The sequence below is a fragment of the Ambystoma mexicanum genome, chromosome 1p (assembly GCF_040938575.1).
Source record: "Ambystoma mexicanum isolate Mex_15411 chromosome 1p, UKY_AmexF1_1, whole genome shotgun sequence".
Lineage (NCBI taxonomy): Eukaryota > Metazoa > Chordata > Amphibia > Caudata > Ambystomatidae > Ambystoma > Ambystoma mexicanum.
Genome location: NC_090921.1, coordinates 233,244,544 through 233,316,632, shown reverse-complemented (window position 1 = coordinate 233,316,632; position 72,089 = coordinate 233,244,544). Strand labels below are relative to the sequence as shown.

General features: G+C 49.7%; 1 non-coding gene and 2 pseudogenes across 1 annotated transcript; all 3 read right to left on the bottom strand.

Annotated features, from left to right (window-relative positions):
* Nucleotides 1-42,631: 42,631 nt before the first annotated feature.
* On the bottom strand, nucleotides 42,632-42,704 carry TRNAR-UCG (transfer RNA arginine (anticodon UCG)). The gene has a single exon. It is a non-coding gene; the product is annotated as a tRNA-Arg (tRNA).
* A 21,787-nt stretch (nucleotides 42,705-64,491) lies between these two features.
* On the bottom strand, nucleotides 64,492-64,662 carry LOC138460400 (U2 spliceosomal RNA; annotated as a pseudogene).
* Nucleotides 64,663-71,522: 6,860 nt separating this feature from the next.
* On the bottom strand, nucleotides 71,523-71,740 carry LOC138460389 (U2 spliceosomal RNA; annotated as a pseudogene).
* Nucleotides 71,741-72,089: the final 349 nt, after the last annotated feature.

The window sequence follows — 72,089 nt, the reverse complement described above, 5'->3', positions numbered from 1 at the left end:
AACGGTTTGTGTCCTAGGGAAGTCTTTTGTGTCAGTACAGCTGTCATGAGTGTTCCCTTACAATGTGATAATAGGTAAAACTCGCGTTCATAATCAGGGTTGGTGAGTACTGGAGCACTCGAAATCAATTCTTTTAGTGACTTGAATGAGTCACTCATCTCTTCTGACCAATCTATTTTCCTGTTCTCTTGTTGTGCTTCCTTGAGTGCTTGCAGTAATGGTCTGGTGTAGGCTGCATAATCTAATATCCATGCTCTACAATAGTTGCACATTCCCAAGAATTTCTGCATCTCCTTCACTGTTGTGGGTTCTCTTACTGATCTTATTACTTCTACCCTGTCAGGGTTTATTCTTTTTCCGTCTTTTGATATCAGCTGCCCCAAGTACAGGACCTCTTTCTGACAGTATTGTAACTTTTCCTTGTCCATTTGTACTCCTTATTTGCCAGCAGCAACAGGAGTGTTACTGAGTCTTTTCTGCATGTTTCTTCATTCTGTGAAAGACGAGCAAATCGTCTACGTACTGAATGATTGTGCTTTCAACTGATAAATTACCCAGGTCTTCGTGTAGTATGCGGTTGAATATGCTTGGGCTTTCACAATATCCCTGTGGTAATCTGCAATGTTCGTATCTCTTTCCCCCTAAGGTGAATGCCGTCAGGTATCTGCTTTCTTCTGCTAAGGGGATAGAGAAGAATGCGTTTTTCAAATCGACCACTGTGAAATGTGATGCCGTTTTTGGGATACTGCATAATATTGAAGCAGGGTTCCGGACCAAAGGAAACTCTTTCTGTATGAAGTCATTTAGGGGGCGTAAATCCTGGATCATCCTCCAAGCCCCTCCCTTTGCTTTTTTGATCGGGTAGATACAGGTGTTCCATGGTGAGTTTGAAGGCACTATTATTCCCTGTGCTAATAATGCATTTATTGTCTCTTTTGTTTCACTCGGGGCAGAATTGCCCCTTGTTTGAGCTTTATTACCACTGGTGTCACTCCATGCAACAACCCCACATCATGGGGGCCTGTTGTCCACAAATTATATGGCACCAGTCGCATGTCATCGTCAAAAAATGACGGTGGTGTTCCCACCACTGCCATCAACTGGACGGGAATTTGTCTAGCCTGAATCAAAATGTCACAGGGCATTGCTATTTCCATTATTATTTCGCCATCATTGTCTGAATCAGAGAGGAGATCTTCATCAGATAAGTCTCGTAGAGCAATGTTAGCATTGGTGCACAGTACTGTGCGCCATTCACACCTGTCTATGTCCATCCCAATTACAGCAATCCTTTTCGCTGATACCTGTACAGCATGCAGGTCTAAGGATACCACTGACCCTGGTGCTATGTCTGGGCACACTATTGGGCAGAAGATGAATTCTGCGGGTATTCTCCACTCCAGCTTTTTTAGCCCAGGAACTACTTGGGCCAGTGTTTTCAAACCTTCAATGAACATTCTTTCGTCCACTGGCAGGCCGCGTATTTCCGGAGCAGTTGTTTGAGCCTGTACTACCAGCATTACACGTAATGGGCATATTCCTGGTGTTGAACACACTATTCCTCTTTCTGTAAATGATATTGGGCCTCATTAGGACCCTGGCGGTAAGGGGTTTGCGCCAGCGTTAGCTGCGCCGACCCCTTACCGCCAACTACGAGTTCCCATAGCGCCATGGTCATTTTTCCGCCCGCTTTTTGCGGGCGTAAAAATCCATGGCGCTATGGGACCTTGGTGTTAATTACGCCACCGTAATTTACGGTGGCGTAATTAACTCCTTCCCCACTCCCATTATACCCTATGGGGCCGAAATGGGAATGGGGAAGGGTAAATGGGTCAATGGGGACTTACCGCCCCACCGACCTCGGAATGGGGCGGTAAGTCCACCATCCGCCATGGCGTAAACGGACTTTACGCCATGGCCGGAAAGTCCGTCGATGGCGGAAAAAATCCGCCAGGGTCGTAATGAGGGCCCTTGTCGTGTTAAGCTTGCTAAGAAGGTCCCTTCCTAGTAAGTTTATTAGCGATTGTTCATAATACAGCAAGGGTGTTTTTACCGTTTTACCCCCCACTGTCACATCCAAAGTTTCTGTGTACGGAACTTCAATTACAGCCCCAGAGAACCCCTGCGTCTCTAACTTCCGGTTAGATAACGGAAACCGGCCCTCCCCAATGCATGATTTCTCCGCTCCCGAATCCACCATGAATATGAATTGCTTGTCTCCTATCTGCGCCCCTACCAATGGTTCCTCTGCTGCATCGTAGGTGGTAGATAGAACAGGACACGCAAGTGTTCTCTGTGGGCTGTCCTATGCGGGGTGTCTCATTGCCCATCCTTGGTTGAACACACTCCCTGAAACTACTGATACACCACTATAGGGGGCTGGTGCTGGGGCTCCATTTGCCGTCGTTGCGAAAGGGTTGCCTGGGGTGTAGTGCATAGTGTCGTTGTTCTGTGGGTGATTCTGTGTTCTGTATTGGTGTGCCTGCCTTTGCTCCGGGTACCCCTGCCCTGGGTCCCTTTGTTGTTGTCCCATTGGGAGACCATATGGGCTCCCCGGATGAGGATGGCCATATAGTTCTACCTCTGGAAACCCATTGTTTGTTCTACTCCTGCACTCTCTGGAAAAGTGTCCCCACCTCCTGCAGTTCCAACAACTTCCTTGCGCACCCCTGGGACCCTGCCATCCGTTTCCTCCCATTCCCCCGTACCCTTGTCCACCCCCTCTTCGGCCCCTGTACCCACCTCATGCCCCTCGAGGGGCCCACTCTTGCCACTGCAGACCTCCACTCTGCTCCTGTTAGTTCCACTGCCGTTGCCGTGCTCCTGCCCAACTCGTTGCCACCCTCCCTTGTATAGCCCCTCCTCCTCCTCATCTTCCTCCCTGCTGTGTGGGAGTGCGGCTACTGCTGCGGCGACCTTCACCAGCTTTGTTTGTACTAGTTTTGCCTCGTCTGCCAATCTCCTCTGTGCTACCTCCTTTTCCCTTTCTTTTATTCGTTTACAGTGGTGAACTATTATGCTCTGTATTTCGGGCCATCCTTTTGCTTCCATACCTGCTATTTTGTCAAGTGCTTTTTGCACCTCTTTTGGGAGCCCCCTCTTTATTATGAAGTAGAATAGTGAGGTCGATTGATACCAGGCCGTGCCCGTTTCCGCTCTCCACATCTTGTGGACCCGAAAAATGTAATCCATAGCATCCTCCTCGTCATTCATTGTACATTGCATTACTGAAAGCAAATCTGGGGTATCTGGAAACGTTTCCCGCAAGGCATCCCACACCCTGGCACGTACTGTTTTAAAAGAGGCACCATCATGACGATCGCAGTCTAACGTTACTCCCGGGAAGCCAGCTTTTACCCATACTCTGTCAGCTTGATCCCCAACTGCTGATACCAGTAAACTCTTCACGCCGCCTATTGCTAGAGCTACCCCGGCTGTGTGTTTCTCAAAGGCATATATCCACTTGCTTGCCCCTCCTGATAGCGGGGGCAATAACTTTAACAAATTAGCCTTATCCATCTGAGCCCAGGGTATGTAATTCGGCCTCACTCCTCCCCTGTGTATTAATGGGAGTTGTAACTTCCCCTTTGTCGTTGTATCTGCACTCACCTTCACTCCTGATTTTCCTAATGGTGCCATTTTTCCCAACCTGTTCCTTAGTCGTCCTTTCCACTCTTCGTCCATGGTTCTGTCTGAACATGCGCCATCCAACCCCTCGCTTCCCCCTCCCATTGCCATACTTAGCCTTTCACTTTCTTCTAAATCTTCTCCTATATCACACAGTAGCTCCTCTCTGCCTCCTGTGGATCTTATCTCATCATCAGTGCACCCCTCCCTTCCCTCTAGTTCAATTATTCGTGTTGGTTCTTCTTGTATCCTAAATAGTATCTCCCCTTTTTTCCATCCTTCTTCAAATGTTCTATTCTCACTCTGCGCTCTTGATGCAGGCTCAGATCTACCGGTATTGATTGCAGTCCGCTTTTTATTCTCGAGAGCTCATCTTTGGCTATAGAGAGCCTGGATTCTAGGTCTCCTGTTAATTTCTCTATGTCCACCCTTGGTGTACTTACCTGCTCTCACTCCCTATGACTCCCATATGGTGGGAGTGCTGTTGGCCCTTGAGTGGTAGTGGTTGTCGTTGGAGGTACATAAGTTGGGTCACTGTAACCCTCTGCGGGCACTGGCTTATTCAGTATTGGGTACAACCTAGTTACCTCTATCGGTGGCTCCCCTTCTGGCAATACCTTGTCATCTTTTGGTATCAGTAATGGATTGTCGGTGGTAGACGGTAGATCAGTATCTAATTCCCTTTTCTTAGGCGGGGGTATTTCTTCAAACAGTCTCCATAGGTCTAATATTTCTCTCCTATTGTGTAGCTGCTTCCCTTTGTATTTCAAACAAATGCATGTGGCTACCATATCTAAGACACTCTTGTCAAACGATCCCCCTTCGGGCCATATCTGAGGTAATCCCTCCCCCTTCAACTCTGTGATCCACTGGTCATGATATTTCTTAATCCGTTCTGCGTACCCAGGTAGGTTCTTACAAATATGTGATAAGGGGGCTTCTGCCCCCATACTTTGTACTTGCTCGATACTAATGTATCTCTCTATGTATGTCTGTCTCTTAATATGGATGTATCACCATATGAATTTACGTATTTATGTCTTACTGAGCGTGGGGACCTGCATGTTTTCCCACCACCTGTACAGTATGAGAATGGCTGCACACAGCCTCTATTCTATACTCTTTAGGGGGCACGTACAAGAGCAAACCATCTTTAATTTCGACAATTTTACCCAACAAATCAAAGAAATAAACACTCACTTCACCACGTTACTCTCTTTTTTGTGATATTTCTTCTGGTCACACTTACCATGACCATACCATAATTATGCATTTGTGACCACCTTTACACACTCATTATAACAAATATGTTCTGACACATACGATGCTTACACACCCATAGGCAGCACTCTATTCACAGCTCAGTTTGTCCTCCCTTTCCTCCCTTGCCAGCTGTCCCTGTCCGTCTTACTCTGATATATATTTGTCTCCTAATTTTGATGTAAAATTGTCTTTCTACTTAGATTATATCTTTGTTTGTACTAACCCACTTTATTTTCCCGTAAACCTAGAGAGAAGAATAGAAATAATAGCAGTCACTAATGTATTCTCCGTGTCTTCCTTTACCAGACACCTTTATCTCATTTTCCACTTCTTCATATATTCCCAGTGCTAGTCAAGATAGCACTATGCGGCGCCGCCTTCCACCCCCTCACGGAGCTTGGTTCCTGTCTCTTTATCTCTGTTCACCTCTTCATCCTAATGGCCATGTGCGAAGAAAAAGCAAAGTAAGCTTTAGAGTGGCCCTAAGTAGACCCAAAGTGTCCCCTTTCAACCAGCCTTGTTCCATGTCCTATATTTCCTCCCCTTCTCCCTTTATGGTCACTCGCACTCAATACTCACGTGCCCGTCTTGAACCGAGAGTCTCCGAAACTGGGTCCGTCCAGGCAGTGTTGCCGTACGCTCAACGGTCAGCCCCGGCGAGCGGTACTCAAAGGGGATTTTTCAACCGGGATCCCGTACCCTCTCTCTGTTGAGTGCGCACTTCTGAGCGTACTGGTCGCCGTTGGTGGGCAGCCTTCCGGAACCGGCGCACCGTGCGTATCCCTTTTCGACCAGAGATTTTCGTGCCAAAGGGGACGGTAGGGATATATATATATATATATATATGTTAGGAGAAAAATAAAAATCACGCTTTCGGGGTCACCACTGAAGGCAAGCGTCCCCAGATAGCACGATCCTCCCCACAATGAGAGACAATAATGGACTCTCCCAGGATGGGAATAAGGCCAAGACAAAGTGCGGGTGAGCTTAAATTGGAGTTTATCGATCAGAATAGGGCATGCAAAGAACTCTGCAAACTCCGAGAGCGCTCTGTCTGACAATAGCAAAGACAGGCGTATAGATTTACAAAAAGCGTCATAAGAACCTACATGCTATAGGGGGCACAGGTTAGTGGGGATTGGGTCGCGACGACTAGCTATAGGTGCTGCTGCGATGTGGTTTGCCGCGGCTGGAGGACGTCACTGGTTACCCTCGTGGGTTGGGCTGGGCCTGGCAGGTCAGCTGGGCTCATCCGGATGGTGTTGTTGTGCCAACCGTGACCAGTGTCAGAGATGAATGTCTTTCCTGACTTTCTGCCCTAGGGCCACGCACACCGCAGTCATTCAACATTGCAATATTATCTTCCCTGGTAAATCTTCCAATAGGTTATTCGACAGGTTAATGCAACACAGGAGGAATGCACCTAGAGGGGGGTCTTGTGGCGATACATCAATACATGGTTATCAACGTCCTGTTGACCGGGTATCATAGGTCGCGGGGTTGGGTCCAAGTGGTCCGCGTTATCAAGTCTTGTTAGAAGTCATTATGGATGTGTTCCTGTAGTGTTGCCATAATATTGGGTGTCCTAATTTTACAGGGGCCATTAACCTAAGGTGAGCCGGTGGGTCGTGGCGCCTAAGAAAGGGCGCCTTTGGATCTGTGTTTTAAGGCCGGGGTTTACTGCTGGGTTGTAAATAATTCAGGTGGCAGGCCGTGGCTTTGGGTGCTGCGGGGGAATGTGAATGCTTGAAGAGGTTCCAGCCAAATTGGGGGAGGTGGAGCAGGGCAGCACAGGCCTCCGCTTTTCCGTTTGGCAGGCTTCACTGGGGGAAAGCGGGAATGGCCTTGCATGTGCTCGCAAAGGTGTTTTCCTCGTGTGTTGCATATTTTAGATGGAAGAGACATAAACATTCATATAATATACAATACTCATTGAGTCTTTTCAAAGCTCACATTTTTGACGTTGCTAGTGCCATCCATATGGCCAATTCGAGCATATTACATATACACTGAGTTTCTAACAACTACAACATTTTGTTATATGCCTATACATGCGCGGTAAGTGAGGTAGTAGTAAGATTGGTGGAGCACGCAGGAACAGCCCGCCAATGAGACTGGCGGCAGTGGCACATGGTGAGCTTGGACATACATATGGTGCTTTTTCGTGCACCCCTTGCGTGAGCTCTCAATATGGTTACATTTGTCTTCCTTTGCACTCTAGCAGCATTAGTTCATTTATGGCGTGGGGTGCAGTCTTCTTGATGAAACACATAACACAAAAAACCCCCGGGACACTTTTACTATTTGCACATAGCTACAGGGATATGGGTGCTTCATCCCTAATGTCATGTCAACACACACTGCCATTTTTATGAAGTTTACAGGTTTTTAGTCAGAGGGGCCGTGGAGAGAGAAGTTTCACCACAGGTGGTTTGCTCATTAGTATTTGGGGATTCTGCTTTTGTCAGGGGACCGTTTTACAGTTCTTTTCCACCCAGGCCCTGCTGGCCGGGTCATGCTTGAAACAGCGATACACTGCGGAAGGTAAAATGTTACAGTGTTGGCATCTAACACTACCTCATGTCTGTCTGTTCATGGGAACGGACTCTCAGCGGATCTGCCAGAGAGCTGCGGCCGCAGGGGTAATTGAAACTCTCCAAGGGTGGGGGCCGCGCTGCGGTGCACAGGGCTCAACCCATCTTTATTAGACAAAATGGTTTCCAGGGCCTAGCTAAATTCAGCAGGTTTGGTCAATGTCTTCAGCCAGTGGCCCATCCACCACCTGGGCCCTGGTGGCAGGAAGAACCCCTGACGAGCCATGGACCTCACCGGGGGAGAGGATGCAGGGGAGGGGGGTCTCTTGGACCAATCCTCCCATACACCCTACTTAACAGTTGGGGCAGATGGGATTCAACACATTAGATCAGAGAGTCGGCTCACGCTCCAACTTTATTGGATGAAAAATGGGGTTTTAATGTCTGAAATGAAGCGTGCTTATTGGGAATGTGATGACACACATGTCCCATGTCTAACTAAATGAGTCCTGCAACCGGAGTGTCACCCTGTGATTCTTTGGTTTATTACAGGGTCACCTGGATTGACACACAGCAGTTGAGGAAGGTGGGGTCCGAAACCCAGCTGCTATCCAGCATACTCCCGATGGTAGTGAATAACCCGCGTGGGTAAATGAAGACTGTCCTGAAGAAAAATTTATGAAACCACTGAAACCGATAGACAGTACAAACTGTAGAGAGGATAAGGGTACTGCCCATTTAACATAGTTTGGCTCCATGGATGGTGTGGCCCCCCCTTACATATATAGGGGTTTACACTACAGAGTGGATGTGTTGTTGGTCTTCAACAATGTTCAACATCATTTGTTTTAGGAAAACAGCCTATGGCTGTATTTTTACATTTTAAGATTGACCAGAGTTATTTAGTTTGTCTATAGGTCATTAAAATTGTGTTATACCATAAACCGAAAACTAAAAATTGTTATTAGAGTCGATAAATGATAAGATGTGCTTTCCTTAGGGGCACACCACTGAAACCTAGTGTAAGCTTCACACAGGCAGTACTAGATAGACTTTCATGCTATCCTTGTGTCTTCTATTGTAGATTGGAGACTTTATACTGACCTCTTTCTCCACATTCTGTTGAGTGTGAAAGATGTTGCAAGTGAAAGTATTGTAGGAGAGTTGGTCATTTTTTGTGCAACCATACTACGTGTTGGGACTAACCCATTTGAGTTGGTTGGTAGGCACCCCTTTGTGTCTTGTGCTCTCCTATGGTACCAATAACCATTTCCCTGTGTCAAATTTCGACAAATGCAGTCCAATTTTTCTATGTGTTTATTAGTTTCTTCTGTAGTATCTGCACATTTGATTGGTGAGACAGCGCGTCATGTCAAAGGCATAATACGTTCCACCACTAGAGACAGGCAAAGCCTCCGGAAGGACTGTTACTGATGTGGATGACTCCTTGTGATGGTACATGTCCCGTTCTGGGACAGACCTGCCATCCCTCTTGTTACAGGCCTGGGTGGGCCATAAATAAAGCACAGACCCAGGGTACGTCTTCTCACACTCTTTATTGAACTCCAACTGATGCCCCCAACTTTCCCCGCTTCCCTTCCTCCTCCTGCCCTGCCCCTCTCCCTCTTTCAGCCTCCCTTAAAGGGCCCGTGTCCTTTTCCCATTCACAACATCACCCCCTTACTTATCGACTAAGTCCACGTTCACATTTCTTCGATGAGCCGGGTGGGCCTCATGGCTGACCTGTGGGGCCGTCCGGCTGGCTCGGCCCTGTCATTGTCCTGGCCTATCGGCAGGGGTTCCTCAGGTGGGTCGGGTGGAGGCTCTGGGTCCATGGGATCTTCTTCCTCTAGAGGCATGTCCTCGGTCTCGCCTTCTTGGAACATTCGCCTGAAATATGATGCGTTTCGAGTCACTTCGCCTTGGTCTCCTAAGGCTGTGACCATAGGCCCGTTTACTTCCGTCACTATCATGGGCTCAGGACGGTGTCTCGAGTCCGTTTTTCGGCATTGGGCTTGCCTGATCAGCACGGTTTCCCCTACTGGGATAAGGAGTTCCTTGGCTTTCCGCTTTCTGTCAGTCCATTCTTTGGCCCTTTGTCTTTTTTCAGCTTCTCGTTTTCGGATCTCCTCGTCCTCCTCTGGTGTGTAGTACTGGAGCTGGGGAAGCCGGGACTGTGGTTTATACTTGATCATGAGTTCGGCTGGAGTGTGGCCAGTCGCTTCATGTGGCGTGTGCCTATAGCTTCGTAGCATTTGTGAGATGGCCTGTGGCATTGAGGCTTGGTCAGTCGCTGCTTTCTGGCGCGTGCGTTTGATGTTCGCCATGAATCGTTCCACCATCCTATTGGCCTGGGGCCAGAGCGGCGTGATCTTTTGGTGGTGGAATCCAAGATGGGCCCCAAATTTCTTAAACTCCTGTCCTTGGTATGGGGATCCATTGTCCGTTTTCACTATGTTGGGGATGCCCGACTCGCTGAACAACTCATCTACTACACCTACCACGTGGTGGAAGGCTGTGGACTGTACATGCTTCACTAGCGGGAACCAGGAGTACTCGTCTATGGCCACTAGCAGGTGGCCTTCCTCTTCCAGCGGGCCGTAGAAGTCGAGTGCTATGCGCTGCCACGGTCCATCATGGAGTGGAACTATGCGCAGAGGGCAAGGTGGTGCACCGGCTGCGTTTACTTGGCACGGGTTGCAGTGTCTTAGTATATCATCCACGATAGTGTCCATGCGGGGGAAACACACCTGGTTCCGCAGTATCTTTTTTGTGTTGGCCACGCCTCGATGGCCTTCGTGTGCGATCATGACTAATGGCTTCCTTAGGCTTTTGGGTGCTACCAGGCGGTTCCCTCTGAGTAGCGTGCCTTGGCTTGTTGTGGCCAGTTCATTGTGTATTCTCTCCATTCTGGCTAGGTCTCTTCTGTCAACTTCCCCCCTTTCCCCGGCTCAAAGTGTTCGTTGGCCGCTTGTCGCCACTTGTTCGTGTTGGTGAGGTGGACTGCTGCCTTGATGGTGGGGTCAGCTCTGCTCTTTTCTGCAAATAGTTGTGCCGTGATGGCTGGGGGAAGGGCATTATGTGACAGGTATGCGACGTATCCGACGGCTTCTCCCTGCATTGTGGTGTTGGGCGCTCCGTCCGGGTGTCGTGCCAGATAGTCCGCTGGGTTCGCATCGCCTCCAGGTTTGTGGATGATGGTATAGTCATATTCTTGGAGGCGGATGCCCCATCGTTCAATGCGCGGAGGCATTTTGTTCCTGGGGTTGCCAAAGAAGGCCAGCAGGGCCTGGTGGTCTGTTATGAGGGTGAAAGTTTGCCCGATTACGAAATGGTGGAACTTTTCGCATGCCCATACGGCTGCCAGGCTCTCCCGCTCAGCCTTTGAGTATGCTTGTTCGGTGGTGTTGAGCGCACGGCTGGCGTACGCTACGATGTGGGTTTTGGCGTTGTCCTTTGGATCTGTTTGAGCTAGAATTGCACGTAGCCCCACTGGGCTGGCATCCACGGTTATCTTGGTTTGCCATTGAGGATTGAAATACGTTAGTTGGCGATTGGCAGCGAGTTCTCGTTTATGGTGGAGACAGCCTGTTGGCAGTGGTCTGTCCATAGGAAGGGTTGATCTTTTTTTAGCAGCTGCCGCAGTGGGCTCGTGAGTGAGGCATATTGTGGGAGGTAGCGAGCACAGTATCGGGCCATGCCCAGGAACAAGCGGAGTTCGGAGACATCCTTTGGACTGGGCAGGTTTGTTATGGCGCAGATCTTCTCTGGATCCACCCTGATGCCTTGGTCCGAAAAAATGTGGCCAAAAAAACATAGGTTGTGTGTGTTGATTTCGCACTTCTGGCGGTTGAGCGTAAGTCCGGCGTCTTGGAGGATGCGACAGACCTGGTGTAGGGCTGTGTCGTGTTGGTCTTGGGTGACACCAAATATGAGAATGTCGTCACTGTAATTGAACGCATTGGTGACAGGGCTAATTAATCTGTGGATTGTTTCCTGGAAGATTTCGGCAGCAGATGAGATCCCAAAGTTAAGTCGTTTGTATCGAAACAGGCCTTCATGGGTGGTGAATGTGGTGATGGGTCTGGATGCGGGATCGATGACGAGTTGGTGGTATCCCTGGTTGAGATCCAGTTTCGAAAATTTGGTGGCTTGGTTGAGTCTGATCAACATGTCCTCAATGTTAGGGCCGGTGTGTCTCTCCCGTTGAATGGCCGTATTGGGGATCCTCATGTCCACGCGGAGACGTCTGTCTGCCTTGGGGACGACTACAAGTGGCGACACCCATGGTGTGGGTCCTGTTGCTCTTTCTATGATATCATTGTCCAGTAGTGTCTGCAGTTCGTGGGTTACTTTCGCTTGTAAGTGAAACCCTACTCGCCTGGGGTGCTGTGGTCCTGGCCGTATCTTCTGGTCTATGTGGAGCTTGATGACATTGTTCTTTAGCATGCCTACTCCTTCAAATAAGGTTGGATAGGTGGATTTCATGTCTTCGATGTTTAGGGCCCCGTGGTGGATGGCCTGTATCAGTTGGGAGCCGGGCAGTATACCTTGAATGGCTTCTGATTCGTCATAGTGGATGTCAATGAGGCCTAGAGCGAGAGCGGTTTTGTGGCCCAGGAGGCATCTTCCCATTGCTGGACTGTGGATGACGTGTATCATTGTCTGTGTTCTTTTGCCTCTGTGGATGAGGTCACATGCAAATTGTCCTTTCGACATTAGCGGCTGTGCTGCGCCCCACTGGAATATTTGAGCGTGTGACGGTTGCAATGGGAACTTGTCTTCTAAGTGTTGGTATGTCAGGTGGTTCATGACATTAACGGTTGCGCCCGTGTCCACCAGGAACAGTGTGTCTTTTCCTCCTAGGTGAACCGTCAGTCTGGGTGCTGTGCCGTCATCTGAGGCGTCTGAGATGAGTCGGATGTATTCCCTGCTATACCGGTCGTATTCCGCATACTGTGCCTGTTCCATCGAATGTTCTTCATTTGGTGGGTTTTCGTAATGGTCTCTGGTGGCACTCTCCCTTTGGTGTTCTTCTTCAGGATATGCTTTCATTTGGTATATCTGTTCCTGGTTGGCGTATGTCTCGTCTGCCTGGTCCACATGTAGGTTTTCTACTGCCCTGATGAACCTGGCATTGTTCGCGGGCCTGGGGTTGGTGGTGGGCTTGGTGTATTCTCGTTCCGGGTACGATCTTGGGTTAAAAGGTCTCGGCACCTTAAATCTTCTCGGAGTTGCTTGTTGGTTGGGTGGCCGGTATGCTGGTAGTGTGGGTGTCTTTTCCCGGCACATGCTCTGAAAGTGGTTTTCTTGGCCACACCTCATGCACATTTGTCCTATGGCGGGGCATTGGCCCTCGTGTGGGAATTCAAATCCGCACCGGTAGCATTGTCTTTCTGGTGGTGGGCGTCTTGCATTGTTTCATTGATCTTGTCTGTATGTGTTGGTGTACTGGCGGCTTGTTTGATTGGTGGTGATGGCTGCAATGGAGTCTATCTTTTTTGGGTTCTCAATGTGGGCCGCTTGGACGTCCACTCTTTTGTACACTCTGGCCAGTTCAGCTATTTCCTTCAGAAGTAACGGTTTTTTCATCAAGTGTTTGCGGAATATTGATGATAAGCATCCTTCTATGACTCTTGGGCGGATGGCTTCGTCGTCGTTAAAGTTGGCGAAGTCACAATATGTGATTTTCCTCTGGAGGCATAGTATGAACTGTCCGACTGTTTCTTGGGGCATCTGGGTGCACTGGTTGAAGATGTAGCGTTTGTAGTCTCTGTTCGGGACTTCTACTAGACAGCTGTTGATGGCTTCAATGAGTTTCAGGTATGTCGTCCTTTCTGCTTGCAGGATGGTCTTGTTGACGCTATTTATGTCTTTCCCGACCAAGTTTGTGAAGATGTCTAGTTTGTTGGGCGGGTCCTGGTTTCCTACTGCCCTCATGAATTCTTTGAACTCGTCCATCCATTCTTGCCATCTCTGGCCTTGATTGTCTTGTGGTTCTAGTGTGAATGGGTTCGGGCGGCGACGGAAAGATACAGGGTTGGTAGGTGTTACCCCTGGTGTTGCGGGTGCTGTGGTGTCCACTGCTGCATATCCTGGCTGTGACATGTGGACTGAATTTGGTTGTGATTGTCGCAAAGACTGGTACGTGCCTTTGTACCTTCGTGTTCAAGTGGCTTGTAATAACGACTGGTGTTTGTTTTGTGTCCTTGTTTTCTAGTGGTTTATGATTGTCTCTGATGCTTGCTTGGTGGCTTTCCTTGCTTTCTAGTGGCTTATGTCTATGACTGATGCTTGCTTGGTGTTTTTCCTTACTTTCTAGTGGCTTAGGACTAGGACTGATGCTTGCTTTATGTCCTTCCTTGCTTTCTAGCGGCTTATGATTATGACTGATGCTTGCTTGGTGTCTTTCCTCGCTTTCTAGTGGCTTGTGACTATGACTGATGCTTGCTTTGTGTCTGATGCTTGCTTTGTGTCCTTCCTCGCTTTCTAGTGGCTTATGACTATGACCGATGCTTGCTTGTGTCCTTCTGACGTTGGTTACAGTATCACTGGTATGCCGCCCCTTCACTGAGCCAGGCCCTCTGCTCTCCGTACCTGAGTGCTTCTGCATGTTCAAACACATCTGGTGTCCTGTTCCGTGCGGTTCTGCCACTCTCTGGCCGTCTCGCTAGGTCGCCACTCCTTGGCCCCTCCCACGCTGCAGACGTCCTTCGTGTCACGGGTCCCTCACTGACTTTAGCCGTATGCCGCTGCGCCGGATCCCTCTTCGACTCCGGTTGTATGCTGCGGTTGTCTTCCTGCGCCACGGGTCTTCCCACCTCTGCGACCGCTCGTCATATTTCACGTCCTGCGCCACCCCTCTGCTGGGCGCTTGAGGCACCGGGTCCCTCCTCGACTCCGGCTGCTGTGTACGTCCCCTCTCGACCAGCTCTTTTCTGGTGGGGAGCCGCCGGACCTCTTCACCAGCGTCACCGTTTGCCTCCTGCAGCGCAGAGTCCCTCCGCGACTCGGCTGTGTATCACGTTTCTTCTCCTTCTCGAGGCGGGTTCCTCCATGTTCGTCGCCAGTTGTTACAGGCCTGGGTGGGCCGTAAATAAAGCACAGACCCAGGGTATGTCTTCTCACACTCTTTATTGAACTCCACTGACGCCCCCAACTTTCCCGCTTCCCTTCCTCCTCCCGCCCCACCCCTCTCCCTCTTTCCCTATCAGCCTCCCTTAAAGGGCTGTGTCCTTTTCCCATTAACAACACCTCTGTAAAGAACAATAATTTTCAGAACATTAGCCAATCCTTATTAAGAGGCAGCAGAAACAGCGCAGCAAGCAGTAAATCATGGGACCATCCCACCAACCTCCCCATTCACTACTGCCAATCTTGCAGGATGCAAACCTGTTGGGGATGGGGGAAGATGGTCACTCTGCTCAAGTGAGTCCTAGACCACTGATGGTGGTAGCTCACACTGTTGGGGGCCCTGTAGCATTGCTAGACCCCTGACTGGCCAATACTGGAGGAAGCTTGTACTGCACGGTGTTTGTTAGGAGAACTTTAGTGTTATTATATGGTACTGAGCTTCTTTTCTCTTTGCATTCTGAGACCTGTAATATTGTGTTTATAAAGCCTGTAAAAAATCCAAAAGGATTTGAGGAACTTATCACATGTTCTCCCTTATCCTATCTCCTCCCCTCCTCCCCTTACTTTCTTCTATGCACTTACTCTATCAGAATTGTCCCTGGACTTACTATGATAGCAAACTTGTCTGTCTCCTCCCCCTCCCCTTACTTGTTACCACCCCCTCCCTTCCAGCACTATCTGAAATGTCGTCATGCCTAGTACGATAGTTGCTTGTTTTGTTCCTCCCCTCCCTTTCTGCACCCCTCTCCCACACCTTTTGTTTTTCTCCGGCTCTACCAGAAATGTCGTCAGGCCTAGTACAGTAGTCACCTGTCTGTTTCCATTTCCTTCCCACTCTCCCCCTCCCTTCCTTATCTATGGGCCACATTACAACATGGGCGCTCCCGTAATGAAGGGTGCAGGTACGGGTCCGGCACCCTTCATTACGGGATGCCCTATTACGAGGTTCCCTTGCGGCACCCGGTAAGGACACCTGGTCAGACCAGACGTCCTTTGCTGGTCCCGCGAGGGGACCAAGGAGCTAATAACGGGCCTGTTATTAATGGGCCCGTTATTAGCTCCTTCCCCATTCCCATTGAGCCCTATGGGGACTCAAATGGGAATGGGGATGGGTTCCTTCAAGGAGGAATTACTGGTTCCGCCAAAGTCGGAATGACCCGGTTATTCCTCATTGAAGGAACCCGGTACTGGGATCTGGTATGGAGGCAGCCATGCCCTTATTAAGGGCATGGCTGCCGCCATACTCGTAATGAGGCCCTTTGTCTTAGCTCTTGTACTATCTGAAATGTCGTCAGGCCGAGTAGGATAGTTAATTTCACATCCTTACTGTTCATGGCCTGAAAGAATGTCATTGTATTTTCCCTTATTCCCTCCCTTGCCTTGAAGCGCTTTGAAACACATGGGCCTCATTACATCGTGGTAAGGCAACAGCGGTGGCGGTAGCGCTACCAGCACCGTTGGTACCGTACCCCGCCATTGTACGAGTTCTGCTCGCGGGTGCCTTTGCAGCCACCAGGTCTGACCTGGTGGCCGTACCGGCACCCGCGAGCAGAACAGGACTGTAGCACGGGTACCGTTATTAACGGTATCAGTGCTACCACCTTCCCCATTCCCATTCAGCCCTATGGGGCCGAATGGGGATGGGGAGTCCCTTATTACCGGCACCTGCGAATGGGCAATTACCGGGTCCGCCAAACTCGGCATGACCCGGTAATTGCCCATTTGCAAAAATGGACACCGGCGGCAGCTGTGCCTGTACTACAGGCACGGCAACCGCCAGCCTCGTAATGAGGCCCATTGTGTATAGGTGCTATATAAATAAACTATCATATAATATCACATCATGTGGCACAAGCAAAATGGAGAGCTTCAGCCAGAAGCACCATCGGATAAAGGTCACATTGCTGGTCCTTTGCAGTATTGAGAGGCACTGCAAGGACAACTCACTGAAGGGGCACTGCGAAGAGGATTCTCACACACCTAGCTGGGGTTCAGTGATGAAAACTGGGCACTGCTAGTGGGGGGGGTTCAGTTCAGACTATGGCCCTCATTTGGACCCTGGCGCTAAGTGTTTAACGGCGCCGTAAAAGGCTGCGGCACCATTGAACACTTAGCGCCTTACTACGAGGTCCTTTTGCGGGACCCGACCTGAACAGCTAGTCCAGACCAGTCGTTAAAGTAGGGACTCGCAAAGGGACTCTCGAGGTAAGTACGGTACCGCAATTTGCGGTACCGTACTTACCGCCTTCCCCAGTCCCATTGAGCCCTATGGGGCAAAAATGGGAACGGGGAAGGGCCAATGTTCAATGGGGAATTACTGCCCCGCCAACCTTGTAATGGGGTGGTAATTCCCCATTGAACATTGGCGGACTCGTTACGATACCGGCACTAACCATGGTGCTAATAGCGCCATGGTTTAGCGCCAGTATCGTAATGAGGGCCTATGACACTGCAAAATATTTCTTTAATTATTCACAACATTCAGCTGGCATGCTGCTTTGTTGTGCTTTGCGGTGCGCACAATTACAGCCTGGCTGCTTTTGCTTGTGCCCTCAAGTGCTGTGTGAAAACTAAAATAGAAATTCAGTTTGGCTCTGTCCTTAATCCTGAATGCAAGCCTTACCCCAGCTCATCAGAGGTCATAGAAGACACAAGGATAGCATGAAAGTCTATCTAGGACCCCAAAGCGGTTTTCAAGTGGTAATGATATCATATTTTGGGTGCACCAGTGCCATGGAAGTGGTTTAAAGTGGAATTGATATTAAGGGGTTATCAAGCGCAGAAGTGGTACAAGCGGCTGGCGCAACGAGGGAGCGTTAGCCAGATTGCGCCAGCCGCGTGTGCCAAAACCCATTTTGATGCACAGCGTATTCATGGATTAAAACATCCATAACCAGCCGTGGCGCAGCATGACGCCCCAACACCGCCCCGTGCGCCAAAAACATCTGCACAAATCCCCTACATGGGGCAAATGCCAGTGGACCAGCAAACAGCCCCACAACAACGAAATTGCACTATAAACGCCACTCAGCCCTAACGCGACAACACAATCGCGTGTAAAACTCCTTGCGCACCCCTCCGAATACGTATACCCCGCTCGCGCCAGACTAATCGCGTGTAAAACTCCCCATGTACCCCTCGGAATATGTGTACCCCGCCCGCGCCAGGCCAATCACGTGTAAAAATCCTCGCGCACCCCTCGCAATATGCGTACCCCGCTCGCGGCAGGCCAATCATGTGTAAAACTCCCCATGCACCCCTCGGAATACGCGTACCCAGCTCGCGCCAGGACAATTGCATGTAAAACACCCCGCGCACCCCTCGGAATATGCATACCACGCTCGCACCTGGCCAATCGCGTGTAAAACACCCCGCGCACCCCTCGGAATACGCATACCCCACTCACGCAAGCCCAATCACGTGTAAAACTCCCCGTGAACCCCTCGGAATACGCGTAGCCTGCTCGGCCAGGCAAATATCGTGGGAAAAGTACCCCCTGTGGTGTGGGCTGGCTACGGGCCATGGCCAGGGGTTGTAGGGGTGTCCCCTGTGGTGTGGGCTGCCTGTGGGGCATGGTCATGGTGGATGGGCTGCCTGCAGCGCATTGTCAGGGTGGATGGGCTGCCTGCGGGGCATGGGGAGGGTGGATGGTCTGCCTGCGGGGCATGGGGAGGGTGGATGGGCTGCCTGCGAGGCATGGGGAGGGTGGATGGGCTGCCTGCTGGGCATGTCCAGGGGTGATGGGCTGCCTGCGGGTCATGGACAGGGGTGTAGTGTGGACCCCTGTTGTGTGGGCTGCCTGCAGGGCATGAGGAGGAGTGATGGGCGGCCTGCACGGGGTGCATGTGGCTCCTCACCACACTACTGTGCGAATCTGGGGGTACGCGAGTGATCATTCCATGCGAATTTGCTGGCGCGAGTGGGGTACGTGTATTCCAGGATATGCAAGTGTGCTTAACACGCAATGTCGCTGGCGGGAGCAGGGTATGTGTATTCCGGGGTATGCGAGTGAGCTTTTCACGCGAAGTGGCTGGTGGGACCGGGGTACGTGTATTCCGGGGTGCACGAGTGAGAATTACACATAATTTTGCTGGCGGGAGAGAGGTACATGTATTCCGGGGTACGCAGTCAGCTTTTCACGCGATGTTGCTGGTGGAAGCGGGGTACGTGTATTCCGGGGTACGCGAGTGAGAATTACACGTGATTTCACTGCCGGGAGCGGGGTACGTGTGTTGCGGGGTACGGGAGTGAACTTTTCACACGATGTCGCTGGCGGGAGCGGGGTAAATGTATTCTGGGGTACGCGAGTGTGCTTTTCACGCGATGTCATTGGCGGGAGCGAGGTATGTGTATTCCGGGGTACGCAAGTGAGCTTTTCACGTGAATTGCCAGTGGGCCCTCCCGGGTGTGCCCTCCCCCCTCACCATGCCCCACAGGCAGCCCACACCACAGGGGACCACCCTACACCCCTGGGCAAGCCCCGCAGGCAGCCCATCACCCCTCCCCATGCCCACACCACAGGGGGGAACCCTGCAACCCTTGACCATGCCCTGCAGGCAGCTCACATAGCACCATGCACTTGTGAGCCCAAACACAAGTCCCCCCCACCAGTGACGTGCACCTGTCAACAGGCCCGACACATGTCCCTCCACCCCACCCCCATTGACGGCAACCTGCCAGTAGGTCCTGACTTATGCCCCCCTACCAGTGACGGGCACCTGCCAGCAGGCCCCAACACGTGTCCCTCCACCCCACCCCAATTGACGGTGGCAGCAAGCAGGCCCCGACTCATGTCCCCCCCACCAGTGAAGGGCACCTGCCAGCAGGCCCTGACACATGTCCCTCCACCCTCCCATTGAAAGCAACCTTCCAGCAGACCCTGACTCATGTCCCCTCCACCAGCGACGGGCACCTGCCAGCAGGCCCCGACTCATGTCCCCCAAACACCACATCATAACAATATAGACCCATGGCCCTAATGCCAACCCAAACCCTCTCCTCCCCCCCAGTACAAACACGCAACTATCCACTGCACTCACTCCCTAGTAAATTACCCATGCCATGAGAGTCTGAAAAGAACCAGCATGCCCATGAATAAACGTCCAACAGAGCCACACAGTGGCAACACATGACTGAGCCAATGCTCATAGAGACATGCACTAAACCAATGAGAGTAGACAACACCAATAATGAAGATATATGAAATGTATTAAAAAGAAAGCAAAATAACAAAATGAAAACCACACATGCAAATGAAGAAATAATGAATGCAATACCAGAAAGAAAGTAAAATCCAAGGAAAAATTTAAATCCACGACATGAAAACAGAAAAGTGGTCCATCGCCAAAGTCCATAGAAAGAAAAACAAAAATCAAAAGCATAAAAAACCATTGCTCCATGGGATGACTTAAAAAAGAAAGTATGTACATGTCCTGCACAATGTTGCAACACGACGTGTGTACCGGTGGACATGGTATACCAGTTAGCATAGGCCACAGATTGACCTATAAACTTTTCTAAACACCCGCTAGGGTGTTCCAATACAGAGTACATGTGTTACAGGATGCACATGTGCCCATGTGTTTCATAACAGTGAAGGGATGACAATCTGAATATACATGCCAGGTCACTCTGACATTGCAGCAGTGAGTAGCTCAGAGGTGGGTGGGTGAAGTGCAGAACATGTGTACGTTACCAACTATCTACATCAACAAGTATGTTATGATGTCAATCAATAAACATGAAGGCAGTGTAAGGGCAAGTTCATCCATCATGTGCAAAGTGCATGCAATGGGTTGCATGGCTACAGGCAACCCCCACCCTTAGTGAAAATGCAGGGAGGCATTGCATGGCAATGAAAGGTTGACCAGAGAACTGTATATTGCCAGACAGTGTTGCCTAGCGTCAATTGCATCATCTCAGTCAACTGACACCACAGCAGATGAGAACGGGACAGTAAGCAGGACACATGATGAACCCTCAGTAGTACACTAGTTAGTGCAGAAGGCACTACACCACTTCAACAGAGTGAGGGGGCCTACAACAGGGGGAGGACTGTGTCCCACACAGACAATGACACCCTAAACATGTGCGTGATTGTCAAGTTTCAAAATGAGAATAAAGGCAATCACTCTAGATAGTTTGTAAAAACGGTCAACTATTATTCAAACTGAACACAAACTTTTAACTGCAAGAAAGATTCTCTGTAGTTGTTTAGAAAACTAGCTTCTCTTCACTGCTGAAGTGATATTTCTTTAAATTCTTCCAGAAGCTGTGCCAGAATCAGTCTCTCAACTTGTCACTTAGACTGAACTTTTCTTATCTACTAAATTTAACTTGAACGTTCTCCAGCCACTTTCGATCACATCTTAAAAGTGTTTGCATTCTTTCTTTTCTTGTTTTTATTTTTGTCGCCTTCCACTTTGCACTCTATTTCTTATTATTAAAGTCTGACTTTCTCTTTATCCTTTCATTCTTCTCTTTTCCTAGCTACAGTTCCACTAATGGCTCGTAGAGGTCCTCGCAAGAGGCTTAACATTAATTCTTGGTACCCGCAGTTCCACTGTTGGCTCCTAGAGGTCCTTGCAGCAGGCTTATCAGCAATTCTTGGTACCTGCAGTTCCACTGATGGATCCTAGAGGTCCTCCCTACCTGGGCCTTTCCTTTCTCAACATTCAGAAGCAGGATCAGCTGTTTCAGCTTCCTGGATCTCCACTTCACTTCTCTGGGGCTTCTGCAAACTCAGCTGTCAGTTATCAGCTGTTCATGGAGCTTCTCCTTTCATGGACCTCACACTCTGATCAATGTTTCTTCCTCTAACTATTTTAAAAAACGATTTATCTGAAGATCATTGTCAGAGCTACTTTCTAATAAGCCCAGGCATAACTGCTCTCTCTTTCTTCCCCTGTAACCTGGCAACCAGAACACACAGGAGACTAGCTTAGATAAAAGCACCTACAAAGTTAATCCCTTTTCCCATTCACCAGTTAAAATGTCCTTTATCATGTACATGCCCCGCCCTCGTTCACTCATTCCTTCATATTCAGAATAATGCTGTGAGGTGCAGTGAGGCCGGATGTTATCAGATAACATCCCCTGGTTTCATATACTTCAACGCCTCAAGTGATTGACCCTTTCACAGACCCCCTCTCCTGAGCCCTTACGTTCGGGAAGGGCATGAGTGCGTGAAAGGAAGTCAGCCCGTTTTAGCAACCGACCTGGCCGATGTATAGTTTGAAAAGAGTAAGGTTGCAAAGACAGAAACCATCTTAATATCCTTGGAATGGTATCCTTATTCCTTGATAGCCATACTAAGGGTGCATGATCTGTCACCAGTGTGAAATTCCTCCCCAGTAGATAATATCTGAGCGCTTCTATAGCCCATTTGACGTCTAAGCATTTCTTTTCAATAGTTGCATACCCTAATTCATGAGGGAGTAACTTCCTGCTGATAAACAGTATGGGCCTTTCTTCATCACCCCTACTTTGAAATAATACTGCTCCCAGTCCTGTCCCTGAAGCGTCTGTATGTAAAAAGAAAGGTGCTGTAAAATCAGGACATTGAAGCACGGCTTCGTCAGACAGTGCATCCTTGAGGGCATTAAAGGCTCCTTCTGTTTCTTCGTTTTTCCATTCTCTTTTAGGAGGGGCTGATGATCTTAACAAGTTGGTTAGAGGTGTTGCCATAGTAGAGAAGTGTGGGATGAACCTTCGGTAGTACCCCACAAAGCCTAAGAAAGCTTGAACCTGTCTAGTGTTAGCAGGGAACTGTAACCTTTGTATAGCTTCCATCTTTTCTTTTTGTGGTCTGATAATACCTTGCCCCACAAAATATCCTAGGTATTAAGGGGCCGATTCATGGAACAAATGTGTGCTGAAAATCGTGGCACAAGCGTGAAAAAGCAAGTGCGCGTGCGATTCATGGAAGGGCCTGCGCATGATTTTTCCGGGATGTGCGCCAAATCCGTGCATGGCGCACAGTGGCGCACACGTCATTGCAACATCCAGAACGCCATCCGCGAGGCGCACCGCGAAAGCGCACAACGTTAGCGCACACACCAAAAAGGGGGGCGGAAAAGGGGGCGGAACACACGGAATGGGGAACAACGCGTGAAAAAGAAGGCGTAACTGGGGAAGTACTGCAGGGAAATACATGGAACGCCCACATGCACGCGAACCACACGTATTCATGGAATGGAATGGAATAGGGGAAACCCGTGCACGGCAAAAGACATGCACAGACCTAAACACGTCCGCCACACGAAGGCAGGCGGTAGCGTCCCTGCGCATTACAAAAGTGTGAGCAAACAACAAACACGTATATAGAACTACGATGAATGTCCCATTCTGTGACCCCCTAGGAGAAATGACGTGTCACGCAATGCACAGGCATCTCATAAAAGCAAGAAAAAGAGATAAGCGACCCCTGTAGCTGTTAGGCAAGATTTCATATTTTAATGTAATTTTCCCTCCATGTGTCAACCCCCAAAATTTTTGCTGCTGTTTTACACCCTGAACTAACCTTTGCCAGAGAAGCACAGCCCTCAGCTGCACTCATCTGGGCTTTCGCTCACTTTTTATGGGGAAACTGACATGTACTGGGAGACTTTGTTTCCCTTAGTGCTTTCCTCATGATGCAACTTTTGTGCAACAAGTAACAAGTGTACAATGTAACTTATCTTACAGTACACTTGGGTCTGTAGTCTTTCCAAAGGCCCTAGAAACTCTCGCTGGACTTTTTATGAACTGTGCAGATGTGTCACGGACAAGACTGGCGGCAGCTTTCATTTACATATATTTTTAACCCTTTCTTGCCATGTTAACTGCTTTAACCGCGCTTGCCACGAATAGGTGGGCTGGCTCCAAAATGGCCATGCCACGAGGTTCTTTGTTCTGTTCTTTGGCCATCTTGCCCCTTCACCTTGCCCAGGTCGAGTCAACCCGGGTCATTGCTTATTTGGTCATGCACTTTCCCGCGAAACCCAATGCTTTTGCGGGCTTCTGCATGCCTTGTGTGTGTGCCTCTGGATGTGGGCTGGGATGTCTGTTCCCAATACACATCCTGGGTGCCAGAGAGTCTAGAGTGTCCTGAATGCCTGGAACCACTGTTGTCCGTGATTGGTCCACGTATGGAGTGAGTGTTTGTGAGCAGATCTCCCATTGGGTCCTCTCCGTTTTGGCGCAAAGGGAACTTTGGATACGAGGAGGCTGGAAACACCACTAGCATGTCGATCTCCTGAGTTCACACCGAGCAAGGTATAAGGAGCCAAGTATCCTGCAACAGAAGTCGAGTCAAGGAATCGCTGGGGACCCGCTGGAAGGTTTGGCGCCCTGAGCCCGCTGTCATCCCGTGAGACCTCTCTGCATCTGATTGTCCTAGAAGGTCTACGAAGGCGCTTCAACACATTGGAATAGTGGGACCAACTTCTTCGGAAGTGTCCCTGGGCCAACCAGTGGGCTGACCATCTTACGCGGGATGTTTGCTCTGTCACCGCAGCCGTTTCGAGGAGACCCTCGAAACTTGGCCTACTCTTACCTCTGTGTCCACGGCACCCTCACACCGAATTTCGTACACTTTGCATTCCCAGGTCTGAAGTGAGACGAGTGTACCCGGACCGGAGTAAACGCGGTTGCCGTGTTGTCCTGTTGAGGCAACGATCTGTGCAAGTTCGCTGCATTTGTGACCCCCTTGCCCCTGAAGCCGGCTGGAGTGGAATTGGGCTAATTCCTCCACCCGGAGCAGAGAAATCGGCACTGTCCCATTTGGGAATCCTCGCTGCATCTCGGGAACTACACAGTGTCGAGACGTCCTGATTGTCGCATTTGGACCTGCCAGCGAAGTGGACTGTACTGGAGAAGTTTGGGTCTGTTTGCGTCGGGGACCGGTGAGTAATCATTACCCCAACTGGTGGCCCCTAGCACAGGAGCCCATTTTTACACACAAAGTGGCCTCTGATTGCCCCTTTCCTTTCCACAGCTATTGTGAAATAGCGACTCCATCCCAAACTCTCCAACTACCTCTGCCCTCAAGTGGAGGTCCTGTTTGAATAGTGGGAACTTGTTATTCATCGCCTTATCCACCTGCCTGAGCTGCTAGAGATCCTTGAAGAGACCCTCTTTTGTCCATTGGCACAAGCGCGTGCATGTACTATTGAGCATAAGGCTCCTCTTTTCGTAGGACTTGGACTGCCTCTTAAGTTAGGTGTATCCTCGATGTGGAACTGGGTCTAAAGATTATTTGCACTGCCTGTTTTCCTCCCCATCTAGGTGGTCTACATATTTCGTGCTTTTAACCCCTTAGACCGCAATGGTCTTGTATAAATATTGTATTGGTTTACTGTAGTGATACTGTGATTCTTTGCTATGGTCTATTTTACAAAGGCCTTGTAATAAATGTGTATATATTTTTAATATAAAACCTGTGGAGTAATTTGTAAGTGTCCTTGCTTTGTCTGCTCATTGAGGTCGTTCAGTCACCCTCACCCCTCTTGAGACTTACAGGGTAATTCATAGAAATGAGCGCACAAGTGGCGCATGCGGCTGGCGCACAGTGTGCGAGTGCGGCAGTCTGCGGCAGCCGCGTGCGCCAAAACCCATTTCAGTGCACAGCGTATTCATGGATTTCAACATCCATAACCAGCCGTGGCGCAGAGTAGTGCAGCGACCCTCCAGCAGCGCCAGTTACGACCCCAACCCCGCCCTGTGCGCCATGCACAGCGCACAAATCCAGGAAATGGTGCAAAGGCCAGTGGACCAGCACACAGCCCCCCAACCACGAAAATGCGTGTAAAACTCCCTGCGCACGCCCCACAATACACGTACCCTGCTCGCGCTAGACCAATAGCGTGTAAAACTCCCTGCGCATGCCCCACAATACACTTACCCCGCTCGCGCTAGGCCAATAGCGTGTAAAACTCCCCGCGCAAGCCCCACAATACACGTACCCCACTCACGCCAGCGAAATCGCGTGTAAAATGTGGGAAAAGTCCCCCCTGTGGAGTGGGCAGGCTGCGGGGCATGCCCAGGGTGGATGGGCTGCCTGTGGGGCATGACCATGGTTGAAGGGCTGCCTGCTGGTTATGGGGAGGGTGGATGGGCTGCCTGCGGGGTATGGGGAGGATGGATGTGCTGCCTGCGGGGAATGCCTATGGTGGATGGGTTGCCTGCGGGTCATGCCCAGGGTGGATGGGCTGCCTGTGGGGCATGGCCAGGGTGAAGAGCTGCCTGCGGGGTATGGGGAGGGTGGATGGTCTGCCTGCGGGGTATGGGGAGGGTGGATGTGCTGCCTGCGGGGCATGCCCATGGGTGAAGGGCTGCCTGCGGGGTATGGGGAGGGTGGATGGGCTGCCTGCGCGTATTCTGGGGGGCGCGTGTAGTTTCACATGCGGTAGCCCTTAGCTGAGCGGGGTACGTGTATTCTGGGGGGTGCGTGTGTAGTTTCACACGCGATAGGCCTTGTGCGAGCAGGGTACATGTATTCTGGGGGTGCGCGTGTAGTTTCACAGGCAGGCAGCCCACAACACAGGGGACTACCCTGCACCCCTGGCCATGCCCCGCAGGCAGCCCATCCACCCTGGCCATGCCCCCCAGCCACCCCACATGTCACCATGCACAAGTGAGCACCGACACATGTCCCCCTGCGCCCCCACCCACCCAGCAGTGACAGGCACCTGCCAGCAGGCCCCAACTCATGTCCCTGCACCCCCACTCACCCACCCAGCAGTGACAGGCACCTGCCAGCAGGCCCCGACTCATGTCCCCCTACCCACTCACCCACCCAGCAGTGACAGGCACCTGCCAGCAGGCCCCGACTCATGTCCCCCCCAACACGTCATGACGATCCACAATCATGGGCCTTATGACCACCCAAATCACACCCCACGCCACCCCAGTCCAAACACACAACCAGGTATTACATCCACCCCACAATGAAATTCCCATCACATGATACATTCCAAATGGCAAGTATGCACATCAGCACATTTCCATCACATCCACACAATGGGTGCATGTCAATGAGAAAACACACATCGTGACATGCATGAAACCAAATAGAGAATACCACACATTGAAGTAGGAAATAAAAATGTATTAAACACAAAAGCAAGGGAATGAAAAGAAGCACACAAGAATGGAAATAATGATGAAAAAGCTGCATGTCCAAAATTTCAACCAAAAATGCATGATAGCAAAATCCAAAGCAATCCAAAAGCACGTGTCCAAAGTGTCAGTCCAACAAAACAAATCCAAAGTGAAAAAATAAAATAAAAACCATTGATCCATGGGAAAAAAATAATAAGAAGCCAAATCCATTGTCAAACTATTTACAAAGTACATATCCAGGGTCCATGTGCCCAATCATTGAAATGAAACCTATTAAAACAAATCCTACCTAATGAAGAACTATATACAAAAATGTGGGGCATTGTCCAAGCGCCCCAAAATAAATAAAAACAGAAAGGAAACCTACCACTAACTAACTATATACAATGGCAGCGGGCAAGTCCTACGGCTCACTCTGTGATGTGCCGGCCAGGCATCATCGAATTCCATGTTGATGTGCTGGAGGCGGGCCTCTACCCTGGCCCAGAGGTCTCGCAAGGATAACGCCATGTCCACCTCCAACTCCCTGCGACTTGCCTCGAGGCACTCAGCCCGCATCAACGCCCGTTGCATGGATAACTCCGCCCTGACCATGGTGAGCCGCGCCTCTTCCGCCTGCTGCCCAACCGCCGCCACACGGAAGACACTCCCATTCCAGGGTCCTCCTGCCCTCCAGCCAATGCCTGCCCCTCTGATGTTGATGGCCCGAGCCATCATCGCTCCCACCTTGAGCCTGCTGCTGCTGTCCATGTGCCCTGGCCGATGATGCCGGCACATCCTCCATCTGCTGGTCTCCAGTTGGGGGGGTGTCCACCCCTGCTGGACCTCCGACTCCCGACTGTGGTAGGGATGGGATCTCCACCAAGCTGGCTGTGTTGGTCGGGCCAGGTCCACAGGGGGCCCTGGTGGAATCTGGGCCGGAAGACGGCAGGGAGAACGACTGGCGCATAGTCTCCACAGCGGAGGAGAGGTCCGCCAGAGTGCTCGACACATGTAGGAACTCTCCGACCATTGCACCTCCCAAATGTGCCACGTTGGCACGCAGTTCTTCGTGATGGCGTGCGTGGTCCCCCCAGGAAGCACGCACGTCATCATGAATGACACGCGTGCGCAACGCAACACCAATCAGGACGGACTCCATACGGTCATGGGACTCCTTGTCCGCAGGTAGTGGAGTGCCAGATGACGTGGGCCTCCCCCCTACCAGAGGACGGGCCTGGGACGGGGCATCCCTGCTGGTGCATGGTGGTGCAGTCACAGGTTCAGGGACAGTGACATGCACAGGCCCCTCCGCGGTGACCTGTGCTGCCTCCTGCCCCTGGCCCTGTACTGCACAACTTGCACCAGTGGTACTACCCCCACCAGGCCCCATGTGTGGCTCAGTAGCGGCCTCCTCCTCCTCTATGGAGACCACCAACCTGGATGTCTCTGCACCATCCTCCACCATTGCAAGCCCCTGTGGGGGGTTACCCGGCCCTTCCGCTACAGCCGTAGTGGCAGAGGCGGCACCAGTCCCCTCGCTCCCAGATGATGGCAATTCCTGGGAGGGTGGCTGGGCCTTGCGTCGCTGCCCGGTGGAGGCATCCCCGCCGCTTTGCTCCACAGCGCCGTCTCCGCCCTCTTCTTCACTCGACGCTGCGTAGAGGGAGACATAGAACACAAGCATCAGGGTACTGTACAATAGTCCCCTAGACAGGAAGCAAGAACACATGAGTGGCACTGTCAAACATCACTTCCATCCTGTTCCTCCACAACACATGGGTCAATGCACGCAACACACATGCAGAAACAGGCACGGCGCATGCAATCAACATCAGCAGCCATGTACAAGGGCCTCTATTGACATAAATGTTGGCTTCAAACTCACATGCATCATGGCTCATACTGATCCCATGCACACACATCACTGGAGGGTCATGCATCAGGGCTTGTACACCACAGACACAGTGCATACAAGGATGACTAGACTGCATAAGTGAATCAACACATCGTCACGGAAATGTGTCATGCATCCATGGCGTTTCAAAGTCACACACATGCTTCTCAGACACACAGACATGTAAACCATACATGTACATGAGAGCAGCACCCATCTCTCACACCCCATCCATGTCCAAAAACAGAGACAGGAACACACAGTACGCTGTGGCAGCCAGGAACCCAAAAAATACATACGTGACCAACATGCAGGCTAGTATGGGTGGAAAAAAAGGGGTACACGACAAACAGGGACACCTGCAGTGGGAAATAGCGTGTGTGACTCACCGTCTGCCTTGCGTGTAGAAGAAGAAGACGTAGCCAACACCCACCCGCTGTGAAGTAATCGTGTATGAACCCGAACGCCTGGAAAACACACGCACCGCTTTCCACAAAAAGCACGTACAGAGCGATGGAAACCCACGTGGAACCCTCAACCCGTGCCAGGGAAACACCCGCACGTGTTACATCACATATGCGCTTACGCGCTAAGGGCCTTTCCTCAAATTACACGCTGACGTGCAGTTTTTTCACATGCCAAATCACTCCGTATCAAGCTGGCCACACGACAACACACGGAAGACCATGCTCCTGCCCCTAAAAGTCTAATTACTGCCCCCCAGAGCCCCAAGCAGCCTCCACGAGCCAACTGCTGCTGCCTGCCTGCTGCCACCATGCCCTGCCATTTGGTGCCTGCACATCTGCCATCTGCAGGGGTCCAGTTGCTGTGACCACCCCTGCTGGAACCGAAGACTCCCGACTGATGTTCCATCACTCCACAGGCCAGCCCCAGGACCCAGTTGCCCACCCACACCTGCCTCGGGGGTTGCCATGTCCGACCCAACACCATCCGGCATCAGTGGCAACCCCCCAGCACAGAGGCAGAGGGCTACTAGCTTCAGTGATAAGGAAGTTGGTATCTTGATGGAGCAAGTCCTGGGGCATTATGATAACCTCTTCACACCATCGCACGCTGACAAGGAAGGACGGGAGAGGATCTGGGAGGACATAGTGGGTGCCATCAACGCGGAGGGGGTGGCACCCCGCGACATCAAACACGTCTGGAAGCGCTGGGAGGACTACAAATCCAGGACCCTCAAGAAGGCCCGGTGTCTCTTGGAGGCAGCGGATGCAGTGGGGCACCGGGCCCATCTTACCACCCAGCAGATGAGGGTCCTGGAGCACATTTGCCCAGTGCTTCACCACCAGATCCTCAGGCTGCAGAACCGTCTGGAGTCGAGCGGTAAGTTGCCATGCATTCACGTTTGAAACAGTGCATGTCGAAGCGTGGTGGTAGTTAGCCACTCGGCTGCATGTGTGACATGGGTCATGAATGGATGTGTGTGTGCAGGGAAATGATGGTGCTGCATGTGAGTCTAGTCAGGCGTGACCCACATGGATGGTGTATATGTTACAATGCATCATGCTGAGCAGCATGCGGAATGCACACATGTATGCATGCCTGTAACTGTACCTTGACATGTTTGTGGTGTGATGGATGTGTGCTGCTGTCATGGACATGCATGATGTACAGGTCCGTGTGTCAAAGTAGTGTGTGCGCCATGGATGAATGACACATGTCCCTGACGATGTGGTGATTCACTGATACAGCCTACTTATCCTTATATCCACTGTGTCTGTGGGCATACGGGGCCAGATGCATGACCCTCCGGTGTTGCCTGTGCATGTGATCAGCATGTCCCATGATGCATGTGAGTTTCAGCCCCCCATTGGATGTATCTAAGGTGCGGTGGACATGAATGCAAATTTTTGTTGCATGTGCCATGCCGATTCCTGCATGTGTGTTGCCTGCACTGACCCATGTGTTGTTGGGAGACATGATGGAAGTGACGTTTGACAGTGCCACTCATGTGCTATTGCTTTCTGTCTAGGGGACTATTGTACAGTACCCTGATGCTTGTGTTCAATGTCTCCTTTTACACAGCGACGAGTGAAGAAGAGGGCGGAGACGGCGCTGTGGAGGAAAGTGGCAAGGATGCCTCCACCGGCCGGCGACGCAAGGCCCAGTCACCCTCACAGGAAATTCCATCATCCGGGAGCGAGGGGACTTGTGCCGCATCTGTCACCACGGCTGCAGCTGAAGGGGCGGATGAGCCCCCACAGGGGCTTGCTACGGCGGAAGATGGTGTGAAGCCATCCAGGTTGGTGGTGTGTATAGAGGAGGAAGAGGCTGCTACAGAGCCGCAAATGGGGCCTGGTGGGGGTGGTACCACTTGTGCAAGTGGTGCAGTCCAGGGGCAGGGGCAGGAGGCAGCACAGGTCGCCGGGGAAGTGCCTTTGCATGTCTCTGTCCCTGTGACTGCATCACCATGCACCAGCAGGGATGCCCCATCCCAGGCCCGTCCGCAGGTAGGGGGAGGTCCACGTCATCTGGCACTCCTCTACCTGCGGACGAGGGGACCCGTGACCAGATGGAGTCTGTCCTGATTGGCGTTGCACACACGTGTCATTCGTCATGACGTGCGTGGTTCCTGGGGGGACCACGCACGTCATCACGAAGAGCTATGTGCCAACGTGACCCAGTTGGGAGGGGCCATGGTCGGGGGTTTCCTCCATGTGTTGGCCAGTCTTGCGGCCCTCTCCTCCTCTGTGCACACTATACGCCAGTCGTTCTCCGTGCCGTCTTCCGGCCCAGATGCCACCAGGGCCCCCTGTGGATCTGCCCCAACCAACGCAGCCAGCCAGGTGGAGATCCCAACCCTGCCGCAGTTGGGAGTCGGAGGTCCAGCAGGCGTGGCCACCCCACCAACTGGACCCCAGCAGATGGAGGATGTGCCGGCATCATCGGGCAGGGACGTGCACAACGGCGCCGGGGGATTCCATCAGCCCGGATGCCGTCGTGGTGGCAGAGGCAGTTGCATCGGAGGCAACAGCATGCTCAGCGTGGGAGGCATCATGGCTCGGGGCCATCAATACCCCATGGGCAGGCATCGGCCGAGGGGCAGGAGGACCCCGGACTGGGAGTGTCTTCCATGTGGCATCGGTTGGTCCGGCAAATAGATACGGAGAGGCAGCGAGGACACGGCTCAGGATGGTCAGGGCAGAGAACTCCATGCACCGGGCTTTGAGGCAGGCAGAGGGCCTCGAGGAAACTCGCAGGGAATTGTGGGATTCCATGGCTGCATCCCTGCGAGACCTCGAGTCCAGGGAACAGGCCCGCCTCCGGAACATCGACATGGAATTCGATAATGCCCTGGGCAGGAACATCGAACAGTGAGCCGTGGGACTAGCCCGCCGCCTTTGTAAATAGTTATGTAGTTGTAGGTTTCCTTTATTTTTTTTTTCTTTGTGGCGCATGGACTATGCACCACCTTTTTGTTAATAGTTATTCATTAGGTAGGTTTTTTCTTAGGTTACCTTTGGATTGTTGGGCACATGGACAGCTGCACCTGGTCTTGGTTTTTACATTGTATATAGTTATGGACCTGATTTAACATAGTTTTTTTTTTTCCATGGAGGAATGGTTTTGTCTTTTTTTAACTTTGGATTTGGTGCTATGGACGGACACTTTGGAGGTATTTTTCTTTGCATTTTATTCTATTCACCATTAATAATTTTTCCTTCATTTCGGACATACTTTTATTTATCATTTTATTCTTGAGTAATTTCGTTTCATTCATTAATTTTTGTATTTAATACATTTTTATTTTTTACTTCATTTGTGTGGTCTTCTCTCATTGGTTTCGTGCATGTCACAATGTGGGTTTTCTCAATCATGTGTCGCCATTGTGTGGGTCTGACAGACTTGTACTCATGCGCATACTGGTTATTTGGCATCTATCATGAGATGGGGATTTCAATTTGGAGTGGATGGAATGCTTGGATGGGTGTTTGGACTGGGGTGGCGCGTGGTGGGATTTGGGTGGCCATAAGGGCCATGGATCTGGATTGTGATGACGTGTTCGGTGGGGGACATAAATCGGGGCCTGCTGGCAGGTGCCCGTCACTGGGAGGTAGGGGGGTGGACATAAGTCGGGCCCTGTTGGCAGGTGCCCATCACTGGGGGGGTGACATAAGTCGGGGCTCCCAAGTGCATGGTGCCATGTGGCCTGCCTGTGGGGCATGTGCAGGGGTGATGGGCTGCCTGCGGGGCATGGCCAGGTTTGATGGGCTGCCTGCGGGGCATGCCCAGGGGTGTGGGGTGGTCCCCTGTGGTGATGACTGCCTGAGGGGCATGGGGGGAAGTGGGCACACTGGGAGGGGTTACACTGCCAAATCACGTGTGATACTTCACGCGCACCCCCGGAATACACGTATCCTGCCCGCGCTAGGCTAATAGCGTGTAAAACTTCACATGCACCCCTCAGAATACACGTACCCCGCTCGCGCTAGGCCAATAGCGTGTAAAACTTCACACGCACCCCTCGGAATACAAGTACCCCGCTCGCTCTAGGCCAATAGCGTATAAAACTTCACACGCACCCCTCAGAATACACGTACCCTGCTCGCGCCAGCCCTATCGTGTGTAAAACTCCCCGCGCACCCCTCGGAATACATGTACCCCGCTTGCCGCACAAGCACTCTGTGCACCAGCCGCTGCGCCACTTGTGCGCCGAATTCTATGAATTACCCCCTATGTATGAAAATTGGCCACATGTGTTTTCTTAGGATTGATATGTAAGCCTGCCTGTTGTAGAGCATCAATACTCGCTCTAAATGTGTCAGGTGTTCTACCCAAGACTGACTATAAACAATAATATCATCTAAGTAGGCTCCTACATATTGCTCATTTCCTTTGATTAAGGAGTTCATTAACCTTTGAAAGGTAGCTGGTGTGCCATGGAGCCCAAAGGGGAGAACTGTGAATTGATAAAGGCCTGTTGGCGTCGCACAGGTTGTCTTCTCTTTATCCGAAGGCCAAAGATGAATTTGCCGGTATCCCTTCGTAAGGTCGATGGTAGTTAAGAATGTTGCTTTCCACAATTTATGCAACAAATCTGCAATTCGTGGCATTGGAAATGCGTCAAACTTAGACACTTCATCCTGTAATCCATACAGAATCTTGAACTCCCATCCGGTTTAGGGACTACTACCATGAGGAAACACCAAGCACTGTGTGAAGGTTCAATGACTCCCAACTTAAGCATTTCTTTTACTTCCACGTCAATGGTTTGTATCTGAGCTTCAGGTGTCCTATAAGGTCAAAGACGTACTGTAACTCCTGGAGAAGTATTTATGTGATGATATGTTAAAGTGGTTCTCCCAGGAATGGATGAAAATATTTCAGCGTATTTGTCAATTAACTTGGAAAGATCTGATTTTGCAGTACAGACAATTGTTGGTTGATCTTTAAGGCTTCTTGACCCACTTCTTCTGATGCTTGTGGTAAGTGTTCAGTTGACACCTCTTCAGAATTAATCATGGATACTATAGGTAAAGGTTTGATCCACTTCTTTAACAGATTCACATGGTAAGTGTGTAGAGGCATTCTCCTATCTGATTGGCATATGTTATAGGTCACTGGTCCTAGTACTTCTTCCACCGTACAGGGGCCTCTACATGTGGCCAACATTGTATTCTCAGAAGTTGGAAGAAGAAGCAGAAATGTCCGCATTCGGGAATGCTGATTATAATATCTTTCTTGATTCCCTTGAGCTTGTAACAGGTTATCTCGGGCTATCGAGCAGAGATTTTCTACGTAGCAAAGCATATTCAGTCAGACTTATTTCTTGATCTGGTTGTTCCTCACATCCTTCTTTTAATATATCAAGCAGTGTACGGACTGGTCTACCAAAAAGAAGTTCAAAAGGGGCAAAGCCCGTTGACGACTGTGGTATATTTCTGAGTCTCATCAAAATCCAAGGTAATAAGCGATACAATTTCTTTCTCCTGGAGTGGTAGTTTTTCTTAACATTTGTTTGATTATATCTGTCAACTAATCCATCCGTCTGTGGGTGATAGACGGCGGTCTTTAGATGTTCAATCTTTAACGTTTTACACACCTGTCTCATCACTGCTGACATAAAATTACTTCCTCTATCAGTCACAATTTCTTTGGGGATTCCCACTCGAGCAATTAAGGGAACTAACACATCACATATCTGTTGGGCGTTGGTAGACCTCAACGGAAAAGCCTCAGGATAGCGGGTGGCGTAGTCAACTAACACTAATATGTATTTGTGCCCTCGACTAGTGGGATCCAAAGGGCCAACTATATCCATACCTATTCGATGGAATGGTTCCACAATTAAAGGCATAGTTTGTAGTGGAGCTTTTACGACTACTGCCTTATTCTTCTTCTGGCATTCAGTACATTGTTGACAAAACCTGGTCACTTGACCGTATACCCCGGGCCAGAAGAATCGTGCTAATATCTTTTACATTGTTTTCTCTGTTCCCAAGTGACCTTATCCCACTTGCACACGAGCCACTTCTAATACGGTCCTATAATACTTACTGAGAATTAACAGTTGTCTAAGTGTTTCACCCCCTTGGTTTTGTGTGACCCGGTAATATAGACCTTTGTCCTTAATGAAGCTTGGGCTCTTCCCTTCCTGGCGTCCTCCTACACATTCTCGTGCATTTTTCAAGACCGGATCCAATTCTTGTTCCATCCGGAAATTGTCCCCCTGCTCGTTGAGCCTCAAATCCACTGTGACAGGGTACATATTCTGCTTGAGCCACTCTTTCTTTTCGTTCCAATGTTTGGTTCTGCTTTTCTGTTCCTTTGTGGAAGTGGCCACAATTTCTTGCTCATAGAAGGGGGCAGTCTTCAACCACTCTTTCTCGATGTTTCGTATTAGTAGTGGCAGATCGGGAACACCCGATCTGGCTAATAGGGGTTCTGGTAACGGCATCACAGCAGCTCGTACCCCAATTTGCTCCCCCGCCACCTTAACCCTGATCTCCTTAGTGGGATACCTTTTCACATCCCCATGCACACACCTTATTGGGATGCCAACACTCGACTCAGGCACTTCACCTACCAGATCAGCTGTAACTGCTGTTTGCAGGCTCCCGGAATCAATCATTGCTCGGGTTGGGCGGCCCTCCACTTCAGCTTCACAGGTATAAACATGGTGATTTGATAAGCTGGTGTTCTTCATTGTCCTCAGTTTCTTTTGAAATTTCAAAAGTGCCAACGTCCATCCGCTCGGACTTGCTTCGCTTAGGACAGAGTCGTGCTAGATGTCCCCACTCACCACATTCGAAACATTGGGGACTTTGCAGGATTGACTAGTGGGTCTTGTTATAACAGCTCCTGGAATGCCTTCACTGCCAGGTCGGGATCGTGAACATTCCCACTCAGATCTGCGTATCATTGAATTTGGCCACCTTGACACATTTGTTGATCTATTGACGGTGGTCGAGGGTCCATTGACCATTCTGTTGGGCGCTGTATACGTCATCATTTTACTTTGACCTGCCTTTTGGTATGCTGATGCAATGTTCACTGCTTCCATCAGACTAGGACAGTGGTGCTGTCTAACCCATTGTTGTATCGGAGGAGGTAGCGTATCTATAAATTGTTCTAATACAATCTTCTCAGCCATTTCTTGAGTTGAGGTGGTTGAGGTTTGTAGCCAATTGTCTCCTAATTCTTTATCCCGATAAAATAATTGTTTCAGGGTTTCCTCACTTTGTAATTTGATTTCTCTAAATTTAATCCGGTATGCCTCCTCATCATGTCCCAACCGTTCAAGTACTACTCATTTTGTCGACATAATTGGTGTCACCTGTCGGATTGGCAGCCTGATATGCACTTTGAATCTCCCCCGTCATCAGGGGAGCAATTAAATGACACCATCGGTCAGCTGGCCACTGGGCATTTCTTGCCACCCTCTCAAAATTTACAAAGAAATGGGCTGGATCTTTTCCGCGGGTATATTCTTGTAGTAGAGAGTCTGGTACCTGAGCATGTCTTCTTAGGTTAGTGGCGTCAATTAGTTGTGCCTGTTGAACTTGTAGAGCTTGTTGGAATGCCTGGCGGTCTGCTTGTGCCTGTTGACTCTGTAACTGCAGTACTTGTTGTAAAAGATGCTGCTCCTCACTTAAAGTCTTTATTGGAGCTTCCATTGCGTTGTGCCTTATCCCACCGCTGCCACCAAATGTCAAGTTTCAAAATGGGAATAAAGGCAATCACTCCATTTTTATTTATTATTTATTTATTTGCATTTGTATAGCGCACTTGCAGCCCAGGGGCATCGAGGCGCTGTTACAAGCAGTTGTTGGACTTTTGATTCAGAGGTTCTACAGGTGACCAGAGGTCTCTTGGTTGCACAGATACACGCATAGTTACATGTGATGCATGATATGCATTATACAGTCACAGAGTGAAGTCAGGTACATTTCATACAAAGAGCTTGATTTTAATGGCTGTGCGGAAAGTTTGGGGGACTCAATAATTCTTACGTGAGGTGCCAGTGTGTTCCAGTGAGTGGTGGCCCGGGTGGGAAAACTGGAGCCACCGGCGCGCACCTTGCGTGTTTTAGGCATGACAATCGTGTTGGAGTAGCACTTTCTTAAGGGTCTAGTGGCAGTATGCTTGGTGATTCTTTGGGTCAGGTAAGGTGGAGCAAGTTCATGGAGACATTTGTTGGTGAGGGACTCTAGATAGTCTGTAAAACGGTCAACTTTTATTCAAACTGAACACAAACTTTTAACTGCAAGAAAGATTCTCTGTAGTTGTTTAGAAAACTAGCTTCTCTTCAAGTGATATTTCTTTAAAATCTTCCAGGAGCTGTGCCAGAATCAGTCTCTCAACTTGTCACTTAGACAGAACTTTTCTTATCTACTAAATTTAACTTGAATGTTCTCCAGCCACTTTCAATCACATCTTAAAAGTCTTTGTATTCTTTCTTTTCTTGTTTTTATTTTTGTCTCCTTCTACTTTGCACTCTATTTCTGATTATTTAAGTCTGACTTTCTCTTTATCTTTTCATTCGTCTCTTTTCCTCGCTGCAGTTCCACTGATGGCTGCTAGAGGTCCTCGCAGCAGGCTTAACAGCAGATCTTGGTACCTGCAGTTCCACTGGTGGCTCCTAGAGGTCCTCGCAGCAGGCTTAAGAGCAATTCTTGGTACCTGCAGTTCCACTGATAGTTCCTAGAGGTCCTCGCTACCCGGGCCTTTCCTTTCTCTACATTCAGAAGGGAGATCAGCTGTTTCAGCTTCCCTGATCTCTGCTTCACTTCTCTTGGGGCTCCTGCAAACTCAGCTATCAGTTATCAGCTGTTCGTGGAGCTTCTCCTTTCACGGACCTCACACTCTGATCAATGTTTCTTCCTCTAACTATTTAAAAAAACTATTTAACTGAAGATCATTTTCAGGGCTACTTTCTAATAAGCCCAGGCATAACTGCTCTCTCTTTCTTCCCCTGTAACCTGGCAACCGGAACACACAGGAGACTAGCTTAGATAAAAGCACCTACAAAGTTAATCTCTTTTCCCATTCGCCAGTTAAAATGTCCTTTATCATGTACATGTCCTGGCCTCGTTCACTCATTCCTTCATATTCAGAATAATGCTGTGAGGTGGTGAGGCCGGATGTTATCAGATAACATCCCCTGGTTTCATATACTTCAACCCCTCAAGTGATTGACCCTTTCACAGTGATGCAGGACTGAGCCAGAGTGAGTATGGAATGGATGACCAAATGTCATGATACAAATGTAATCCTGGACATGTGCTACAATGATCATCCTGCCAAGGACACATAGGGGCATGCATGGAATGCACATGGAGCATGAATGTGCACTCATGTCCCCGGGGAGCATCTGCCATCTGCACAGTCCGAGTGAGACACCCTGCATCAAGGACAAAGGATGTACCCCACAGTATGTGTCTGGCAGGTTCGCAGGGGGAAGTTTACATTTACACAGGAGCGTGGAACAGGCCATTGCAGTAGTCCAACATGTTACCCACCAGTGCCATGGTAAAATCGAGGTGCAGGGGGGTGGAGGGGCAAGTAAGCATGCCTGCGTGGAGTACCCTCATGCAGGCCGAACACACATGCACGTCAGTCATGCGATTACATAGGCTGAGTGGAAAGACACCCCAGGCTACATGCAGAAGGGTCTTTGAGCTGGAACATGGACCGGAGGGGCAGCAGGGTGACTACCATGAGAGTAGGTTGCATGTGTGGTGATGAGGACAGTCCCTGTCTGCTTCACATGTCCAGCATGCATCACAACAGGCACACATTAGTGAAGCATTGCATGACTCGCACATGAGAACCATGTACACATAGCATGTAGTGGCAGTCAAGCACAACACATCACACAAGCAAACCACACATGGGCTGGACCAACATGCAACAACACTCACCGGACAGGGCATCATAATCCAGCATCTCTCCGACTCCTTTGACCAATTCTGCCGGGATGAACTCTACAGCGATCACCTTGTGCGGAGTGAGTTCTTCCTCCTCGGGTGCTGGCCCACTGCCAGTCACCAGAGTCATGGCATAATTGGAGGCACACTTTTGCTTAGCACAGTTTCAGAGGTCATCCCAACGCTTTTTGCAGTCCTGAGCTGTGCGCACCTCATGTCCGAATGCACTAACACCATCCGCAGCATGCTTCTAGTGGTCACAATGCTGGGCAGGCGTAGTGTGACAATTTGTGCCCACTAGCATATCACGTTCCTGTTCCAACACGTAGCCCACAAGGAAGTCCAATTCCTGCTTGCCGAAAGGCTTCTTCCCCGACTTGCCGGATGCCGGAGCCGTGTCTGGGGTCCCAGCCTCTTGTGCAGGAGCAACCTTCCCTCTCTTGTGCAGTGGTCCCGAACCTGACTGGCAAATGCCGCCCTGATCAGTAGGGGCAGTGTCGCTGGTAGACTGGACCAAGGGAGTGGCAGGTGGAACTAGGACGGAAGCCCTGACTTGCGTTAGTGGCTACTGGGTTTTCTTGACTGGACCCAGCGCAGCAACATCCGCTGTGCCTAGGTCTGTGACTGAGACTGTCTTGGCTGGCAGACTCACAGCCGGGATGCTCGGGGCAGCAGATGACAACAATGCCCCAGGGACATATGCTTGGTCAAAGCATCCCTGCGCTCACATTGCTTGTGCCTACTGACCACCTGGAAATCATCCTGGGAGTCCTCAGGTGCCAACGCATCATGCGCTGGCTGAGCCTGAGCCTGGGTGGTGGTGGCCACAGCTGCACCTGCAGCTACCATTACCGTTGGGCCCTTGGCAGTAGATGAAACTGACTGCCGGGTCACATGGGCGCCAGTGTCAGATGCAAGAGCTGCATCTCCTGGAGCCACAGGGGGTGGTGGCATGACTGCACCACCACGTGGCAGAACATCCTGCCGAAGTGGCGCACCGTTGCCTCTTCCCCCTCTGCAGCCACCCTGGAGTTTCCCTATTCCCTGGTCACCCCGGCCACGTCCCTGACCATGCCCACCACATGGAGGACACCCAACGGAGGTGCCCCTCACCTTTCGTGGCCTCCCAACCATGGCACGGATGTACTAGTGCCAATGGGAGGTGTACACAACAATTGTCCTGGGCAATTAGGGTGAAGGGGGTGGGGTACTAAATGCAAACAGCACCCCTGTGCATGCTGCCACAATGATCCTGCACACTACTGGGTTGCATATAGTAGTTGCCCCCTAGAGCGGTCAAGGGAGTGGAAGCGTGACTTGAGCACTCTGAATGTACGCTCCACTATGCCCCTGGTTGCAATATGGGCTGCGTTGTATCTTATTTGGGGTGATGTGGTGGAGTTCCGTATTGGCGTCATCATGAAGGTACTCAGAGGGTAGGCACTGACCCCTGGGGAGGTGATGATGGTTGTCATTAGTTGTGTTTGTTTATTTGTCTGTGTGTGACATGCATGAATGTGCACAGACATATGTACTTACAATGAGCCATGTGTCGCCATGCTTCCCAGCTTCCAGGTCCCGGCTCAGGGCGGACATTCTGTATATGAAACTGTCATGGGTAGACCCAGGATAGTTTGCATAGACTGAGGTGATGATTCCATAGGCATCGCAAGCAACCTGTACGTTTATGGAATGCCAGTGCTTGCGGTTGCGGTAGATATTCTCAGTGGCCCTCAGTGGACGTAGGGCCACACGGGTGCAATCTATGGCACCAAGCACTTTGGGGAAGTGTGCCACCCTGTAAAAGTCCTGGACCACGGCCAGCCTTTCAGTGGGTGTTCTGGGTCTGTATATGTGCCTGTGGACTGAGGGGCGTGCAGTCATGATTGCCAACACCTGGTGTAGGCAGCGTGACTGCGTGGCCTGTGAGATGCCCCCACCTATGGCAGTTGTCCGCTGAAATGACCCAGTGGGCAAAAAATTCAGGACATTGAGCACCTTTTGCAAGAGGCTCAGTGCTTGGGAGCACAAGGTGGGTTATGTGAGCACATCCTCCCACTCAGTGACCAGGTCTCGCATGATATGAGGTGGAAACCTATACCTGCCATAGACCTGGTCAGCAGGCATCCCAAAAAGGCTGGTCCTGGGCAAAAAAAAGGCGGGGCCTGGCTATTCTCCTCCTCCTGCAGTGTCCCACGATCACTGCTGCGAGAAATGGGACATTCATCGTAGCTGTATATACGTGTTTGTTGTTTGCGCGCATTTTTATACTGCGCAAGGATGCTTCCGCCTGCTTTCGTGTGGCGGACGTGTTTACGCCTGTGTGTGTCTTTTGGTGTGCACGTTTTTCCCCTATTTGATTCCATGAATACGTGTTGTTTGCTCGCGTGCGAGCCTTCTATGTATTTCCCAGCAGTACTTCCCCAGATACGCCCTCATTTTCACACGTTGTTCCCCATTCCGCATGTTCCGCCCCCTTTTTGGTGTGTGCACTACACGTTGTGCACTTTCGCTGTGCGCGTCGTGCACTGCGACCGGGATGTCGCAGTAATGTATGCGCCATGCGCTGTTTCGGCGCAGCTCCCTGGAAGAACACGCGCTCAGACTTCCATGAATCGCTTGCGAGCGATTCGCACGCATGCGTCAGATTTTTCTCGCTTGCGCCACCGATTTCGGCGCACACATTTTCCATGAATCGGCCTGATAGTTTGGAAAAGAAGCAGCATGAAAGAAATTGTGCAGTTTTAAACTATTATTTTGGACATTTCCTTTGATCAGAGGTCAACTACCAGCTCCGCCCCCTCTAAACCCTGCCTCCTCAGACACCGCCTCCGCCCCACCCTGGTCCTTGTGGGATCCCCCACCAAATCTTTTCCAGTTCCACCACTGTGCTCAACTATATAGTTTAAGGTCAGATTGTTATGAAAGGCCAGTTTATTATGTAATCTTGGTTCTTATCATGGCATTGCTATAAGAAAGTAGTATCTAAGCACATGAAGCTCAAAGCAAAACCTTAATAAATATTTATATAAATTAAAGGGGGAGTATAGGTGTTAAGTTGCTTTAATTGTTCACATCCAGGTTTCTCCATTTAACCAAGCGTATGATCCTGGGCAAATCATTGAATCTCGCTATGTCTTATCTGGAGCCTCTGAACGATTCAGCTCATAGCTTATGTTGATATATCATGCTACCTAGAAGAACAAATTAAAACCAGTTGCTCCTTAGATAATATTAGTGCCATTCATATATTTCATAACACAAAGTTATTCACCACTCTGCTTACTTATGGCAGCATCTTGTAATGTCACTTTCCATGGTGCCTCTAAGTATCAAAGACTAAAGACACTCCTTGCAACTCCCTCTTCTGTTGGTGTCAATGCATATGCAAATTAGGAGGCTTGTGTGTATTTGGCCCTATAGGGCCTGGACAGAGCTTGAATAGGTGAGCTTTCTGTAGGTATAATGGTCCTAAAGTTTGGTTATTTTTTTGTTCTGTGTATGTGTTAAAATGCCAATATCACTAAAAAGTTGAAAGGGCACGCAGATGTCCTATGCAATCACTCGCATCATTACTCCATCAGTGGAAGCCCTACTCCCACAGCTAACTGGCCCACAGCAGAATGTTTACGGTTGCTTGTTACCTGTTTAATTTGCAGTGTTTTGGAAATTATTTTTAAAAATTGAAGAAAAAAAAAAAGAACCGACCACGAAGGGACTCGAACCCTCAATCTTCTGATTCGAAGTCAGACGCCTTATCCATTAGGCCACGCGGTCTTCCATAGTTCAACTTGACAGCGCCCATTTTTCTCATAATTATGGTATATGGGATGTTTTTATTCTTCATGTTCACAGCCCTTTTCCTTCCTTTTTAAACAAACATCCAACCCTATAGAGCAGGTGTACAAACGAATCGCATAAAACGGTTTTCTAAATAGAGTTCAAGCACACCCACTAATACAGTTGTCGGTGTTAAACGTTGCAGCAGATCGTCTTGTGGGATATTCAGATCTTTAAACGTGTACCCAAAATACCCTCTGCCTGCGTTATAAATCTGGCTGCGGGCATCCATTGTCTCCACCAGCCATAGGGACGTATCCGTCAAGTGGACGACAGCCGACAGGTGTCGCTGTGTAAATAAAACATCCCATTGCAGGGTGCCATTACCTACCCTCGTCACTTCTCCTTGTTCCATTGTCGAGAGGACTCTAAACAGCCATCCTCCTCGGGTGCCGTTCCTAAAGAACACGTTACAGATCCTTTTTTAAAGTAGTACAAAAAGAGAGCCACCTCGGCATTGACATCAGCATCCCCGTATTTTTCGCACTTCAGTCTCTGTAGTCTTTAAAAGGTGGATTTGTCAAACGCTATCTAGGCCAAGGCATAACATGACATGGGGCCTCATTACGAGTCAGGCGTTAAGGGTTTTACCGCCCCGTAAACGGAGACGACCCTTAACGCCTGATTACAAGGTCCCTTTGCGGGATGATGATTTTAACGCCTGCTTTTTGCAGGCGTTAAAAACCATGCCGCAAAGGAACCTTGGTGCTAAGTACGGTGCCGCAATTTGCGTCACCGTACTTAGCGCCTTCCCCATTCCCATTATGCCCTATGGGGCAAAAATGGGAATGGGGAAGGGCCATGGCGGAGGAGGGAATTACCACTCCGCCAACCTCGGAATGGGGTGGTAATTCCCCGTCTGCCATGGCGGAGTCGGAGAGTTACCGGCATGGACCATGGTGCTATTAGCACCATGGTCCATCCGCCAGGGTCGTTATGAGGCCCATGGGCACCCATGAGCTACTGTAGACGGCTGCACCAACCCAACACTGGAGGGTGGAACATTCATTGGGCCTCATTACGCGGTAGGAGGTAAGGGTTTACTGGCACCTCCATATTCCGAGGTCCCTTAGCGGGTCCCAGGTGTTAAGGACGGGACCCGCTAAGGGACCTCAGAGCCAATAGCGGTACTGCAAATTGCAGTACCGTTATTAGCTACTTCCCCATTCCCATTGGGTCCTATGGGGGCTCAAATGGGAATGGGGAATGGTTCTCAGAATGGGGACTTACCGGGTCCTCCAAGGTTGGAATGACCCAGTAGGTACCCATTCCGAGAACCCGGATCCAGTGGGCCTCATTACACGGTAGGTGGTAAGGGTTTACCGGTACCAGTAAATCCTTACCGCCTTATTACGAGGTCCCTTTGCAGGTTGGGGAATTTAACGCCTGCTTTTTGCAGGCGTTAAAAATCCAACCCGCAAAGGGACCAGGGTGCTAATTACGGTACCGCAATTTGCTGTACCGTAATTAGCACCTTCCCCAATCCCATTATGCCCTATGGGGCAAAAATGGGAATGGGGAAGGTCAATGGAGGAAGGAGGAATTACCGCCCCGCCAACCTTGGAATAGGGCGGTAATTCCCCTTTCCTCCAAGGCGGTACCGGTAAATTACCGGCATGAACCATGACGCTAATAGCGCCATGGTTTACCTCCTACCATGTAATGAGGCCCATTGTGTACATGTTGCCTGACAGTTTTTAAAACCGTATTCTTTTAGTTAGAATGCTGATACCCTGTGGTCATTTTGGGTATAGTTTGTTTTCTTTTTGATAACGCCTTTTTCCCCTGAACACAGCGCATATTCCCACCTGTCTTTGTCACGGTTTTTGACTTTGCACTCATGATGCTCTGTGATTCAGAACGCCGTCCACACAATTCACTGAAGGGGGAGCGCGACGAGACCACATAGTGCCAGACGCCCCACCATTCCGCGAACCGTTACGGAAGTGAGATAACGTAATTGCGATCTATCCGAAAACATATCTGAACACTCCAGTAATCAGGAGACATTGGGCCTCATTACACGGAATGCAGTAAGGGTTTACCGGTACCAGTAAGGGTTTACCGGTACCGGTAAACCCTTACCGCCTTACCACGAGGTCCCTTTGCGGGACCCGACCTCAACGGCTGGTTTTACCAGCCGTTAAGTAACGGGCCCGCAAAGGGACCTTGGTGCTAATTACGGTACCGCAATTGGCGGTACCGTAATCAGCTCCTTCCCCATTCCCATTGAGCCCTATGGGGGCAAAAATGGGAATGGGGAAGTGCCTTGGTGAATGGGGAATTACCGCCCCCGCTTACCTTGGAGTAGGGCGGTAATTCCGCCATCCACCAAGGCGGACACGATAAAATACTGGCGGCAACCATGGCGCTAATAGCGCCATGGTTACCGCATACCGTGGAATGAGGCCCATAATCCACACATTCGGTCTATCTAATCGTGCTACGTGAATACAGATCACAGCGCCCCTGCAGGCCAGAGAGAGAGATACTGCAACAAAACAGTGACGGGCACAGTCCCAGGTAAAACCTGCTATATAACATATATATAGATATATATATATCCAAAACAGGCCAGGCAATCTATACAATATATATATATTTTCAATCTCCAAGAGATTATAAAGGCTCGTGGCTTATAGTCTAAAATCCCCAGTGTTCTGTGCAGACATGAGCTCCTCTAGTGATGAGGGAAAGGCTCACATTAGCCAGAAGAGGAGCGATGCGGAGATGACTCAGGTCCTCCAAAAAGCCCTGGGGGCCTCGTTGTGACAAGGGCCACAGCAGATAGCTCTGATGGAGGACTGGCTCAAGTTCTCACAGGGCCTGGAAGAGATCAAAGGGCTAAAAGCACAGGGGAAAACAAAAGGGGGCAGAAAAGCAGCCCGCAGGGCAGAAGAAGCCCACACCCCCCCCGGGCACATCACCAAAGAAGAAGGGTGGTAAGAGAAGGAGAGTAAGAGTAAAGGCGGGCCTAGCAGGTGGTAGAATAATTCCTCAGACACCTCTGATGAGGGAGAGGAGGACTGGGAGGAGGAATATTCAGAGTAAGAGGTATATTCCATATCTTCATCAGAAGAAGAATGCCACAAAGCGCCAAAGAAAAAGAGGAAGGAGGAGGAGACAGAGGAGGATGGTGCAGGTGATGATTTTGATCCTGAGGCACTAATCCACCCAAGGCCTTCCGAGTGGGAGCCACCAAAGAAAATAGAGGCCTACTTGAGAAAGTGCCTGAGGGCGCCCCTAGCTAAAGTGACTAGGAGTAAGATGAGGGCGGAATGCCCTAGACCTCACCTCCCAGAGGATGCAGCAGATACACCTGGGATTGATGACAAAATGATCATGTTCATGAGCAAGTACACCAAGGACTTGAGAAAAGGACTAGATAGGTCCTGGCGATCATGCCAGGATAAAATGCTGGACATGACAGGGCCCCTCACTAAGTTTCTATAGATTGGCGAAGAGGCCAGAGAAAAGGGGGAGCCAGTGGACCCAGCGATTCTGATCGGGTGGGACCAGGGGCCAATCTGTATGTTGGGCAACGCCAACCACACGATAACCACGGAGAGGAGAAGGTCTCTTCTGGTAAAGATAGACCCGAAGCTAAGTGAACTAGCTTCTTCGGAGTCGGCGTCGACCGCAAAGGGATAACTCTTTGGAGATTCCTTCATACTTTACTTTACTTTAATATATTTGTATAGCGCGGCCATGAACCCGAAGGCGTGAGGGCACTACAAAACACATAAAACAGAAAACAAAAGACAATGGGCCTCATTACACGGAAGGCGGTGAGCCATGGCGCTATTAGCGCCATGACTCATGCCGTTAAAATACCGGCACCGCCTTGGCGGAAAGGGGATTTACCGCCCCATTCCAAGGTTGGAGGGGCGGTAAATCCCCCTTCCGCCATTGCCCTTCCCCATTCCCATTTCTGCCCCATAGGGCTCTATGGGAATGGGGAAGGCGCTAATTACGGCACCGCAATTTTGCGGTGCCGTAATTAGCTCCGAGGTCCCTTAGCGGGTTGGTTTTTAACGCCTGCAAAAAGCAGGCGTTAAAGCACCAACCCGCTAAGGGACCTCATAGTAAGGCGGTAATGGTTAACGGTCACCGTTACCATTAACGGTGGCCGTTAACCATTTCCGCCTTCCGTGTAATGAGGCCCAATGTCATGAAGCAGGGCCAAGCGAAAATATCACAGGCAAGAAGGTCGTTTGATGGAACAGACATGTCTTTAGTCTTATTTTAAAGAATTCTAAAGATTCGATAGATCTTAGCTCCAGCGGCAGAGCATTCCAAGCTCTAGGACCAACAGAGAAGAAGGCTGAATCGGTTGCTCTGACAGTGTTGCACTTAGGTTCAGATAAAAAAAAACGAATCATTAGACCTAAGTGCTCTTGTGTTGATTCTTATGGGTAATAGCTGTTGTAAGTAACCAGGCATTTTCCCAGATCTGCACTTATGGACAATAGTCAGGGTATGAAATAGAACTCTGGCGGCCACAGGCAGCCAGTACAGCTCACGTCTCGCTAGTGTAACATGATCTCTGTGTTTGAGTTTCATAACGGCTCTAATAGCCCCATTTTGACAGATTTGTAGCCTGTTACTTTCAGATTTATTAATTCCCATAAGAAGGCTCGAGCAGTAGTCTATTTTAGAGCCTACTATTGCTCTCGCAATAGTTTCTGCATTATCCTGAGAAATAAGAGGCCTTAGATGTGTTAAAAGTTTAATGTAGTATGCACAAGAAGAAACAATACTACTAACATGCTGTTTCCTAGAGTTTTTACTTTTTTCAAAGGTTTGATGGATTCTTCACCCAGCTGGAAATTGTCGTACTGTGAGCCAAGTTTAATAATGGTATGCGGTGAGCCAACTACCAATAGTTCGGTTTTGGATTTCTTTAGTGCCAGCTTGTTATGAACCATCCAGGTTTCAATTATAGTGAAGACTTTATTAATGGCAATTTCATCCAGTCTGAGACCCGAGAAGCGGGATGACACATTGAGTGTCATCCGCATAGTTGGTAAATATGATATTCTCATGGTCTAACATTGCAAACAGGGGAGCCGTAAATATATTGTAAAAGCAGGGAGAAGTGCAGGCACCCTGAGGAACACCACAGGTAGTAAGAATGGGCTCCGATTCGGCATTGCCTTGGAAGACTCTGCTAACACGGTTGCTGAGAAATGACAAAACCCATTTGCATGCTAGTGGGGAGAAATTAGCCACTTCAGACAACCTGGTGGCCATGATATCATGGTCCACCAGGTCGAAGGCTGCGGAAAGATCTAGCAGCATAAGTAGAGAAGGCTTCTTGTTATCCATACGAGCCATCAATTTGGATTTAAGTTCGAGCAACGCGGTTTCAGTGCCATATCCAACTCGGAAACCCGACGGATGGTCATCAAGAATGGGATATGGCTCTAGGTGCTCAGCGATCTGTATGTATGCCACCCGGTCCAGAATCTTAAGCAAGAATGCTGTGTTGGTGATAGGGCGGTAATTGTTTGGCATGTCGACTGAGAGTCCAGGTTTCTTCAAAATAGGCATGACCCAGGATTTCTTAAGATCCTGAGGGACCGTGCCGGTAGAAATAGAGGTGTTGACAAATTGGCATATGGCAGTAATAAGAGAAGGGGCACAGGTCTTAATTATCATAGTGGTGTGCATATCATTTTTACATCTTGTAGGCTTGAGTTGGGTGATAATGATTTCTAAGTCCCTTTCTGTTATGGGGGAGAGATTAAACGAGTTAACAAAGTTCGCTAACTGCTATGCAGCGCTGGACAAGGCGCAGGCCTCACTCAAAAGAGTATTTGGGAGAAAGATTTTCAGGGAGGGCCAGCAGAGGCAGGGGTCGCTCCGCTGGCCGATTCCACTTTAACAGATCCTACCAGGACAGAACGCAGTGGCGAGATCAAGAGGATCGAAGACAGACCCCCTTCTTCCCATCAAGGGGCCGAGGAAGGGGTAGAAGCTGGTGTAATGGAGAGCACCAACAAAACACCTCATGTGAGAGCGAACAGCCCACGATTAATTACCCAAGCAGTAGGGGTAAGACTAGCAGAGTTTACACAAAATTGGCACACTCTATCTGGGGATACTTGGATAATAGAAACCGTTCAAGGTTTTCTCATAGACTTTCTAGAGGCACCTCATCAGAGGAATCTTACAAGGGGTTTAGAGCTAAACAGAGAAGACAAATTATTGCTAGAGGAAGAGCTGAGAGGGCTAGAAAGCAAAAAGGCCATACGACTAGTAACACATTCCTCAAGAGGTTATATAAGCAACAGGTTTCTTGTGAAAGGGAAACACAATGTAAGACCAATTATAAACTTGAAAGGTTTACATGAATTTGTGGTGTACAGGCAGTTCAAGATGGAAGGGATACACCTGTTAAGAGATACCTTAATTCAAGGAGATTGGCCAGCCAGAATAGATCTAAAGGACTCGTATTTAACTATACCCATAGCAGAGGAACATTGCAGATTCCTAAAGGTTCATCTAGGGAGAGTTGACCTGGGAGTTTTGATGTCTGCCCTTCAGCCTGGCATCCACACCATGGGGCCTCATTACGACCTCAGCGGTACTGGGCCTTCCGAGTTCGGAAGGCCCGGTAATTCCTCCCTCCAAGGTCCCGGACCAGGTCCTTCCCCAATCCCCCTCAAGCACCATAGTGTTGAACGGGAATGGGAGAGGGAGCAAACAACGGGCCATTATGAGTTGGCCTGTTTGCTCCCTCTTCCCCTCGCGGGACCCGGTAAGCATGCCTGGTTTGACCAGGCGTTGCTTCCTGGGTCCCGAGAGTGGACCTCGTAATGAGGCGGTATGGGGTAAACGGCGCCAGCACCTTTTACGGCGCCGTTTACCCCGTACCGCCAGGGTCGTAATGAGGCCCATGGTGTTTCACCAAGATATTGAAGCCAGTGGTGACACACCTCAGGAGTCAGGGAATAAGACTCATAATATACTACTTAGATGATATATGTCTGATGTGTCAGGAGAAAGAAACACTACAAGTACAGGTGCAGTCGACAATAACATTGTTAGAAGACCTGGGGTTCCTAATAAATTGGGAGAAATCCAAAATAGTACCGGAACCGTCAATGGAATTCCTGGGATTAATAGTGCACTCTATTCAGGGATCTCTCAGTTACCCATTGCCAAGGTGAACGACAACAAAAAGCAGTTAAGAGACACCCTAGCGAGAGGAGAAATGTCACTGAGGGACATCGTAAGGTTAGTGGGCCGACTAGTGTAATCGATCCAAGCAATATTCCCAGGACCAATACATTACAGGGCACTCCAGAGGTTAAAGATCAGACACCTCAGGGGAGGTGCTTCATACAAAACGAATGTTACCATCTCCCAAGAAGTGAGGGAAGAGCTGGAATGGTGGCTACAGCACATGGATGCATGGAACGGGAGGGCCATTTTTGGTACATCACCCGGACCTGGTCATCGAATCTGACGCCAGCAGATGGTTTGATCAGGAGACGACTCTCCACATCAACTGTCTGGAGTTACTGGCAGGGTCCTTCGCAGTGAAATGCTGGACTCGGGAGAGGGCACAATGTTGTGTCCTGCTAAAGATGTGAAAATGTGAGGAAGGCGAGGCGCGCACTCCAGTTCCCAGTCAAAATATACCTGATGCAAAAAAGTAACTGGGTTAAATCCCAAGAATCTCCAAGTATTAACAGGGTTGAATCCCATGTGCGCGGCTCGCCTTCCTCACTTTCACATCCTGCTAAAGATGGACAATGGGCCTCATTACGAGTTTGGAGGTAGCAATGCCATTTTTACCGGCATGGCTACCCCAAACTCGGGTCCGGGTCCTGAAAAATGGGAATTACCGCGCCATTCCGACCTTTGCGGGCCCGGTAATTCCCATTCCCGGGACCCAGACCGGTACGTCCCCATTCCCATTTGAGCCCCCCTAGGGCTCAATGGGAATGGGGATGATGGTAACAACGGTCCCGTTAATAACTGGACTGTTGCTACCATCCTGTTCTGCTAGCGGGTGCCGCTCTGCACGTCTGGTCTGACCAGGCGAACAGAGCAGCCCCGCGAGCAGAACTCGGAATATTGTGGCGAGGTAACAGCGCCAGCAGGCATTGACATAGGGAAATATGGGGCTCACTCAGCAAGAGGAGCGATGGCTACCAAGGCATTCAACATAGGAGCCAGAGTAGAAGACATTGGCCCTCATTACGTGTTCGGCAGTAGCCATGCTGCTATTGGCGGCATGGCTACCGCCGAAATCGCGTCGGGTCCTCAGAATGAGGAATAACCGGGCCATTCCGATTTCGGAAGGCCCGGTTATTCCTCCCTCCAAGGACCCGGACCCGGTCCTTCCCCATTCCCATTCAGCCCCATAGGGCTGAATGGGAATGGGAGAGGGAGCAAACAACGGGCCATTACGAGTTGGCCCGTTGTTTACTCCCTCTTCCCCTCGCAGGACCCGGTAAGCACGCCTGGTTTGACCAGGCGTTGCTTCCTGGGTCCCGCGAGGGGACCTCGTAATGAGGCGGTATGGGGTAAACGGCACTGGCACCTTTTACGGTGCTGTTTACCCCGTACCGCCAGGGTCGTAATGAGGCCCATTATGAGGTCTGCAGATTGGTCGAATGAATCGACTTTTAAAACATTGGCCCTCATTACGAGTTCGGCGGTAGCCATGCCGCTATTGGCGCTATTGGCATGGCTGCCTCCGAAATCGCGTCCGGGTCCTCATAATGAGGACCTTTTACGGCACCATTTACCCCGTACCGCCAGGGTCGCAATGAGGCCCTTTCTATTTTAAGCCACCGGAAAGTGTGGCATCGTTAGTGGTGAGTAAGCCTTACCGCAACACTCATTATGAGGCCCAATGTCTCGGCAGTCAGGCACATAAACAGACTGAGGGGGACAAGATCTAGACTACTGGCGGAATTAGCAACAGATTTCTGGGAACTCTGTCTTCAGAGGAAAGTATTAGTGACAGCAGAGTACCTGCGGGCCATCAGAACTAGGTGGCAGATTGGAACTCCAGATACCTCAGGGACGCCAGCGATTGGAAGCTGGACGAGTTGGTGTTTCAAGAACTTATGACTCAATGGGGACCATGCCAACCTATTCTCATCTATACTGAACAACCAGTTAACCCAGTATTTCAGCTGGAGACCGGATCCAGAGGCCGAAGCGACAGACCCCTTCCTGCAAACATGGGCCAACAAACAACCTACGCGTTTCCTCCTTTCTCCTTGATAGCGGGGACGCTATCCCACGTGAGACGGCAGAAAGCATTACTAGTTCTAATTACGCCGGATTGGAGGGGTCAGGTGTGGTTCCTCAGTCTACTGGAATTATCACATCACAGCTCAGTGACACTACCCAGCCACAAATTCATTTTTTGAGACCCCATGTACCTCAGCCATCCACTAGTGAGCTCAGGCAGGCTCAACCTAATCGCATGGGGGATTTCAGGAGATCTTGGGTTAGGCCAGGACTATTGAATGAGGCTGAAAGCATCATTAACGAATCCTGGGCACCAGGAACACACAGGGCCTATAAGTCTGCATGGGCTAGATGGAGTAGCTAGTGTTTAGAGAGGAGTATTCAATCCGATTGAACGGATGTAGTACATGTAGCTAATTTCGTAGCACAATTGGCACCAATGGAAGGCATACAGAACAATCAATACGGCCAGGTAAGCGATATCAGCAGATCACCCGAGGATCGAAGGGATAGCGATAGGTGAACATCCCCTGATCTGTAGACTAGTAAGGGGAGTAAAGATGATTAGACCCCCTAGTGAAAAATATACTCATGTGTGGGATGTCGACACAGTTTTGAAATTATTTCTATCATGGCCAGATAATCAGGAACTATCCGGGAAGGCTATTTCAGGCAAGCTAGCCATGCTACTATGTCTATTGGCTTGTAAAAGGTCATCAGATGTCAGAGCATTTGAGATCAACAGGAAGAGTGTGTCACCAAACGGAGTGACCTTCCTCATAGCGAGGAGAATGAAGACAGGTTTGAGATCCATATCTTACAAATCTTTTCCGGGACAAGCAAAACTATGCCCAGTCAGATGCTTAGCAGCATATGAGGATATGACATGGATATGACATGGGAAGTGAGACCTCCAGGAGTATCTCAGTTACTAATAGCTATTTGTAAACCTTTTTTTCCATTACACCGGCTACCGTAGCCAGATGGCTTAGATGGTTGATGGAGCAGGCAGGCATTGACGTAGGGAAATATGGGGCTCACTCACCAAGAGGAGTGATGGCTACCAAGGCATTCAACATAGGAGCCGGAGTAGAAGACATTACGAGGTCTGCAGATTGGTCGAATGAATCGACTTTAAAAACATTTGAATTTAAACCAACGGAAAGTGTGGCATTGTTAGTGGTGAGTAAGCTTTTAAAAAGCATAATCCGATCCTCCGGTCTTGACACAGAATTCAGATTTTCAACACATTTGTTCCAGAAAGTCATAATTCTATTAAAGACACAGAGGCAAAGGATTATCCCACCCTATCAGTCGTAATAACAATGATGGAATGTAAAAAGTAATGGAATGTTTTACATGTGTTTCTGCAAGTATTGAAATGGTTATGATGAATACATTAGAACGTTACAGATTTGTTAAATGCACAAAAAGATAATAGAAATTGTGGTTGATTTTATGATTTTCCCACCCTCTTTCAACTTACAGTCATCGGTTACTTCATATATCTATTAGGTGCGGTTGCGGACAGCAAACAATCCGAAACTGAAGATGTATATGCAGGGAATGGACGGGATTGCAAAGTTCACTGGACACATTCTCAACTAAGCAAAAAAAAGAGGAAGTGAAGTAGAGGGACAGTGTGGTTTAAGGAGAATGACTATGCTGATTGGTTAAGGTTATCATATGGTCAGTTTGAGGACCAATAAGAACAGAACAACCAAAGACTCAAAAAAGTAGGGTTATTGTACTTGAGTCTTTTTATTTTTTGTTTCATGTTTTATTGGTTTCTAAATTTGCTGCTGAAGTAGTAAAATGGAAAGAGAAGCATAATCATTTGCCTCTGTGTCTGTAATAGAATTATGACTTTCTCGAACGAATATGTTGAAAATCTGAATTTCCAGCACTCCCGCTCACCTGCATATAAAACCATCACACGTGACTTGGAAACCGGTGTTACGTACTATTTGGTATCCCATACCCTTCCAGCATCCCCTGGGCTGCCTTCGGAGCCATCGCATATTGACTGTATTAACCTCAGCACCACCCCCTTTGAATTGCTCTGATAATAAAATGTATTAACACGCTTCAGTGGCAGCCTCGTATTTATCCACACAACCTCCTTGGGTGCTATGGGACACCAGCACCCTGGAGGCCCAGTGCCTCAGGGGTTTGCCGGGGGACACCTGGCCTTAAGTGGGGGCAGGGCGGGCCATACCCTGACCATGCAGACCCTTGCCCCCTGAATGGCATGAGGGCCCCACGGCATCATAGCCTGGAGGCTCGTGCTCACACGGGTTGGGCCTGCAGGCCTAAATGAGAGACGGACTCAGTCATTTGTCTTTGGGACTCTGCAGCCGTTCTGATGCACGTGCCTGCAGGGGCTCCTTTTATTAGCTTGGGCCATAACACAGTCATGGTCCATCTTAAAGGGCAATACACATGGGAGGGACACATCCCATTAAAGGGGCAACACACTTGGGAGGGTCACACACCACAGCAGTCTCACATTGTAAACATTTGGGGGGTAATTCATACTATTCGGCAAACAAGTGGAGCATGCGGCTGGCGCACAGAGTGCACGTGCGGCAGTCTGCGCCAGCTGCGCGCGCCAAAACCCATTTAGGCGCACAGCGTATTCATGGATTTATACATCCATAAGCAGCCGTGGCGCAGAGTGGCGCAGCGACCCTGCAGCAGTGCCAGTTACGGCCCCAATCCCGCCCCGTGCGCCAAAAACATTGCACAAATCCAGTACATGGCGCAAAGGCCAGTGGACCAGCATACGGCCCCCCAACCAGGAAAACGTGTGTAAAACTCCCCGCGCACCTCTCGGATTACACGTACCCCGCTTGCGCCAGCAAAAACATGTGTAAAACTTGTGTAAAACTCCCCGCGCACCCCTCAGAATACACATATCCCCCTCGCGCCAGCTAAAACGCGTGGAAAACTCCCAGTGCACCCCTAAGAATACACGTCCCCCGCTCGCGCCAGCGAAAACGCGTGTAAAACTATCCACGCACCCCTCGGAATACACGTACCCTGCTCGCGCAAGGCCTATCGTGTGTAAAACTTCACACGCACCCCCGGAAAACACGTACCCCGCTCACGCCAGCGAAAACACGTGGAAAATGTCCCCCCTGTGGAGTGGGCTGGCTGCGGAGCATGCCCAGGGGTGATGGGCTGCCTGCGGGGCATGTCCCGGGGTGATGGGCTGCCTGCGGGGTATGGTCTGGGGTGATGGGTTGCCTGCACGTATTCTGAGGGTGCACGTGGAGTTTTACATGCGATAGGCCTTGCGCGAGCGGGGCACGTGTATTCCAGGGGTGCGTGTGGAGTTTCACACGCGATAGGCCTTGCGCGAACGGGTACGTGCATTCCGAGGGGTGCGCGGGGACTTTTGCCCGCGTTTTCGCTAGCGCAGGCGGGTAAGCTTATTCCGGGGGTGCGCTGGGAGTTTTACATGCGATTTGGCAGTGTGGGCCCTCCCCATGCCCTGCAGGCAGCCCATCCACCCTGACCATGCCCTGCAGGCAGCCCACATGGCACCATGAACTTGTGAGCCCCAACACATGCCCCCCCCACCAGTGACGGGCACCTGTCAGCAGGCCCCGACTCATGTCCCCCACCCACCTTTGACGGGCACCTGCCAGCAGTACTGACTCATTGTCCCCCACCTACCCACCATTGACGGGCACCTGCCAGCAGGCCCCGAATCATGTCAGCCACCCACACACCAGTGACGGGCACCTGCCAGCAGGCCCCGACACATGGCCCAACAAACAACATGTCATGAGTAAACAGACCCATGTCCCTAATGCCAACCACAATCCCCCCTGCCCCCCACTCCAAGCACGCAAACATCCACTGTGCCCACTCCCAAATTAACCATGCCATGACATTTTTAAAAGAACCACCATGCCCATGCATAAATGCACAACACATGACTGAGGCAATGTTCATTGAGACATGCACAAAACCAATGATAGAACACAACACCAATCATGAAGTTAGAAATGATTAAAAACATAATGAAGTAACATAGAAGAAATCAAACTTAAAAATCAATATACAATGACAGATATAAGCAAAATATGGTAATCCAATGGAAAACAAATAAACGTCATGTTGAATAAAAAAGTGGTCCATTGCCAATGTCAATAGGAAATATATAATCCAAATAAAAGAAAACCATTGATCTATGGGAAAATTGGAAAAGAAAGTATGTACAAGTCTGCAACTATATACAATGGAAGTCCAAATGGTCCATGATCCACAAACAATAGGAAACCTACAAAAAAGTCCTATGAATAAAACACGATATACATAAAGTGGAGCAATGTCCATGAACTCCAAAATAAAGGAAAAAACAAAGGAAACCTAACACTAATGAACTATATACAATGGCGGCGGGCAAGTCGAATGGCTCACTTGTTGATGTTCCGGGCCAGGGCATCATCAAACTCCATGTCGATGTCCCGGAGGTGGGCCTCTTCCCTGGCCTCGAGGTCTCGCAGGGATGCAGTCATGGCCTGTTCCAACTCCCTGGGAGTTGCCTCGAGGCACTCAGCCTGCCTCAATACCCTGCGCATGGAGTTCTCCGCCCTGACCATAGTGAGCTGTGCTTCCTCCACCCGCTGCTGCTCCACATCTATCCGCTGGCCCAACCGCTGCCACACGGAAGACACTCCCAATCCAGGGTCCTCCTACATTCCGGCTGATGCCTGCCCCTGTGATGGTGATGGCCACGAGCCATCTTCGCTCTCACCTTCAGCCAGCTGCTGCCGTGCATGTGCCCTGCCTGTCGATACCTGTACGTCCTCCTCCTGCTGGGGTCCAGTTGTTGGGGTGGCCACCCCTGCTGGACCTCTGATTCCCGACTGTGGCAGGGATGTGTCCTCCACCAGCCTGGCCGCTGGGTCAGGGACAGCTCCATAGGGTGCCCAGGTGATACTTGGGCAGGAAGATGGCACGGAGGACAACTGGCACATAGGGGGTGCAGTTGAGGAGGGAGTCGCTAGAAGATCCAGCACACAGAGAAACCGAGTGCTGGTGACCCGTCCTAGTAAACCGACGCAGTCAATGAGGTATTCGAAATGACGTGCATTGTCCTCACAAGAACCCTGCACATCATCCCGAATACCACGTTGACGCAATGCCACACCAGCTAGGACAGGCTCAACACGGTCCCGGATTGCCACGTCCGCAGGGAGAGTTAGGCCAGTTGTTGTGTGCGCATCCCCTCCCTGAAAACGGGTCTGGACGGATGCATCCATGCTGGTGCCGGATGATGCAGTCACAGGATCGGGGACAGGATTACACACAGGCACCTCTGCGGCGGCCTGCACTGCCTCCTGTCTCTGGACTGCACCACTAGCACCAGTGGAACCCTCCCCTCTAGGCTCCGTGCGTGGGCCTTCCACGGCCTCCTCCTCAACCGAACCCCCCACCAACCTGGATGACTCCGTGCCATCTTCCTCCATAGGCCCTTGTAAAGGGCTCAACTGCCCCTTCTGCTGCCGATGAGTCCACCTCCAACCTCCGCCTCTTGGACCTTCCCTCGGTAGCTGCGGCCACGGACGTGGCACCAGACTCCTCACTCCCCGAAGACATGACAACCTGGGAGGGGAGCTGGGCCTTGCATCTCCTGCTGGCGGTGGGATCCCTGCCGCTGTGCTCCACAGCACCGTTTCCATCCTCTTCATCAGTTGACGCTGCAGACAGGGAGAGACAGAACACAGGCATCAGGGCACTGTACAATGGTCTGATACACACATGACAGTTGCACACGAGTGGCAGTCTCAAACTTCACAGTTGGCATCACACTCCCCAGCACACATATCAATTGAACCCACACACATGCGCAAATTAACAGGAATCGTGCAGCAGGCAGCAGCATCCATACACATACAACAGCATGAACATCAGAAGGTTAGCCTGACGTCACATGCAACACGGGGAGTGCCGAACAAATGCACACATGCCACCAGACATACATACATCTGTACATCTCCACCACCTGTCACAGTGCAATCATCGGCAAATATGTCACATCTGCCAATGGGGTTCCTACATGTCTGTGTCACATGCATCCATGGTGTATCACATTTGCACATGTCAAACACACACACATGCACATGTATGCCGTGCACGTACATGAAGGTGGAACCAGCATTCATGTGTCACACCCCAACCATGCCATAGTACATGCACAGAAATGCTAACATGTGTGCATCCCCACATGCATTTGTGCATCATGCATTTGAACACATACACCATTGATGTGTCTCACACATGACTGGACTCACATGCAGCAGGCTCATGTCCCTGCACATACACATCCATACATGGACCTTTCAAGACATATGTCTTAGCTGCACACACCTGGCACACCTCAACATGCACTGCGTCCAATCAGCACACATGGACACTTACCGCTCGACTCTGGATGGGTATGCCGTTCCAGGACCCTCATCTGATCGTTGGTAAGGCGGACCCGGCACCCCTCTGCATCCGCTGCCTCCAAGAGGCACCGGGCCTTCCTGAGGGTCCTGGACCTGAAGTCCTCCCAGCGCTTCCGGACGTGTCGTCTTCCAAAGAGGGCGTCATAATGCACCAGGACTTGCTCCACCAGGATACCAACTTCTGCGGCACTGAAGCTGGTAGCCCTCTGCCTCTCTGGCTGGGGGTCGCCAGTGGTCTCTTATGGTGTTTGCCCCGACATGGAAACCCCAAGGCAGGTGTGGGTGGGCAATTGGATCCTGATTCTGGGCTGTGGAGCGATGGAACTTCAGTCAGGAGCCTTCTGTTCCAGCAGGGGTGGTCAAAGCAACTGGACCCCTGCAGATGGCTGACGTGCAGGCACCAAATAGCAGGGCACCTGGCCAGAAGGCAGGCAGGCAGCAGCAGATGGCTGGAGGGAGTCGGCTCGGGGCTCTGGGGGGCAGGAAAATGGCTTTCTGAGCAGGAGCGTGGTCTTCCATGTGTTGTCGCATGGCCAGTTTGATACGGAGTGATTTGGCACGTGAAAAAACTGCACGTCAGCGTGTAATTCGAGGAAAGGCCCTTAGCGCGTAAGCGCGTATGTGACGTAACGTGCGCGCAGGTGTTTCCCTGGCACGGATTGAAGGTCCCACGTGGGTTTCCATCGCTCTGTATGTGCTTTTCGTGGAAAGCGGGGCGTGTGTTTTCCAGGCGTTGGAGTTCACACGCGATTACTTCACAGCGGCTACAGTGCGTACTTCTTCTTTTGGCATGGGTGTTGGTTACGCCTTCTTCTTCTACGCGCAAGGCAGACGGTGAGTCGCACACGCTATTTTTAATAATGCGGGTGGTCCCTGTTAGTCGCGTACCCTTTTTTTCCGGGCATACTAGCCTGCGTGTTGCTCACGTACGTGTTTTTTGTGTTCCTGGCTGCCACAGCATACTGCGTGTGTTTTTTTACACGCACGTGGGCTGCAGGAGTCGCTTATCTCTTTTTCTTGCTTTTTTGGGAGGCCTGAGCGTTGCGTGACAAGTCATTTCTCCTAGGGGGCCACAGAATGGGACATTCATCATAGCTGTATATACGTGTATATACATGTTTGTTGTTTGCGCAAACTTTTGTAATGCGCTGGGACGCTACCGCCTGCCTTCGTGTGGCGGACGTGTTTAGGCCTGTGTGTGTCTTTGGCCGTGCGTGTGTTTCCCTTATTCGATTCCATGAATACGTGTGGTTCGCGTGTGTGTGGGCGTTCCGTGTACTTCCCAGCAGTACATCCCCAGTTACGCCCTTATTTTCACGCGTTGTTCCCCATTCTGTGCGTTCTGCCCCGTGTTCTGCCCCCTTTTTGGTGTGTGCGCTAACGTTGTGCGCTTTCGCTGTGCCCGTCGCACCTGTCATTCTGGATGTTGCAATGACGAGAGCCTGTGTGCGCCACGCACGGATTTGGCGCACATCCCGGGGAAAACACGCACAGGCCCTTCCAAGAATCGCACGCTTGCTTTTTCACGCTTGCGCCAGCTTGCGCCACGATTTTCGGCACACATTTGTTCCATGAATCGGCTCCTTGTTTTTTAAATGCTTCTTAAGGCTCATATTTGCCTCTTTCCCCACCTTCTTGGTGTCGCTGGAAAGCACCAACCATTTTCAAAATGAGCCTGCCACTGCGCGAATTTACATGCTTTTATATTAATGCAATGGATCCTTCTGAAGCATTTCACACTGCGTTTATAAAACCTTTCATAAAAGCAAGAGGGAAGTCTTATAAACACGCTGAGTGTTTATGTGTTGCGGCGCTGCGTGCGCGATTGCCCTAGACAGTCAGGCCTGACTCCCAGGGCAACCTCATCATGGTGGCAATGAGGATGGGATTTTTCTTGATGAATACGGACTGGTCCTATGGGGGCTGCAACAGAAGGTTGATAGCTCCGATTGGCCACCATAGGGTGCATGGGGACTCTAAGGGGGACGCTCTGGCGTGGGTGCAGAGCTGCTCTGGAGGCGGCGTGAGGGGAAAATCTGCCTCTAAGATACGGCGTGGTATAGAAAGATGGAGAGCACACCACATTTGTGACTGACGTGGGCCAGAGGGTGTGAAAGAATTGCCGCAGCCCAGGCTGCCCCCCAGCTCTGTGAGATGCAGCGCCATGGTCAAGGACAACACTAGGAAACTCCATAACAGAATGGACCAGTATTATGGAGAGCTGGCCCCCACCATCTGCCCCCCAGGTACTGGCAGGGGCCACTGTGGGAGCGCAAGTGCAGGATTCTCAAATTTCACTCACAGACATCATGGGAGCTATATAGGAATCCAGGTCCTACTTTGAGGAAATAATCAATGGGCTGGCGTTGGAGGCGTCCTTCCTGAGGCAAGAATTGAGGAAACGGGCATCGAGGGTGGGAGAAGAGGAACAGCGTATCTCAGACTCTGAGGATGCTCTTCAGAAGCTAGAGAGGCAAAAGGCTGCAGGCTCCCAGAAGGTAACACACCTGGAGCAAAGAGCAGAGGATAGTGATGGGAGGCAACGCAACAATCTCTGCATCTTAGGGCTGCCTGAGAAGGAGAAAGGGACCAGCATGAAATTCTTCTTGGAGGAAAAGATGGCCCCAAAGAAACTTTTAAAGTTCTTTTCAATGGAGAGAACACACAGGATCAAAGCAGGTCACCCTGTCCCAGGCACCCCCACCCCCCCGGCATCATAACCGCAAGACTCTTGAATAATAGAGACCGCAACAGTCTGCTGCAGATGGCAAAGGCCACTGGCCCAATGACCTGCAATGGTCACAGAATTTGCTTCTTCCTATATTAGACCAGGGAAGTTCAGAAGGCCTGCCAGTCCTTTGATTTGGTGAAGAAGAAGCTGATAGCACTTGGGATCAAATATACCCTCTTTGTTGCACAGCGGAAGGTTTACAACGAGAGGACAGTTCACCTCTTCCACAACCCTACAGAAGCTTTGGCTTGGCTGGAGACTCAGATTGTGTTGGCACCGGGACATAGGCTGCTACAGGAAAGGACCAGGCTGGAAGCCATGCCTGGGGCATATCCACTTTTGTTTGACTCACAGACCAAGGAACAATCCGCTAGCACGGAATCTGTGCTGGAGGCAGGTGGTGATGGTTGAACATAGCCTGGAATGGTACCGGCGTACAGCTGGTTGCTGCAACACAATGGGATCATGAGGCATAGGTGGTATTTGATATGGATCTTGGCTTGCAGCGGCTGCTTCAGCGAGCAACCTGCACCTGGGTGGTGGCATTTTCTCGTGTCCGTTTGACTCAGGTTTTGAGTGACAGGTGCTTCATGTTGGGGGAAGTAAGGGGTGGGGGAAGGGGACAGTTCTATAGTTGGTAATTGGTTTGAATGCCATGCTTAAGGACTCTATTGGTGGATTTGGGGGGACTCAGGGTTGGAGGTTGGGGGAAGTGGAGTGCGGGTGGGGGTAGAACCTGGCAGGGATAGATTGCTGATGCGGTTCTTAGGGGGATGGCTCATGAGGGGGGTCCCATTGATGACCTGGAATGTGAAGGGGCTGTTTTCTAGCGTAAAGCGTAGGCTGGTGTTACAATTTCTCAATAGGCAATCGTCCGACATTGCACTTCTCACAGAGAAGCACCTTGCAGGGACACAATGCAAATTATTAAGACGAACAAATTATAAAATGGCGGGATTCTCGAAAGGGTTGTGTGGCACCCTAATACTCAAAAGAGGGTCCCCTTCCAGCTCACAGAAGTGATTTGTTATGGTAAAGGGTGAATTGTGGGGTGCCACCTAGGGCTTGGTGGTGGTATACACAGCTTCCTCGCTTGTACTCCGCTACTAGGTCGACACATGCGTGATGGGGGGGCACTTTAATGAAGTTATGGTCCTGGGTCAGGATAGACCCCAAATTGGAACAAGGAACCCCAGGCTGCCCACTAAATTAAGCTCCTTTGCCTCAGCTCTGGGTTAGGTGGACACAGAGGAGGTTGCACAGGTCGGAATGTGGGTACTCCTTCACTGGGGTTCACGCCTCTATGTCGCGTATTGATTATTTCTTTGTCCCATCCTCTATCATCCACAGGCTTTTCTCTGCAAAGTTCTTAGCTAGAGGTATCTCAGAACATTCCCCGTTGGTCATTGAACTCAACATCATGCACATTAAGCCCACTACAATGTGGCGCCTGAACACTTACTATTTGGGGGTGCCCGACTTTGTGGTGTAATTGTCCAGCAAAACGTCAGAGTTTTTCTCCATGAATGATGGGATAGTAGATAGCCAAGTTACCCTGTGGGAGGGATATAAAGTGGTGCTTAGAGGGAATGTGCTTTCACTGGGGGCGGCTACGCATAAACAGAACGCTGGGCGGTGGAGTAGGAGGAGGCAGCGGCTAAGCAGGCTGAAGAAGGATTCCTCACCTTAGGGGCACCAGCCTTGCTGAGGCCCTGGTCACGGCGCAGGAGGTGTTTTGAACACGTGTGGCCTTAGTCAATGCTAGAGGGGCACACTAAACCATGCGTAGACAGATTCATGAATCTGGGGACAAGGTGGGCAAAGCATGGTTGGAGAGATGGGACAGGGGAATGGGTATTTTAGACCCATAACGGATAGTCGAGGTGGGGGGTCATTAACGGAAGACCTAGGGCCTCATTACACGGATGGCGGTAAGGATTTACCGGTACCGGTAAAATACTGGTACCGGTAAATCCTTACCGCCTTACTACGAGGTCCCTTTGCGGGTTGGGGGATTTAACGCCTGCTTTTTGCAGGCGTTAAAATCCAACCCGCAAAGGGACCTCGGAGCCAATTACGGCACCGCAAAATTGCGGTGCCGTAATTAGCGCCTTCCCCATTCCCATAGAGCCCTATGGGGCAGAAATGGGAATGGGGAAGGGCAATGGTGGAAGGGGGATTTACCGCCCCTCCAACCTTGGAATGGGGCGGTAAATCCCCTTGCCACCAAGGCGATGCCGGTATTTTACCGGCATGAGCCATGGCTCACGACCTACCGTGTAATGAGGCCCCTAGACATGGCTGGGGCATTAGCTGACTTTTATGAGGCACTGAATAATACTTTGAGTGGGCGTTCCTGGACGGAAAGGATGGGTGCTCTTGACTCGGTGACACTTGCAAGACTCAATGCACAGAAGAAGTCAGCCCTGGAGGCAGACATCTCCGAAGAGGAAATTACAACAGCGCCTTCAAGCAGGTAAAACACCTGGGCCTTTAGGACAGATTTTGTTTTTCTTTTTCTCCTACTGGGGGCCACCGAAACAACTGTGCCCAATACAACTTCTGGGCCCAGACAAACCTTGAGTAAACTACAACACAACTTCAGGAACTCAGAGATCCTGCAAAAATTCCCAAACATGTACAACAAACTACACTTGATCTCTGCAAAAAGGCCAAGATGCGAGACCTACAAAGGCTTTGCCTGAATGACTGCTGGTTGGCAACTCCCCAGCTGACTCGGAGCAACGCTCTGCTGCAGACCCCCAGATTCCCCGGCCAGGAAAAGCATTTGCATGACCAGCATGCCCGGCAGTATGGTAAGTATTTTTTGCATGGCTCCGCCCCAAGATTTCCATGGATCCCAGAGCGCCAGGTCCGAGACGGCCAGACACAGACTGCAGAGCTCCACCCAGCTAAACTGCAGCCTCAGCCTGGCACTGGCCCGTCACCTAGCGGCAAAAGTCACCCTCAGCTGCCCAGGAGATGCTCCCCCAAGTGTGTCCCCCTCAGATAAGGCTGGGCCGTTCTGGGCCTTTTAGGAGTGAGGCAGGGCAAGGACAGTGTCCCCCATCTCCTTCTTGTGCTGCTGCTGCAGGCAGAGTCTGCCAGGCTGGCTGGCTCCTTTGCTTTGCAGCTCCCATGAAAAGCAAGCAAAAGGGCAGACTTTTTTTTCATCCCAGTGACACAACAGCACCTTTTCCGAAACACTGAAAGAAAAAAAAAACACATTTAAACAAAAAAATATTGCAAAGTGCTCTTCTTTCAAGATTTGCTCAGTCTTTCTTTTTCACAGCATTGTTTTCCCCGAGTGGGGAAGTGCACCAGTCCTGGAAGTACTGCAATACCAAGTTGATGCGTGGAGTGGATAGAGCAAGCTCCCATTCCATCTCCCGGTTCCAAAAATCAATTTAATATATGGTCCCCAGATAGAGGACGTGTCAGATATTAAACTGATAAGAACAGATTTTTTTTAAAAAGATTTTTTTGAACGGTCTCCACAACTCCCCTTACAACCGTCCCTTTCCTCCAGCAAGGTAGTTTTCACTACTTGTGACTATACGCCAATTAGTTTGCTAATTAAAGGTTTTTCACGAATCAAAATAAAATTTGGTTTAAAAACTGTCAAAAGAAAGACTTCGCGCAGAGCGTTCCCTACCCAGATTGACTATGAGGTCAGCGTCCTCCAGTTGCTTTGTTACCAACGATCTTTTGCATCCTCTACCCCTTGCTCTTTGGCATCAGGCAATAGTATGTGTAAATGTAACATAACGGGAGACCTACACATTCCTGTGCGGATATGTGTTTGTGCTGTAGCACTAACAGTGACCTTGCTTTCCATAGGCCTTCTTTTGCTGAAGACACAATTTGATGAAACATCTTTTTCTCCTCCTTCCCTCCTCCCTCCTGTATGCCCGTTAGCACCGACTCAAAAGTAAGGTTATGAGACTCTGTAAGTGTTTGCACAAGAGGCAGAAAGGAATCCCACACTTCTCTTGCAAAGTAACAGTTCCACAGGAAATGGAAGGTGCTCTCGTCTCCCGCACAACTCTCTCTAGGACATTCTTTAGACCTGGCTAGTCCTCTTCGGTGCATAAACACCTTTAAAGGGAGTGCATCCAGTAGCATCCAGTTTAAGTCTGACTGCGTGTTGGTTACTTTTGCCGAGGAAAAAACCTTCCAGACTATGTTTAATTTTTCCCCTCCCAAATTTCCCACAGGTTCTGGTGTTTCCCCAAATCTGATGTTCTTAATTAAATCTTTTGGTTCTACCCATTCTTTTATGAGGAGCTCGGCCGGCTGTACAAGTGGGAGAAATGTTTTGAGGCATTTATACAATACTGGTAAATCTTGTGCTTTTGGCAATCGGTTGCTCCTCGGTATTACCTGAAACTTCACAAGGGTATTTGCCGTAGCATACCTAATCATATCAGCGGCCAATGATTTTGAGTGTTTAACTGTGCTTATGAGGAATCCCACATAATGACCGGTGAGGAACTGATCCAAATTGGGGACTCCTCTCCCACCTAAGGTCTTTAGCTTATACATTGTGGACCTTGATACACGGTCCATTTTTGATCTCCATAAGAAGTTGAAAAAAGTTCTTTGGAGCTTTTGAATTTGTCTATGCTTTGGAGGGAACACTAAAGCCAAAAATAGTAAAAGGGGTAGAAGTACCGCCTTCATCAGTAAAACCTTCCCCTCTATTGATAAGAAAATCAATTTCTGGGCAATGAGAAGCTTATCTACTTTTTGCGCAATATTGTCCCACTGTTCCGCCCCATCCATTTGTTGGTTGAACACTAAGCCCAGGACTTTGATTTTTTCTGTCGTTCTATTTGCTGGGCATGGTGCTAGGTTGTCCCACACCCCTAATGTCATTAACTCACACTTGTGTGTGTTCAATTTAAATCCCGCTGCTCTACAAAATAATTCTGTTTGTTGCAAAACTTGATCTACGGATTGTGCATCTGAGCACAAGGCCGTCACATCATCCATGTATCCAACTGTCTTAGCTTGTATGGGTGTGCCCGGGACTGGTGCTCCCTTTATTGTATTGTGTGCTCTGAGGCGGATGTGTAGTGGCTCGATCGCACAAATGTACAACAGTGCTGACAGCGGGGACCCTTGTCTGACACCAGAGAGTATTGGTATGTGTTCTGTCAGTTCACCGTTGATTCGGACTTGGCTGAACACTCCGGAGTACAGTGTTCTTATGAACCCTAAAAAGGGTTTCGGGCATCCCATTCTTTCTAGTATATTCAGCATGAACGGGTGAGAGACTCTATCATACGCTTTCTCAAAGTCTAAACCCAAGACACCCAAGGACGTTCCTCTGTCTTTGGCCGATTGTTTGGCATCTCTTACTATCAGCAGGCTTTCGTGGATACGACGGCCGGGTACAGCACACGTCTGATCTGCGTGTACGAACACTCGTGCAACTGCTCTCAAGCGATTTGTTATGATTTTCGCTAGTATTTTGTAGTCTGCATTGAGCAGTGTGATGGGTCTCCAGTTCTTTACATCTGCTTTATCGCCTTTTTTGTGCAACAGAGTGATGACTCCTTGCTTCATAGTAGGCGTTAAGACCTGTGTTTTGAAACACACGTTAACTACTTCTAGTACTGCTGGTCCCAGCGTGTCCCAGAAGCTGGTGTACCCCTCACTGGGTAACCCATCACTGCCCGGTGTTTTACCCTTTGCCGCTGCGTATGTTGCTTTGCGTACCTCTTCAAGAGTGAACGGTATTGTCATGTAATCTTTTTGGTCCGCATCTAGGTTGTCTTGAACGGGATTCCCGAAAGCCTCCACTTGTTCCTCGTCCAACTGCTTCGGTGTGTACAGGTCTTTGTAAAAGTCCCGTGTGACATTTAACAAACCCTGTGTTGTGTTTTGCAACACCTCTTTGGAGTCTCTTAGTTCAGTGGGCATAACCCTCTGATTCTGTGCTGCTTTGAAGAAAAATCTAGTACATTTTTCATTTTCTTCAAAGTCTTTCACCCTGGAAATAAAGATAATAGTTTTACCTTTTTCATGCATCCATTTTCGGATCTCGTTTTTAACTGTTTCAAAATCGTCATCTATATCTATTCCCATGTCCTGGAGTTTATATAATGTTTGCTGTCTACCCAGTAAGGTTCTATAGTCCTTATTCTTTTTTCTAGCGGCTATCTGACAATTTTTTTTGAAGAACTGCTTGGTTCTTTCCTTTATGTCTTCCCACCGTTCCTGAGTGGTATTGTATAATGCTTGTTGAGAGATCCTTTCTTGCAACAAAATCTTATATTTACTACACAATTCTTCATCTTGCAATAAATTGACATTTATAGCCTGATTCATGGAATTATTTACGTAAAAAACGCAGATTTGCGTGCCTTTCTGTCCGAAAATCCCTGTTTGAATTTTTGGGCAGAAAGGCGCGCAAGTCTGGGTTTTTCACGCAAATAATTCCATGAATCAGGCAGTGTCCAGGAGCGGTTAACCTTAGGAGGATAATTCTCTAAGGACAATTCTGCCGTTATTAGACTGTGGTCAGAGAACAACGTCCCTATGACCTCAGTTTTTCTGACTTTGAAATGGTTCGATGCCAGAATAAAGTCTATTCTGGACTGTACTGAACCTGTATTGGCTCTGAAAGTCATGGCTGTCCCTGGTGCATTGGTTACTGCATGTGTGTCCGTCAGCTTGAAGTCTTCGAGTATTCCTTTTAGGATTTTGGAAGAAGGGTCCCTGTTTGCCGTCGCAGCTGGGGCTCCCCTTCTTACTCTGTCCTCCGGACACAAAGTACAGTTGAAATCTCCCAAGATGATGAGAGGGTTTTTCCCTGCGCAAAAGGTGCGCAGATTTTGAAAAAGAGCCAAGCGCTCTCGTTTCTTTGCCTCTGCATATACACTTAGGATTCTGTACTGTATTCCATGCCATTCAAATGACACTTGTAGGATCCTTCCAGGGATCAATTCCACATGTCTTATGTCAGACATTTGTTTGGAGTTGAACAAGACTGCCGTGCACGCATTCTTATTCATATTGGACCCCGACCAGATGGACGGTCCTTTTGCCCAGTCTTTGCACCATTTTGTATTCGTTACATCCCATTCAAGCCCACATTCCTGTAAGCAAAGGATGTCGTACGGCAGTGTTGCCAAATATGCAAATAATGCTAGACGTTTGGAAATGCTATTAATCCCTCTTGTGTTAAAATTCGCTATTTTTAAACCCCCCATTAAAAATGTTTGGTAGGAGGCAGTCTCTTTTCTTTCCTATACCTTGTTCTGCAGCGTCTACTTCTTCTACTGGCTTCTTTTTCCATTTTCTTAAAAGGTATGGGTGTCCTATGTAAACTACTCGTGGCTTCTTCATCAGAAGAAGATGAAGAGGATGATTCACTTAATCTTTCGCTCTGTGAGAAGGATGTATCCCCCGTCCCCCCTGTACTTTGTGTTGTTTGCACATCAAACTGATTTTTACCTCCTATGGGGGTGTTGGGTCTGCTCTTTGTACTTTTTTTCTTTAGTTTTTTGGACTTGGTGACTTGCGACCACTCCTCCACCCTCTTGCCTTTTGCGTTTGCACTCTGTGATTGTATGTCTGCAGCGAGTGCTGGCCGCTGTATGTTTGTTACCTCTGGAGTGAGGGACAACCTGAGCTGCACTGCTGTCTGTTCCTCAGGTATTTCCCCTTGAACCTTATCCTCAATGGCAGCTAACGTGGGAGTGGCATCTGACTCGCGCTCTGCTTGCGCATAGTCTTCTTCGTCATCTCCCCTTAGGGTCTCCAGCTCCATATCTTGCGACTCTAGTTGTGTCTCAGCAACTATTTGTGAATTTTCTGTGCTTTTCTCTGTGTTCGTATCGAAAGGTGATACCATTAGTGGCGGCGCCACAGGCGAGATACCTCCCTCGCTCTGTCGATCCCTCTGCTCAGTGACTTTGCCATTTTGTTGTTCTCTTGGTTTTTGCCCTTGGTCCTTCCCATTGTCTAGACCATTGTCCTGATTTCGGCTCGCATCCGCATTTCGTTGCTCTTTCCCCTTATCGTGCGCTTCTGCGCATGTGGGGGCCATCTTTCGTTCCTTGGCTGTGCTCTCCTTGCTTCTTGTTTCGCTCTGCCCGGGTCTGCTTTTCCCTTGCAAATGTGAGGGTAAAGTTGCCGCTGTCGCAATGCCTTCCTCGCCCCTAGACGGTGTGTTAGCGCGGCACGCATTTTCCTGTGCCTTAGTTTCAATGTTTTTCACTAGTGCAGAATGTTCCGCCGCGCGTTTACATATTTCAATGATTTTCTCTTGATTTGCCTTTGCCACGGCTTCTGCGTTGGTCGCGTCGCAACCTCCATTTTGCTCCCCTTTGTCTGCTGCAAGGCGTTCCTCCTCTAGTCTCCTTGGCCCTACTGGCGCGCGAGCAGCATTCTCTTCTTCTCCCTCCCCGTTACTTTTATCTTGCTCTTCAGTGTGTGGCATGTTCACCGGGTTTGCAACTTCCCCCAAGTCCATTTCTATGTTTTCTATGTTAATGTCATCCGGGGTGATTTCACTTGTTTTCTTCACTTTTTGTGTATATGTGGGTTTCCTGCTTGAACAAATGTCCTTGTAGTGCCCACATAACCCACAGTCTTCACACTGGAAAGGTTTGTCACACATGTTGGTGTGATGTTCTCTGCTTTTACAATTTCGGCATGCATCTTTTGGGCACTGTTGCTTCAGGTGACCAAAACTTCTGCAAAATCTGCAAAAAAGGGGTTGATTTGGGTAATATAAGTACCCTTTGTTTTTATTAAAATCCACCATTGCTGGTGGGTGCATGAGGCCCCCAATTCCACTTGGGTCTTTTAGGACCACTATGAAGCGTCTACTTCCATTGAAAATGTTGAATTTGTTTTAAATGGGGTGCCACCCTTAACCTGCTCGCAGTATAAACCTAACCAGTTAGCAATTGCCTCTGCTGTAACAAAGGGGTTATACATGTGGACTGTTATTGGGGTTTCTTGTCTCACATGACACAACTCCACTTTGACCCCTGTCAGGGCTGGATGAGCATGTTTAGAACTTTCGTGTGCCGTAATTGCAGCAAGCTCTTCTGTGAAGGTAAAATCATAGGTATTGGCGCTCCTATGTTCTTGGATACAAAACAAAGTGTCTCTTTGAGTTTTCAAGACTTCAAAAAGGATTGTTTTGACTTCATAGTCAAAATCTTTTTCTTTGCCAAATTTTGGATCAACTGTGATTCTTATTGAATTTCTCAATTCCGTGGCCGGCGGTATCGTTCGCTGTACATTTGCCATAATGCCTTTGTTTTCTACCCTTCAAACCAGCAGAAAAAGGCTCTTCCTTCCATTTTTGTAAAAAATATTTGCATAAAATTTGCATAAATTTGAACTTCAAAATGGGTCTGGACTTCCTACCCTTTAAAAACGAAAAAGGGCTCTTCTTTCTATTTTTGTAAAAATTTGCATAAAATTAGCCTAACACTAAAGCTCAAAAATAGAACATCTGTGGAAGGAAAAAAGATTTGGGTCTATCTTTGCGGCCTACCTGGCGCGGGGTGTGACAGCAACACTTCTGCTGGGCTCTCTATTGTGCAATAGAGGGCTTAAGTCAAATGGTTATGCTCGCATTATATGCAGTCTCTTTTCCAGAGAGAAACCCTCCTTGAAAAGTATCTGCACAAAAGTACAGCCACAAACACACCTGATCTTAGCCAAAAGGCCGAGAAGCGATGCCCACAAAAGCTTTGCCTAAAAGACTGCTGCTCGGCAGCTCCCCTGCTGACTCGGAGCAACGCTCTGCGGCAGAGCCCCAGATTCCTCGGCCAAGAATAGCATTTGCATGACCAGCATGCCCGGCGGTATGGTAACCATATTTTGCATGGCTCCGCCCCAAGATTTCCATGGGTCCCACAGCGCCTGGTCCGAGACGGCCAGACACCGGCTGCAGAGCTCCACCCAGCCAAGCTGCAGCCTCGGCCTGGCACTGGCCCCGTCACCTAGTGGCCGAAAGTCACCCTCAGCTGCCCAGGAGATGCTCCCCCAAGTGCGTCCCCCGCAGATAAGGCTTGCCCGTTCGTGGCCTTTCAGGGGTTTCAGGGGTGAGGCAGGGCAAGGACAGTGTCCCACATCTCCTCCTTGTGCTGCTGGCTGGCTGGCTGGCTGGCTGGCTCCTTTGCCTTGCTTTGCAGCTCCTGTGAAAAGCAAGCAAAAAGGGCAGACTTTTTTTTCCTCACGTGACACAACAGCACCTTTTCCGAAACACTGGAAAAAAAAAAAACACATTTAAACAAAAAAATATTGCAAAGTGCTCTTCTTTCAAGAATTGCTCAGTCTTTCTTTTTCACAGCATTTTTTTCCCCAAGTGGGAAGTGCACCAGTCCTGGAGGTACTGCAATACCAAGTTGATGCGTGGAGTGGACAGAGCAAGCTCCCATTCCATCTCCCGGTTCCAAAAATCAATTTAATATATGGTCCTCAGATAGAGGACGTATCAGATATTAAACTGATAAGAACAGATTTTTTTTTTTTTGAACGGTCTCCACATCTCCACTTACAACCGTCCCATTCCTCCAGCAAGGTAGAGTGTACTACATTGCGACTATACGCCAATTAGGTTTTCCAATTAAAAGGCTCTCACGAATTAAACATGGATTTGGTTTAGAAACTGTCAAAAAGGGAGGCTTAGAGCAAGGTCTCCCTAGACGACTTGTGCCCGAGCCTGACATTGTCGACCTTTTCCGCTGGAAAGGAAACAGGTCATGTTAGGTTATGGTGCACATTACTTACGCATCCTCGTCTTGCCGCCTCGAGTGCGGCCGACGATTCCTTCGTTTTCTCCACTCAGAGGTGGGTCCTGTTTGAGAAAAAGCACAAGAACATGTTGTGTAAATGTACGTTTACTCACTCTGCTTCGTCGTCGTTGCTGTCGTC